The sequence below is a fragment of the Notamacropus eugenii genome, chromosome 5 (genome assembly GCF_028372415.1).
Source record: "Notamacropus eugenii isolate mMacEug1 chromosome 5, mMacEug1.pri_v2, whole genome shotgun sequence".
NCBI classification, from domain to species: domain Eukaryota; kingdom Metazoa; phylum Chordata; class Mammalia; order Diprotodontia; family Macropodidae; genus Notamacropus; species Notamacropus eugenii.
Window position 1 is genome coordinate 199,222,974 of NC_092876.1, and position 72,089 is coordinate 199,295,062.

Here is a 72,089-nt window from a genome sequence, read left to right on the forward strand (position 1 = left end):
CACCTGTTTGGGGAAGCCATTTTCCTAATTCACCTAGGGGTTTGAGGCCTGTCAGTTACCCTCAACCTGGTTTAGCCAGTTTGCCAAGACAGTTTGTGGCTGCTATGCATGCTATAGCTTTTTGGAGCTGCTGGTGAGACTTAAGTGACTGGTGGACACCAAAGGTGGATAAGCAGTCCTGAAAAGAGCTCAGCAAGCCCTCACACCAGAGGTGCCAGTCCTCCCTGAACACCCTGTACACTCCCTAGACATCTGAAGCTGTGCATTCTCTTTTGCTCTGCTGATCTGTGAATTATGAGTATTTCTCTTGCTGCTCTCTATAATTTTTTGTAGGCAGTTTTCTTCCTTTTCTTCCCTTTTCAAGTTCTCTTGATGAGATTGGCAAGATTCCAGGCTAATGTATATTTTTACTGTCCTTTCTTAAGAATATTCCATCCATTATCAAAAACCTTTATTATCATATTTTAAATTGTGCCATTGGCAGAAACACAAACATAGCACACACATTGTTCGTTGAAGCCAGACTCTCATCTCTCTCTCTCTTCTTTTTCGGGGGTTTTCTTGGTTAATCCATGTGATTAACTGCTGTAGACAAATGCCTGTTTCTTATTCCTGTTGGTTGTGCTGTAAGCTCCATGTAGAATGACATATGTAATTAAGATTCTGATTTTAAACATTACTGTTCATTTTCAGATTTAGTAACATAGGGCAAGCCTACTATGGAAGGTATAGCATTGGCTTCTACCTTAATGCTAAAGGGCTGTCATGATACTGCTCTTGCATTGAGTTCTTCTTTCCCTAGAGAAGAAAAAGGAAGGTGCTACCTTACAAGCACCTAGTGATACAGGTATTAAAATAAATTTTGCTCTGGGCAGAGGAAGTGATGATGAAAAATCCAGTTTTTTGGGGAGTGGAAGGTAAAAATAATAGGGTGGAAAAAGTAGAGGGGATGCACAGTTAGAACTACAGTAATATTTAACTGAGAATAAGAAAAAAGATTTTTTTAATATGTTCATTTTAAATGTGATGTGCCATGACATGACTTGACAATTATGAAAAATATAATTCATTCTTTACTTGTTTTCATTCTGAAACATTTTTGTTGTGGAAAAAAAAACCTATTAAACACCATGGGTAAGGGTAGAAGATGGGGCCAAACCTGAACATGCTAATTTGCGTTTATAGTACAGTAATCGTATCTGTTACAGTGTTGTCACATGTCTAAAATCATATGTTGTTCCCTGCTGACCTGAATTTAAACTAACTTTAAATAAATTGTGCTTCCTTCTGGGTTTTTGTACAGTAGTAACCAAAATCTATAAATGTACTAATATAAATATAGTGATCATTTGACCTGATCATTTCATGGGGCTAATCTTAGAGGTTGAGTAGGCAGTTAAGGGATACACAGCATGATCTGAAAAATCTAAAAAACCTCCTTACTTAAAATATTCTCCTCTCAATGGTAAGCCACAATACTTGAAATTCCATCAGAGATTCGTATTTTGGAACTAAAGCTGTTTTACATTTAGGAAATTCCTATGGAAATGCAACTATTCTCAAGAAAAGAATCATCTTAGTCATTAACACCTGAGGTACCAGGGATTAGGGGCAATTTACCAGCCCTGATAGATGTGTAAAAGTTACAACAATGAAGAGGCCAGAGTAGTAGAGAAATAATTTCTAGCAGGGGTCTTACACAAACTGAAGTGTGTGACAGGTATTTATACAGGTCATATTAAATTTGGAAGACTTCTATTTGCCACATATGCAGAGATCACCCAACAGTCCTAAACATTACAAGAGAAGATGGCAAAAGATCAAAAATTGTATTACCTCATAGAGAGTTGGGCCAAGAGTCAGGAAATCCTGAATTCAAATCTGGCCTTAGACACTAACTAGCTGTGTGACCCTGGAAAAGTCACTTAAATGCTATTTGTCTCAGTTTCCTCAACTGTAGATAATAATAGAACCTACCTCACAGGGTTGTTGTGAGGATCAAATGAGATAATACTTGTAAAACACTTCCTATAGGGCTTGGCACACATAGTAAGTACTATAGAAATTCTGGCTGTTATTATAACAGTGAAAAATAGCCAGTTTCCTTTTAGGACCGAATTGCCTGTTGGGCAGTGCAGGCTACACACTCTTGTTCTAGCAAATGTTATAATAATATGCACATAAGGTTAACAAAGGACTTTCTTTTCAACAACCTTGTGAGGTGCATAGTACAAGTATTATCATCCTTCTCCAACATTTAAGGAAGTTGGGACCTAGACAGATTCAATTATTTATTTATGTAGCTAGTAAGCATTGGAGCTGAAGTCTCCAGGCTCCAAGTCAAATACTTTTTTGAAAACATCAAAGAATTCAAAAGACTTCATCTTCAATTGTACTTGTTCCCTGTTTACTCAAGAATAATCACTTACCTGTTAATATGCTACTTTTGACACACATTGGCTGATTTAAATTCTAAGTGCCTCAGGTAATGTGCTAAAACAGTGGTGTTAAATAATAGGAGGATTCCTGGGCTACATGCTGACTTAGAAAACCACAAATTAGCATTATCTATGTTGTACTGTATTTTTATTTATTTTGCTAAACATTTCCCAATTATATATATTTTAATCTAGGAGTATACAGGTAGCAGTGGGCTGTGAGTCTGACCCCTCTGCTCTCAGACTAAAAGAACTGAAGAACAACAGCTTACCTGCATTAATAGAAGGAGTTATTTCACTTAGTTCCCAATAACCAGTGAAGTCACAGGTCCAGTCCAAAAATAAAGGAAAAAAGAAAAGTCATCACCTCCTCCATGTCTCATTTTTTTAGAGGGCTAAGCATTCTCTCTGGAATTTACCTAAGGTTACCTGACCTTCTAGTTGTAATGTGTGTGTGTGTGTGAGTGTGTATACATAAGTGCCTACTATGTGCCAAACACTGTTTTAAGCATATGTGTATGTCTATATATAAATACACATACATACACACACATTCAAACACACGTACTATATACAAATGTATTTATATGTTATACCTTGTTACAATCATTAGCTCATTTTAAGTCTATAGAATGACATAATGTTCCCTAAGATCTAATTGGTTTCATTCTTTTCAGCTTTAGGGAGTTTATTTTAGATGAACAGTTCTGAGTTCAATCACAATTGCTCTGAGTGTTTAGTTAGGAAAAATTCCTAACACTTAGACAGAAGTTGGGCTCTCTGCCTAATTTTACATTTATAACTATCGCTAGTTAACCCTGGCCTCTTTCTGGCTGAAGCAAAATTCAGTTTATTGGAAACATTTGAGTAACAAAATAGCAGGTTATATTTTTTTCTGTCTGTGGATGGATGAGCATCAGGAGGGGGAGGATGGGGAAAGAGCTGGTCTTTTCTCTGCTGCTTCTCTCTTCCTGGATCCTTGTCTGAGGGGATACAGCCAAACCCTATACTTGATATCTCCCTTCTCTACCATAGCTTGTTCCTCCCTTTGTTCCATGTTTGCTCCAGCCTCTAGACCAGACTCAGAATCTCTTCTTGCCCCGCTCTGAGAGAGTTCCTTCCTTTTATGCAAAATGCTTAGGGCTGACCCATTCTCTCATACAGTGGCTTTGATTGATTCAAGGAGGTACACCAAACCTATTTGCATTCAGTTGTGATTGCTTGATTCAATAAAAACAAATAAAAATAGTTTGTATTTAGTCAAAGCACCTAAATCAAATGGGGTGGTTTCTATCCCATCCTTAGACTCATACATATGCATGTTCTCATGTACATATATGCAAATATGTCTATGTATATGTACATAAAGAAGTTCCCAAAATCTAGTTTAAAACTGTGCTAAGACTTTTGGGATACCCCATGTACATATCTATCCCCTTTCATTATGCGCAATTTATGTTTCATTACCTTTCTAGTATTTATAGGTCCCTATTCTTTTTCTGTATCTCTTTCAAAAACAGCAACCAGTCCCTGTTCTTTCCTCTTCTAAAAATCCTCTATATTTACAATCTGATTTTTATGTGACATTTAGTAATGTCTAGTTGCATACATGACCTGAGAAAAAGAACTTCCAAGGATCCTGTGCCCCTCTATAGGGAACACTGTGCTTCTATCTGTTATAATATGAATTCACAGGAGAACTCAACTTAAAAGCTAATCAGAACCCAGGTCAGAAATGATTTTATTGATTAATCATAACAGACTGCATTTGGAAGCTAAAATAAATTTCCCAAAATCACCCTCCTGATTAAGAAAAGATAGCAGAAGATGAAGGCTGCTGTCAAAAACACTGATGAGTCTGAAAAGGGCAGGTACACTGACTTTCTGACTGCTAAATGAGTTACCTGTGAGGTGGTAGCAGCAGCAATGAGTGCATCCTTTATCCTGCCACACATAGTAAATCAGCTTTTGCTGTGATGTTCTAGACTTGATTATATTAATACTTTAGCTTATATAACTAAATATACATAGTTCTTAAAGCAAATTAAGCATGTACTTACTAAGTGATCTTCATGTGCAAAATTCTACAAGATACTCAAACACTGCATCGATTTATTTAAAATAAATTTGCCATTAACTTGAAATTACTCCCTTTCCAATACTTGTAATGGGACAAAAGCATTAAAATACAGGTCATGTAAATTTTAATATTTTAAAATTCCATTAATATCTCAGTTAAGTCCTCTTTGACCTTGAATATTCATAAAACCTAAAGCTATTTAGCTTTTAGCATAACACATATAAATTGTACTATACTTTTAACTAGTTTGGGGTCACTTGTTTGGCTTTTTTAAATTTCTACTTTGATTTTAAATATTTAAGTAAACCACTTTGATCTAAGTAAGAATGCTGATTCTTACTTTAAATTCTTAAACCTTCATTAAGAGGCCTTGATAAAAGAATCAAAAAGTAACAGAAAACTAAATTATATAACTGAAGGACTGCTGAATTAAAAAACAAATTACAAAAACCCCAGAAAATTTTATCAAGGAAAGCAACAACTAGACAACATACAAAAACTTATGGGATTTGTACCTAAAGCAGTTTTTAGGAGAAGATTTTTATCTCTAAATACTTTTATCAATAAAAAAGAAAATAGGCAAATCAATGAATTGGACATGTAATTAAAAAAAACAACTTTAATAACAATAACTTGAAATACCCCAACTAAGTAAGAGTCTGAAAATTAAAGAGATTAATAGAATTTGAAGCAACCCCTCCCCAAACTCCAAGACAGCTCCTAACATTAAACAGATAAAATCGAGAGGCTGTTTTTTGGGGCAGCATGAATGGCAAAGCTAATAAAAAAAGATAAACCATATGATTGAGAGAGAAAAAAACCAAACTATCAAAAGTGAAAAAAAGGAGACTCTACAACAATTGAACAGAAAATAAAGATCATCAGAAATGATCTTCCATAATAATATACTAATAAAACGAGTAGTAATTTAGAGAAAATGGATGACTACTTACTAAGAAACAAAAGATAAACAAAAGAAATAGAATAGTATGTTGTCATGAAAAGAAGTTTGACAAGTCATAAATGAACTCCCAAAGGGAAAAATAAACTGTAGGACCAGATGGATTTACAAGTAAATTCCATCAAACACTCAAAGAATAGTTAATTCCAACATTATCCAAATTGATTTCAACAAATCATTTTATGATACAAACATGGCCTTGATACCCAAACTAGGGAGAGACAAAACAGAGAAAGAAACCTATAGTCCAATATCTAATGAACACTGATGCAAAATTTTTAAATTAAATATTGGCACATAGACTACAAGAACATATTTGGAAAATTACATAATAAAATCATGTTCAATTTATATCAGGAATTTAGGGTTCTTTCAACACAAGAAAGACTATAAATATAATCATTAACATAAATCATAAAAATACATATTAATACCAATAGAGACTTTTGACAAAATTCAATACCTGCTTCTATTAAAAACACTATAAAACTTAGGGGAGAAAGGGTCTTTACATGTAATAAACATTTATTTAAAACAAAGAACAAAATATGTAATGGAAAAAAGTTAAAAGACCTTTCCAATAAGGACTCAGTAAAGCAGAAAAGCCCATTATCACCACTATTATTCAGCATAGTTTATAGAAATGCTAGCTATAGTCATAAGACAAGAAACTAAAATAAAACAAATAAGCTTAAGCAAAGAGGTAACAATTATGGCTTTTTGTATGATGATTTACTTAGATAACCCAAAAGACTGAATGAAAATTAATTAATAAATTTAGGAAGGTTTCAGGATATAAATAAATCCACATAAATCATCAGCATTGCTGTATAATATCAACAAAACCCAGAAGGAAGTCTAGAAAGAGAAATTTCATTCAAAATAACTACAGAAAGTATAAAATATAGCCAGGAGTGAACCTACCAAGCAATATTGAATAAATACTAATTGCTCATGGGTAGGTCAACCCAATATAATATAATAAAAATGACAACTGCCTGAATAAAGTTAATTATCCAATGCTATAACAATTAAACTACCAAAGTACTATTTTATAAAGTTCAAAAATAATAATAAAAATCACATGGAGGAACAAAGAGTCAAGAACATAAATAGTACCAATGAAAAAATAGTAAGAAATGGAGAGTCTACCAGTGCAGATCTAAAACAATAGTATAAAGCAGTAATTAATAAAAACAATTTAATATTGTTTAAAAAATGGAGAAGTGAGTGAGTAGAACAGATTAGGTATTGAGAAGTTTAAATTGATTCTGTATCTTTTTTAAATAATTCATTGATTTTGTTCTGTAATTCTCTTAAGGCAGGGTTCTTTGTTTCTGAACTTAGTTCAAAATACAGTTGGCCTGTAAAGGGTTAAATTGAGAAATCCTATTTTCTGGCTAATCACTTCTATTCTTGCCTCAAGGAATTTAGATAACTTTGGGAGATGTTGCTTGCCTTAAGGAAATTGGGTTTAGTATCTTTACACCACCAAACTGTCTTTCAAAGATCTCTAGTTTGCTGTCCAAAACATCTGGTCTGTTATCTCTAGACCTTGCAGCTGGACTCAAACAATTAATACTTCTTAGTCACAAGGGGACAGAAGGAGGTCACTGCTAACCTCTCATTATCAAACTTCCAACCAATTATGTTGCTCCCATCATCTCAGCAATATAACCAATCAAGTTGTCCTCAATCCCATGTACTGTTCTTTGTTCTATGTTATGAGTTGCATCTTCAATTTTGGGTCTTTGACATAAACTGGGGCAAGCCATTGACTCATCTTATTCTCAGGTGACTGATCCTGATAACAAAATGTTATTTTGCTCAGAGAAATGTATCTCAGTTTACTTTTTTGTTAAATTTCACTCACGACAGTATGTAACATACAGAAGCTAGGGAACATAAAAGCATAGTATCCAATAAACCCAATGATCCAGTTACTGGAGAAATAATTTACTATTTGATAAAAACTTCTGGGAAGACTAATAGACAGTTTTGCTGAAATTGGGTAGAAACTAACTTCTCACACTATATACTAAGATACACTCTAAATGGATACAAGACCTATGTATAAAAGGTCACATCATAAACAAATTAGAGGAGCAAGCAAGAAATTACCTGTCAGACATAAGGATGGCGAAGAGTTCATGATGAAAAAAAAGCAATGGAAGGGATTACATAAGATAAAGTGGACTTAATATAGAAGATTCAAAAGTTTTTGGATAAACAAAACTAATTGGAAAGGAAACAGATTTCAGAAAAATCCTGGCAATAAATTGCTTTGATAGAGGTCCAGTAACCAAGTGTGATAAGAAATTGATTTAAATGTATATGACTAAGAACCATTCCCCAATAGCTGAATAAATTATGAACAGAATTTTCAAAGGAAGAAATTTAAGCTATCAATAGCTTAAATATTGCAATATTAAATAAGCTATCAATAATTATATATAATTATATAATAATTATATAAATATAATAATTATATAAAAATAATTCCAATATTAAATAAGCTATCAATAGCTTAAATATTCCAATATTCCATATGGAAATGGAAAAATATGGAAAAATGCTCTAGTTGCTAAAAGAGAAACTCAAATTAAAGCAGCTCTGAGGTTACTTCTCATGCCCACCAGATCAGCAAAGAAAATAGCAGAAAATGCTAAATATTGGAAGCCCATTATTGCACATTAGTGCATTGTTTGTGGAGCTGATACAGTCATTCCAGAAAGCAATATAAAACTATGCCCTCAAAGTGACTAAATTTGTCCATTCTTTGACTTTTGAACCCCACACATTCAATTAGTTGCCAAATTGTCCTATTTCAACCTTGACTCTTCTCATATTCATCCCCTTCTTTCTTTTCTCATAGCTATCATCCTAGTTTTAGCCCTCATTATCTATCCCCTGGAATATTAGAATAGTGTTCAACTGGGATTCCCTGCTTCAAGTATCTCCTTGCTCTAATCCATCCTCCACACAGCTGTCAAAATGATTCCAAAGGCACAAGTCTTGACAATGTCACACACTTGTTCAATAAACTCCAGTTGATCTCCAGTTCCTTTATAGGATAAAACATAAACATAATTTCACTCCCAGTTCCTCTTTCTCATTTAAAATTCTTTATAACCTGCTTTCAACCTATTCTCTCAAGCCTTATTATACTTCATTTCTGTTCACTAATTGTATGGCTCATCCACACTAACCTTTTGACTATTCCTCATACATGACACTAGACTTTCCAACTCTGTGCCTTTTCACTGCCTTTCTTTCTTCCTGGAATGTACTCCCTCCTCATCTTAAAATACATATTTACCCGGGGGGGGGGGAAGGGTTGAGAGGGAGAGGAAGTGCAGTGTCAAAAATACATGAGGACTACCAAAATGGTCTTCCTTAAGCACAAATCTGATTCTGTCACTCTTTTCAATAAACTCCAGTGGCTCCTCATATACCCAAAGGGCAAATCCTTTATAATGTCTAGTTTTATGTTTTATAATGTATGCAATTATTATAACATATGTAATTTATAAATAAGTTACACCTACATTAGGTGTACATGTGGAAAATAATATTTTACTGATGGGGGAAGGATTTGCTGTCAAATGATCTGGAGACAACTGCAGGAGATGGGATCAAGGGCACAGGGGCAGCTGTTGGTTTTGGCAAACAGGGTCCCACCCCTTCTCAGAGATAGGTGTATAGGAGAGGTTTAGTGATGGACAGGGACTTTGAGGTTTGGGTAAGACTGGAGAAGAGGAGACATATGGTAGATAACTTTTGTTTTCCAAGTCAGATAGGAGGTAGAGGCAGAGGAGGCACTGAAGGAAGCACATGGGGCCTCAGTTTGAAATAGCCACTGGAGGAGAGTGGGACAGAAAGTCAATCTGCCCTTTATGAGCTCTTTAATACCTAAATGTGTAGAGAGTTACTTAGCTCTCCTACCAAGACTCTGCTCACTCCTCCTTACTTTCTCTCTTTTGTTCTGGTAACTCTCTACTGTGTTATATTTTTCACAGAAGACACTTATAGAGAATCAGGGGATTTAGTCCACAAATTATTAATTCAACTCTTCTCCCTTTTCTTCCCTTAGTTCTTTAAGTTTTGCTTAAATCTTTAGCCAATTTGGTGTTGTCTTTTGATAATTACTCCTTATTCTTTTATCCTTTAGTTCAATTTTTAAGTCACTTGTAAACATAAAAAAGTTATTTTATGTAACCTTTTCTTGACATTTGTACTTGTTTACTCTGCTTGTATTTCTTGTTTGGAATGCTTGCAAAGTGAATATTCTGCTCATTTCTGTATTTTTCTTTAGGACTACCTCAAAAATGCCTCTATTTTGTTCAAAGTCAATTTTTTTTTCGTTGTTGACTAGGTTTAGCTACCTAAGACATATTCTTTTGGGTTGGAGCTTGAGGTCTTTTGCAAAATCTCATTCCATTCTTTTCACTACTTCTTCATGCCTGTGGATCAATCCTGAGTTATTTGAAGTAGTTTTCCTTTATAGCTGAAGGTTTCTGTCTTGGCTGCTTACAAAATATGTTGATACTGAAACTGTGAAATTTAACCTGTACAAATCTTGGAGTTTCAAGCATGAATTTTTTTTCCTGACAGTGCTCTGTGGATTCAGTTGATCACTGTTTTATCATCTATATTCAAAAATTTTGGGTAATTACCTTGTATTTTTTCCTACACTGTGGTACATAGGTTTTGTGATTCCTGATAAACTCTTGGTAAATGTATTATCAATTAACCAATCAACAAACATTTTTTAAGCCTTTGCATTGTGCTAGGTTCTAGGTATTCAAACATAAAAATGAAACACTGATTACCCTGCAGGGCCTTACATTCTATTAGAGGAAATAATATATACATATATAAGTATATACACAATAAATATGTTAATTTTATGCAGAAAAGGACTACTAGCTTGAGGGGATTAGAAATAGCTTCATGCAGAAGGTGGCACTTTGTCTTAGTTTTGAGGGCTCTAGCACATAATTTATTTTTTGTTGAAGTTTTAGGATTGTAAAACTATTCCACTATCTTGGTGATAATGTGATCCTTTCCTGAGATTTTTCACAAATCTGATGATGTTCAGCACATATGAAAGGATTAGGCCCAACATGGCCATTTTTTTGAGTTGTCCTTTATTCGACTTTGATATTAGCATTCCATTATCAGTATTGGTCTTCCTTATTACAATAGCCTTGGAAGTGCAGCAATGGAGGGATATGAGTCAGAGATTAATTGGAAAGAATTTACCCCATCTGTAAGGCTTGTGTCATCAGTGTAAGGTTGCCGTAGGGAGATCTCATTCCTCCGGAGTAATTTCTGGCCATAGTTGCATTTATTAGTAATTACATTAACATTATTAATATTAGTTCTATTTATGTACTTTCAATATGTGAACAGAAATTGTTCATATGCAGTTATGATATAGAACCACTGACCCCTAGGTAATGTTCTGCTGCAAAGATACTATGATCTCTGCATATTCAATTTGCTTTGAAACTCTATCTTACGCTACAGGAAAGCAGGGGAGAAGGGGATAAGCACGGGTCGGGGTGGGGGGATGACAGAAGGAAGGCAAATAGGAACAGGGTGTAATTAGAAGTTAATATTTTTGAGGAGTGATAAGGTCGAAAATGAGAACAGAATAAATGGGTGGCAGGATAGGATGAAGGGAAATATAGTTAGTCTTCCACAACATGACTTTCATGGAAGTCTTTTGCATAACTACACATGTATAACATATATTGAATTGCTTGCCTTCTCAGTGGGGATGGGTGGGGAGGGAGGAATGGGGAGAAGTTGGAACTCAAAGTTTTACAGACAAATGTTAAAAGTTGTTTTTACATACAATTGGGAAATAAGAAATACAGGCAATGGGTTATAGAAATCTATCTTGTCCTCCAAGAAATAGAGGGGATGGGGATATAAAGGGAAGGGGGTGATAAAAGGGAGGGCAGACTGGGGGAAGGGGTAATTAGAATGCAAGCTGTCTTAGGGTGGGCAGAGGAGAGAGATGGGGAGAAAATTTGGAACTCAAAATCTTGTGGAAATTATAAAAATAAATAAATTAGAATTTAAAAAGATACTATGATCTGGGAAGAAAAAGTATTGTAAAGATACTGCTACAAGTTCTTAATACATTCTGAGATCCTTGGGAGTAGAAAGTTTTTTTCTTTGTAGTTGAATCCATAGTGGCTAATACAGTGCCTAGCACATAAGTAGATACTTAACAAATGTTTATTGATTGGGTAAATAAATGAACATATGGATGGTTGCTTGTAATTTTGCAAGAGAAAACCTAAACTTAAGTACACTGAGTTACCAATCTTAAATTAATATTCTCTTTTTCAGACTGCATAGCCCTTCTCAGTACCATAATGACAAGGGGAGTGAGGGCTGTAAAAGGGGGAGGTCAGGAAGTGGGGAGCAGTTCAAGACCAGAACAGTATATAGCCAGTGTGCTTCTGGACAGGGAAAGAATACATTTGTGTATGAATCACTGATTCTTAGGAGTCAGAAGGGATGTAGGCCAATACCCTAAACAAGTAGCCATTGAGTCTCTGTTTGAATGCCTGCAGTGGCAGAAAACTCATTTTCCAGCTTATTAGTGTCTCTTCTTAAAAACAACATATAGAATCAACCACAGTATTCCAAACATGGTTTGACTTGAACACTGTACAGTAGCAATACCAGCTTTCTCATTTATGTACTCTCTAAACCAATAATGAATTCACAGACAATGTAAAAATATGTGAAATTTGGCTACTGAGAATGTACCTAATCTTAGAAGCAGGTTTACATAGGTATATAGTCAGAGTCCTAGAAGAAGTCACCATAATTATGTAATTTATTGCTCACCTCAGAGTATAATAGCTACTACCTCATGTAAACTATCTCTGTATTCCTGACACTGTCCCACCAAGATCTGTCCATTTCTGATGAGAGGAGGCAAGTTGACTGGGGACCTAGTGTTTTAAATTTTCATGGCTAGTATAAATGACAGACTATAAACTCTGTAGAATAGAAAATGACTTCCTTCCAAATAATCCTAAATTCCGTGTAGATCTTGTGACTAATAATCAAACTCATCTTGAAAAGGCAGTCACACCACAATTACAAAATAGCGTTTCTCCATGTAGTTCCATTTTTTGATTTGGAGGTATCTTGATTGCTAATCAGCATGTTACATGATTACCTGCTCAAAATTGCTAGAGATGTTTCTGCTTTTGCCATGCTCTATGTATAGTGTTTTCTCAATTGAAGTGGTGGTTCTAGCAGCTAGTCATATTTAGCTCTGCCACTAGACTGGCATGTGAATTGAGGGACACCGTGGTATAATGGAACACACACTGGATTAGGAAGATGTGAAATTTAATCCTAGTTTTGCTATTTATTGGCTCTGTGACCCTGAATTATCTAATTAATCTTTCTGGATATGATTCCTCATCTGTAAAATAGGTATAACACCTATCTTGTTGAGTTCACAGGGTTGTTATGGAGAACAACTGAGTTTATGTTGCTTCTCCAAAAGTACAGTATAAAAACATAAGGAATGACTATTTTATATTATTTACCGTGTGAATTGCCTTTCACATTTCATGAACAGGAAAAGGAAAAAAAATGAGTAAGAAAAGGAAACAACTGAATTTAACCAGCAAATTACATTTGTAAAGGACCAGGATATTGCAGAGAATGAAGGCATACTGAAATTAGATGGGTCCCAGGGAAACATTTATAGATTATATTTAAGGTTATTATTTGTTTAAGTTCTATCAAGCTGTCCATCTCCCAAATAAAGCTGTTAATTTCAAAACTTAGAAGATCAAGAATATCGTTAGCCAACACAAGAATAATGCAGAGCAAACACATGCAGATAAAATTACAAATTGTCCTAAAGTGAATAGGAGTCAGTATAACTTTATACATTTGATGATAACAAAACTGTAATTTATGTTTTGGCTAAATTAAAAGTAGCTATATTTCCTCTACATAATATATTTAAACAGTACTCTCAAGGGCTCTGGTACTGACTTTTAATTTTGTTTTAGGGTTGGTATGTATACAGAACAGCAAAAAAAATGTGCAATTCAACTTTCATATTATTAGGTATGTTTAAAATTCAAATCAGATTTAAGTGCTGATTCTAATGCATCCTTGTAATCAGTCAAAAGGTATTTATTAAGCACCCATATGTGCCAAGTACTGTGACAGTTATTTGGGACACATATACTATAAATGAAACAATAAATCATTGAAAAACTGAGGTACTTTGTTGATCATTGAATAATTGAGTTAGTGCTCTAAAAACTTGACTGACCCTACCAAAGCAACTTTTGATGGATACCAGAACCAGATGGAAAGTGGGTCACCCTGACCTAGAAAGTGACTCAGGATATATTCAAGGTCTAAGACAACAAAACATTCAGAGTGAAGAGATTGTTTCTAATACAGCAGCCTCTCCTGGTGAACTCTGGTACTATGGCATATCAGAAATATTAAAAGTGCTTGGCCAATCAAGTTTAATCAAATGTGGTATGGATACTATAAATGATTTTGTTAGCTCAAATGATATATTTCTTGAAAAGTACTTGGTTAGAGAGGATCAAAGTCAACTGCAAGTCATGTCATCATCCTGATGTCATGGTCAACACAACAACACACAGTATAGGATGACATGAGTATCTTAAGACAACTCAATTTAGCTGGGGTTAGAAAAGATTAGGGCATGAATTACAGAGATTAGAGTCAAACAACTGGGCTCTAAATTTGGACTAAAGGCAATCTAAGGGAATAGTTTAAAGATGTAATCTCTGAGCACTTCCCTTAGGTATCTACTATTTCTTCCTATCTGCCTCTAAGAATTATTGTCTTCAAGCCTGAGCTTTATAAAGCACAATCCTCACCACCACATAAAACCTCACCAACATAAGACCTTTCCTGAGCTCTCCTACTGCTAGTGCCCTCTTCCTCAAACTAAATTGCATCTTAATAGTTTGTTTTTATTTGCACTTATTTTTATATTTAACATGTATTTACTTTTTAGCTGAAGAAATAAATCTGAGGGAGAAATAGGATAGCATGTGCCAGATGCGTCAAAGCACTGCGGCCACTACATCCCTTCATGCCCTCCATCCCAAAAGCCCCATGAACAGCAGTGACCTCGACCTCCTGCTTCTAGGTGGTACCCAAAGTCACAGTCCAAGGGCAGCAACCCTTGGGGAGATGAAATTTACAAAGGCCCCTGCCAGTGCTATAGACAAGGGTCCTAAGGCAAAAAAGTCACTTGGCACTGGCAAAAGGTCCCATATCAGAAACAGATATAGTGTTATCAATGGGAGTGGCATTAAAGAAGATACATTATCATCTCCTATGTCTATTATCTTCCTCATTAGAAAATAAGCTCCTTCTGCTCTTACCACAGAACTTTGAACCTAGTAAGCACTTAATTCTTTTAAATTCACTTACAGCTTATAGTCTTCCCATTAGAAGCTCCCAGAGTAGAGAGCTTCTTATTTATATCCCTGTGCTTAGCACCATACCTTGTACATAATAGATACTGAACAAATGTTTAATAGACAAGAAAAATGAAGTAGGCAGTAAGTGAAAACAAGACTTCTATTTGTGTTTCAATGGGTTCCTCCTTTAGTTTCTATTTAATAAAAACATCATTTTGTTGTCCTTCCATCTGGGCCCATGCTAAAAAGAATTATCAGATGATATAGAAGAAGCAAGGCTAATGGTGGTGGTGCATTGCAATTCAGGGTGCTCTTGTGCACTGGGTATTGGGCTATCTCTACCAGTTCCAGGTAGACACTTAAATCCAAAGGTGTGCTATTTCCTTCAAAATAGATCTAGTTCATCATCCATGCCATCAATGATTCCACAGAAAAGATCCTAAGAATGTGAATGGAAATGTCAGTTGGCAGACAATAATTTCTACCTTTTCCCTTCTCCAGTAGAGGCTTACCTAACCTAGTCTAAGGTGATAGATGACTTCAAGAAAATATGACGTTGAGAGAAAACACTTGCAGGGTTATCAGTTCCTTGGGAAGGGTGGGAAGAAACCTATGATTTTTTTTTTGTTACAGGGAAATACAGAAAGAAGACTCTTCTTACAGCAAGTTAATGCCTCCTCTTTAATTTATAATCTTAGAAATTACCTTGGGGCACCAAAAAATTAACTTGTGCAGGGTTTTACAGTCAGTATATGTCAGAGGCAGGACATGAACCCAGTTCTTCCTGACTCCCATGACAGAACTCTAACCACTCATTCTAATGTTGTCTCATTTCCTTTTGTTGTTATTCAGTCACTTTTCAGTTGTGTGTGACTCTCCACGACCCCATTTGGGGTTTTCTTGGCAAAAATACTGGAGTGATTTGCCATTTTCTTCTCTAGCTCTTTTCACTGATGAGGAAACTGAGGCAGAATTCAGTGACTTGCCCAGGGTCACACAGCTAGTAAGGATCTGATGTTGGATTTGAATTCAGGTCTTCCTGACTCCAGGATTGGTGCTCTATCCATTGTGTCACTTAACTGCCCTTATTTCCATATAATATTATAAATGAGTGATTGCAAATGAGCCACAATAGACTTATCAATTAACAGATTATTTATTAGGCCTAATACTATGTGCCAGGCCTTGGGCTAAGCACTGGTGATATAAAGGCAAAAACCCCAAAAGCTTCCACGTTGTAGAAGTTTGCATACAATGGAAGTAACAGCATATAAATATAAATAAATATACACACACACACCCCACAAGGTAAAAAGAAAGTTAATCTCAGAGTGGAAGGGTTTTTGTAGAAGGCAACACCTGAACTGAGTCCTGAAGGTTCAAGTCAGGGATATGAAGTAGAGGTATGGAAGTGTGGCTAAAATATATCAATGATATTTTAAAATGTTATTGATTGGAAAGGAATCTATCAACTTAACACTTCCAGCTCCTGATAAAGGAAGAAAAATGAAACCTACTAAAACAGGGTTTGAAGCATTTGTATTTGCTCTTGTTCCCTCCCCCTTCCCTTCCCACATGTATCAAGCTTGTCATATCTTTACATTTCCATGTTTTTATTTGTAAATTAGAGATAATAGAACAAATTTGCTATAGGGTAACTATGATGGAAAAAGCAAAAACTGTAAATTACTCTGCAAATATAAATATTGGATGTGTAGTAAGCGATAAAGTGTTGGTTTTTGAATGATGAAGATCTGAGTTCAAGTCCTAACCACAAGTCCGAACTATGGACAAGTCGCTTAACTTCTCAGTACTCAGTTCTTAATTCCTTTTGGTTCATCTTAATTTATATCAAGGAAAGGAATTTTACCAACAGGAATTGGCTATGCCAATGAAATAGAATCAAAGCAGAACAGCTTTAGAGTTGGAAGAGCCCTCTCACTGAGTCTGTGAGAAGTTAAATGACTTGCCAAGGTCACACAGGTAACAAATAGCAAAGCTGGGATCAGAACCCAGTTTTTTAACTCTAAATCCAACACTTTAAAAGACCACAAAAAAGTTGGATATTTTGCTACAATTCAGTCTGCACAGTTTTTTCTAGTTTTAAAGAACTATAATGTAACTTAATTAGTAAACCAATTAGGAAGGCAAGATTTAGTTCTATTTTTTTCAGGCTGTTAAATCAGCACTCAGTGCACGTTTATTATGACAAATATATTGTGTTCCAGTTTAAGGATAGTAATATCAGTAATGAATAAGGATCCTCTAAATAAATAGAGGTAGATAGTTATTTAAACAGGAAAAAGGACTGATAAAAACCCAGTGTGAAGAGAGATCAGGAAGGCTCCCAGCATTTTGGATAGGCATCTCTTTCCCTTCATAGGAGGACATGGATTTGGAGGAGTGTAAAACAAGATAGGCAGGCATGTACAGATTGCAATCTGTGTCTCTGGAAGGAAAATATATACTATGAAATCCCAGATCCACTGGAATAATGATGATTCAATATGGTCTAACCAATTTTCTTCTACCTGGAGAATTTATACTGATTCTTAACTGAAAATGAGTCAATAAATTAGTGAATGAATCTTCCACTAATGTAGAGAAACAAAAGCAAATCACTTTTACTTTGGGGGCTAGGGAAATAACTCCCTGAAAGTTTCTTGTTCATTAATATTAAGAAAATTTTTAGTAAAAAAAAATAACTTATAAATCTATATCCCAAAGAAATCAAAGGAAGAAAAGGACCTATATATACAAAAATATTTATAGTAGCTCTTTTCAAGGTGGCAAAGAATTAGAAACTGACAGGTTCCTCATCAAGAAGAAATGGTATACGTATGTGATAGAACACTATTATGCTGTAAGACATGATGAAGGGGATGGTTTCAGAGAAATCTGGGAAGACTTACTTGTATGAAGTGATGCACAGTGACCTGTGCAGAACCAGGAGAACAATTTATACAATAACAATGTTGTAAAGAAACAATTTTGAGAGGCTTAGAAAATGAATAACAATGACTAACTTCAGTACAGGATGAAACATACTATGCACCTTCAGATGGAAAGATGGACTCAGAGTGCAAACTAAGGCATATGTATATACGTGCGTGTGTGTGTATATATATATATATATATATATATATATATATATATATATATATATATACATATATATATATATATATATAAATATATACATACCCACACATATGACAATGCTAATATGGAAATTTGTTTTCACTATACATATTCATAATGTTTTGTTTTCCTTGCTTTTAGGTGGGGGGAGAGAATTCAGAACTGAAAATAAAAGTGAATTAAAACATATAACAGAAACATTAAGTCACAGATCTACTGGAATGATAATGCAACCTAACCAATTTTCTCTTACCTAGAGAACTTGTACTGAGTCTTAAATGAAAATGAATTAATGACTATCTACTTCTAAAGTGGGTAAACAAAAACTAAACCCAACTTTTCAGCGCGAGAGCGAGAATTAACTACTTAATGGTTTTTTGTTCATTGATGTTAAGAAAATTTTTAGTAAATATCAGGGATTTTTTTAATAAAAGGAATAGTTTAACGTGAAATTAGTTTAAAAACATTTTATTAATAATTTAACAGAAACCTAAGTCCTCCGTTTTTTTTAACGTAATAGACAAAGTGGGGGGCAACCTTTTCCCTTTAAAATTAGGAATTCTTAACTTGCTTTTAAAATATTTTGATTCAGTCAATGCATATTTCCTAACAGTCTATCATGTAGAAAGGTAATGTGATAAGTCCCTTGTTCTGAAATAACTTGGTCTAATAGAGGAAAAAGCACACCTATATTATGTATAAACTATATGAATAGGATAAATTGGAAATGAAAAAGAGGGAAAGCCCTCCACTTGAGGAGGACGAAGAATCAATACAATTGGTTTCCTTTGTAATCCTACGTATTTTTGTGCCTTTAAGAACATCATTCCGAAAAGGGACCAACAGGCTTCCCCCAGGGGTCCACCACACAAACACAGCTAAGAATTCACGTGAAAATGATCCATCTGACCTTTCAGTTCAAGGAGAGCTAACAAAAGTTGATTTTGGAAAAAACAAAAAACCAACCAAGCCCCGAACGACGATCGGGATGGTTTCTAAACTCAGTTAAAACCACCTCTAGAAGGACGCGAATGGGCAGAACCGCCAACTTGTTCTCCCACGGAAGGCACGAGGCCGGTCCTGCGGGGAGGACCAGTGGATGCGGCCGCCCTCGGGACGGGAAAGGCGGTTTCCAAAAGGCCGGGGGGCCGTCGGGATCCACCCGGGCCCAGTGCCCTTCTGTGGGAGAGCGTCTGGACACGAACAGTACCCGCTAGGTTCTGCCCAATGCAGGGCGGCGAACGCGCCCTCGCAGATCCAGTCCTCCCCAGGCTCGGGGCAGGGACACCAGGGTTCTGGGCTTACCGGGAGCCGCCGCAAAGCCCGCCGGGAAGGAGGGAGGGGACGGGAGGACGGCCAGGAGCGTGGGGGTGGGGAAGGTCAGGGTCTCTGGGACGTCGAGGTCTCCGGCAATGGCACGCCTCAACGTGCGCCCGAATGAGGCCCACTGTGTCAGCAGTACACCCACAACAGGCCCGAGCTCCCTGGAGACCCAGCTCCATCGCGCTCTCGTGGGGAGGTCAAGGGTCGCCAGGAAAAAACCCCAACAAAACTCGAGGCCCTCCAGCGGAGGGCTGGAGTCGGCCTCTTTCTAAGGACTACATAATCCCTCCGCCGCGGGCAGCGCAGCGGCTCTAATCACCCTCCGCGCCGCCCTCCTCCTCGGCCGCTTTAGCGTTATTTCCAGCGGATTCCGACGACGTGACTCTCTCCTAGCTGAGACGCCCACACTGGGCGTCGGACTCTTCCACCACCGGCCCCGCCCCCAGGCGCAGCCCCGCCGGAAGTGCTCTAGTGATAGCTCCGCGCTTCTGCCCCGCCCCCGCTGCGGCTGGGCTGGCTGGGACCGGAACGAGATTTCGTGAGCGTGGCGGGGCTGAGGGGGAAGCATTTGTAGGGACACGAGCAGGAAGAAGCTGTCCTCCTGGAGGAGGAGCGGCCCAGGGGGAAAAACGTGAGTTGAACGTTTCCTCAGGCCGCGCGACGCTCGAGCTGGAGGCTGAGCCGGAGCCGGAGCCGGCGTGGGAATGGTCCCGGGGCGCGCACGGCGGGCACGAGCATCAGGTGAGGGGACTGGAGGGCTCTGTCTGTCCCTGTCCGAATGAGTGGGGAGGGAAACCGGGAAAGGGGGAGGGGGCCCGAGCTTACGGTGTTGCGCGCCACCGGCTGGAGGCTGGGGCGAGGAGGGGCCGAGGGAGGTTCAGGTGGGGCGCTGGGGTAGGTTTCGTATACCAGAGGTAAATCCTGAAGAGAAACCAGAGTTGTGTCCCTTCCTGAGGTGGGTGATGCCACCAACCCCTCCCCCACCTGGGTTCCCCTTGAACCGCACGTCGGCCGGGGGAGGTGGGGCGTGTTCATGGGCTTGGGGGTCTTCCCTGGATTCCCTTCGGTTCTGTGGCGCCTCCATCCAGATCTGGTAGCGGCAGCAGAATGGTCCCCGGTGCCCGTAGAGCTGGTCTGTGGGACTGCGTGTCACCTGCGGGAATGAGGGGCAGTGGACTCGAGCCGGGTTCTGTCAGGCTGCCCTGGGGGTTGGGGGGGACTGAGCTCGAGGCCCGGCTTGGCCCATCCCTGCTTAAGAACATATAAGGTCACCAGTCTTTGGTTTGGTGATTGGGTCAGTTTGCATTAAGTGATGCAGTCATTCATTCAGCCTAGGCTTAGACCCGGATAAAAACCACCCGACGTGATTGGCTGCCCAGGTCTTTAAAAAAATCTTAAGTATTAGCCCTGATTGTTCTGGGATGCGCAGGTTCTCCATTATAGAACGTAATCACCACTGGCTTTTAGTAATTCAGCCTATTGTTAGTTTAACTTAATTATATAAAGGAATCTTCAAGAAAAATAAAGGATCACTTGCTTAGATTTAGCTGATATGTTGACTTTAACATATAAGAAGGCTTTTTTTTCAGGGTAGGCAGAGGACGATTTTCCTTAAGAATAGGTCTCCTTTGTGAATTGTAAGTCAGTTTAGGTACCTTCCAAAAATTTACTTTTTCTCCCTAAGTTTAGGGTATGAATTATCTATATTGAAACAAAGCAAGAAAATATATGGAACTGATTTGGCTTGCTTAATATTGAGATGAGTGGAGGGAGAAGGTGTCATTTAGACTTGCATTTAGGCCAAAGTAATTTCCTTAAGTGTCCACGATGTCGAAGATAGGAGTTGAAATTCACTTTGACGTTGAATTATTTTGACACTTATATTTTGAAATCTTTTCTACTCAGGGGATTTTGAAGATACTACTGGAACAGTGCTATTCAGAGTTTGGGAACTGCTAAGGATACTCCTTAGGGTTCCCTCCTGGCTGCCTGCATAAAATCTGTATTATATGTATTTGTTTGTCATATAATTTACGTAGGTTACTTAGCAACAACAACAAAAAACTAAATATTTCATTCTTGTCCCAGAAAAACAGTGCTATTAAACTGGAGCAAATCTTAACGACAAATAAAGTGGGAACAAGAACTCTATACATTCCTCCCCATCCAAAAATTGAAAACAGTTACAGAATCGTTTTAAAACATATTCCCAGCATAGTTCTAGCATACTCATTTCATTTTGTTACTAGAATTAAACAGTGCCTATCCTCAAACTCCATTTAATATAGCTTGCCTTTTTTGCTAAATGATAAAGCTCTTTTAAAGGTTAAATAGTATTTAAGATGTATACTGTTGGAAATGATCCTGAGAGGAAGGGGAGAAGAACTTGTTCCAGATCCACCAGAAAAAAAAATTTGTTTAACTAATGTGACTAGTGAATGTAAAAGATATGTGTCAATTTTAATACTTTTTTTTTTCAAATTGTGATTTAGGTAATAATTTCACAGACATTTTATCACAAGATATCACTTAATTTTCAACATATACTTAGCATGAACTTTTTCTAAAATCAAATGGATTGGATTTTGACTTAACTGCCTGTTGACTTTTTTTTTTCCAGGGTTCATTGAAAGATCCTTAGTGATATTGACTAAGGACATATTGACAAGTTACATAAATTAGCCAATGACTCGGAATGATGGATTCCCAGAAGATTGGAAATGGTTTGCCAGTGATTGGACAAGACACTGGTATAGGGATATCTTCACTCCACATGGTGGGGTATTTGGGAAAAGTCAGTGAGCTTGTTTTCCACTCTGTGCAAAGTTGTTTTTTTCTTCTGTTTTTGATCCATTAACTAATTTGGTTTTTATTTTTACCAAATAACATTTTTTTATATAAATTATACTTCCCACGGAAATCTTACAGCAATGGCGAAAGATTATTTCCATATATTTACCTTTGTTTCATTGACATAAGAACGTGTTTATTTTAACTTCATAAAACTTATGGTTTACCTTAAAAATCATGGAATCTGTTCATTGTTGATATCACTTTTTCTTTGCAAATAAAAATGATGCAGTTTAATACAAAAACCTTTTAAAACTACAATGATGTTATTTTTTCACCGACAATTTAAATGTTAAATCCTTATATTCATTTCTTTTGTTTGCCATGTTAAAAAATTATTGCTAGTGTAACTGCTAGTATGAGAATGGAAAAGATTTTCTAATGTATTTCTACTTCTTTTTTTGATACTAAGTAGGAATACATACATGTTACATTGTTTTATTTCTTTCTCAGAAGTGTGATTCAGCTAAAGTTACACCAGATGGGTACTGTCCAGCCTGTAGAGAGAACGGAAAGATCAAAACTTTAAAGTCTTATCGAATCAGTTTTCAAGAATCTATCTCTTTGTGTGAAGATCCACAGGTAATGAATTAATTTTTAGAATTTTGCTAAGTAGAACTCATGTATTTGGAAGCAATAGGTAACCTACCTTATTTGAACTTTTCTGTTAACTGACTGTTAACATTATTAAGTCCTACTGTGTCCCATATGTTGTATTACTTACTGGGGATACAAAGGTACAAATGAAGTAACTTTTATAAGTGATTTTGATAGTAAAAGTTTTTGAATGGCCTTCAGGAATATCCATGAAAGTATATCATAGTAATTTATACCTGTGTAGTTCACGAAGTCATGGATAATTGTTTCTAGTTCTCTAGTGTAGGGGGAAAAAAACATGTTTTCTATGAAGTGATAAGTAATGTTTATATGCTTACATTCTAGAAACTGTGCTGATAAACTGGATGAAAAAGAACTCCTAAAATAATGAACCTATAGAAGAGAAAAATAAATCTTTGCATTTTTGCAAACAAATACTTTTCAGTTTTTCATTCTATTTTAATTTTATTCTGAATCATGTTAATTTTTTGTCACATGTATACCATACATTTTAAGACCTGGCAAGTCTTTGCTGAGGAATTATTTGAAATTCATGTTTTATTAAAATTGTGTTAATGCACTATAGAAAAATTGTTCACTGTATCAAGATAGAAAATAAGTAGAATATCTTTGAAGGCAATGGGAAAATAGTTGATGTGGGTATGGATCAGCCATAGCATGTAATCAGAGTTAATTTGTGCTCCAGAAATTGTATAAAAGACATTAGCAAGGATGTGTATAACCAGAAAGGGAGGTGGTCTGGGTATATGTCAAGAATCAGAAACAAATAGACAGCTTAAGTATAGTTAGTACCCCTTAGATAATAAGAGAGCAAGATGAAGACCTCTGGCATAATCCTTAAAGGGAAAAGCACAGATAAGAATCCCTGAGAAGGAGAATGAACTCTTCATCTATGAGAGTACTCACACTGAAGAAATTGCTTTTTCTCTTGGAGTACTCTTGGTCTTCAGATTTGTTTACTTTTTTAGTCCCCTCTCCTGTTCCCCAAGAGTACCACACTATTCTGTGAGGCTTTTTAAAAAGAAAAATTAAAACTGTTGATTGTTTTTTGCATTATCTTTATGTTAGCTATTTAAAGCAGGAAAGGATGTGCTTTTCCTTCTCTGTATTCCTGAATAAGACTATAGTTAAGATAATTAAGCTTTGTAACTGTTTGCTTTGCATTTTTACCTTTTTTGATTCTCTTTTTCCTCTTAGTGCATCTATCCATTGGGCTATAAGTCACTAGATAACATTATAGTTTCTGTTGATTTGGAAAATTATCAACCTCCCCGTAAGCATCCAAAGAGGAAGATCTTGGAAAGCAGCAGTGTTGCTTCATCTTTGGAACCAAATTCAAAGGAAGATGGCAGCTACACTTTGTTCAACACTGAATGTACTGTGAACAGTGAGCTTGCTCACAGACCTGCTGAATATAATTTGTATAGAACTTCATCAGATTTATCTGTTGTGTTACAAGACTGGGAGCAGAACCCAAGCAGGGCAGCTGAATCTTTGCAGCAGAGTGAGATTTTGGAAGCTGAAATTGCAGACCAGACAGCTGAAGAACATCCTTTGATTGTTGGCTCCCAGACTGAGAGTGTTTCAAAATCTGAAGTGGATGCAGCTAATATAGAAATCCTACTGGAGAATAGATGCCTGCCATTTACTGAATCTACATGTCTTCAGTGGAGAAATGCATATGCTCTCTGTTGGTTAGACTGTATTCTCTCAGCATTAGTGCACTTGGAAGGGTTAAAGGAAGCTGTGACTGAACTATGTTCTAAAGAAGAATCTATATTCCAGCAATTATATACAAAGTATAATCAAGCGAGCCTGCTTTTGACTGCTCATCATTTGAATGGAGCTAAAGGTTGGTGACTGTATTCTTTCTTTTATTTTTAAGTTATCAGAATATTGGTGATGGTTCCATATGCTATAGAGAAGAGTAAACATACCCATTGCCACTCATTTAACACTGATAGGCCCTTTCTTTTTCTTAGGTATCAGTTTTCTTTGCACAGTATTTGCTCTGTCCTTCAAAGTTTGTTTGTTTTTATTGGTGATAAAGATAGAAGAAAAAATGAGAGTTGAATGATTTTAACTTTTCTTGTCTTCTGTTAATATTATACCATCTTTCCTAATCCTGTTTTTTCCTTTCGTTTTCATATTTTGAATATTGTTTTTTAAAGCCCTTTTTGTTACAAACTTCTGCTTACCCTATACCAGTTTTGCTGACACTATTATTAACTTTTTTTTTGTATTTGTCTTCAGTTATATGTCCTTCCTCTGTTTTTGGTGATAATAATTGATATTTGTATGGTATTTCAATAAATACTTTCCTCATAAGAACCATGGGAAACAGATAAAGCAAGTATTCTTGGCATTTTACCTAAGAGAAAACTAAAGTTTGGAGAAATCGTGACTCATTTTTGTTCATATGGTGAATAAATGGCAAAGCCAGTCTTCTAACTCCCAAAGTCCAGGATTCATTATTCTTTCCCCAGCACCAAAATGCTTGCCTTTTAAAAATCTTGAGCTAATCATCAAGATTCCTTACCTAGTCAGTTGATTTCTTTAAATTCCTCCCTCATTTCTTCCTGATTGGCATTATTTGAAATTGTTACAATTAAAATTGAATTTTAAGAGCCTTTACAGACTATTCCACCAAAAAAGGATTCTTTTAGGATCTTTGTTTGTGTGATCCCTAACTTTTCTCTGAACTTAAAGAAAAATTTACATTTTCTGAGTCTACCAGTGTCATGCATCTCTTCCTATTAGAAGCAATAACAGTATCCTTTCCCTTTGCCCTAGTACTACTCTATCTTCTTTATTTAGTCTTTTCTTTGGAGTGGGTGGCAGCTGCTTCATCAGAAGGTTTGGCTGCTGGGTGCAGTAACAGTATTCCCCATTTTTACTCTAGTACCGTTCTATTTTCTTTAGTGTTTCCTGAGTGTAAATGGCAGCTCTTTCTTTAGAAAGTATAGTTTCTTCCCTCTTCATGGAAATAATGTCATACCTGTTGCATAGTTCTATTGGAATAGAATTTCTTTTTTTCTTTACAGTTACATTCTTTCATTCACCATCCTCTTTATACTCACTTTCCTTTGATCCTTTGGAATCTTTCCTTGGCTTTTTTTCAAATTTTTTTTTGTTTATTTAGGATTTTTTTCCTTTCAGTTTACATACAAAAATAATTTCTAACATTTGTTTCCAAAACTTTTGAGTTCCAGATTCTCTCCCTTCCCTACTCTTACTCCCCATTGAAAAGGCGAGCAGTTCTATATAGGTTATATTTGTGTGGTTATGCAAAACATTTACGTGATAGTTATGTTGTGAAAGAAAACATAGGCCAAAGGGAAAGAAAAAAGCCTCAAGAAAAATAAAGTAAAAAAGGTATGTTTCAGTCTGTATTCAGACACCATCAATTCTTTCTCTGGGGATGGATAGCATTTTTCATCATAAGTTCTTCACAGTTGTCTTGCATCCTTGTATTGCTGAGAATAGCTAAGTTATTCACAGCTGATCATTTTACAAAATTGCTGTTACTTTGTACATGGTACATTTCATTTTGCATCAGCTCACGTAAGTCTTTCCAGGTTTTTCTGAGGCTTCCTCATCATTTCTTACAGCGCAATAGTATTCCATCCTAATTACCACAATTTGTTCAGCTATTCCCCGATTGTCAGATATTTCCTCAATTTCTAGTTCTTTGTCCCCGGAAAAGAGCTGCTATAAATATTTTTGTACATATATTTCTTTGACTTTCTTCATGTATTTTTTCCATTCTGTCTAGTCACTATTAATTTTCTGCAGCCGGTGATAGTATAAAGAGGCATTTCTCAAGCTATTTCACCTTGTACCATTAGCAGGAAAGCCAGCTTGCATTTGCAGTCTGAATTAACCATCTGAGGCATGAAATGTGCATAGCACATTCCCTGGAGGTCTCCAGAACAAATCCCTCAATGTCCGCATTTCTCGTGCTTCAAAATGAAGGTTGTTCCTTTGGGATTTCCCTAGAAATTCCATCTACAAACTGTTAGAGAGGCAGAAACATTATAATCTTGTAATTTCAGTTCTTGAAAAGTGCTGCTTACCAATTTTTTATAAAATCTTAAGAATGGGAAGGGACATGAGTGAACTAGTCCATGCTCAAATCATCAGTCCATTTAATATTCCTGATAAAGTTAAGAATCTTTGGACACTCCCTCCATTGATAAGGAGTTTACTACTTAGGTAGCCTAATAATAAAAGCAGACCCCAAGTGGAAGTTTTCCTTCATGTTAAACTAAGACCTGTCTCCCTTTGACTTCTCATTCATTGGCTCTAGTTCTGTCTTCTCGAGCTAGGCAGACTAATCCCATTTTAAATATTTGAATACAGCTATTATTTACCGCCTTTATCTCTGTTAGAATGTGTCCAGTTACATTCAGTCATCATATGCCATAACTTTATTACCTCTCACTATCCATGTCACCTAGAAATAGATGGAGTACTGTAGGTGTGTTCTGACCAGATCAGGTCATGCTACTTTTGTTAATGCATCCTGGTATTTTCATTAAGACTTGAGGTACTTTAGGCAGGAGAGAAGGTGGTGTGTAATATGGTTTAGCACTTGGTCTGCACATTTTAGTCTTAATGCAGATTAAGTAATTTACCCAGCATCACACAACCAGAATATGTCCAGTGAAGTCCTTGAGCCCAGGTCTTCCTGACTCCGAAGTTGATAATCTTCTGTTCCACACTGCTTCTCTTTTATTCAGACAAATCTATCCTCAAGAAGGAAGACCCAAGGGCTGCAGGTGGGTTTGAAGTATCTGTAACCAATATGTTTTATAGCTCACATAATTCATGAAAGTTATTGTTCCTCATTACGGAGTGAGCCTTTGTGAACTTGGACTAGAAACCTCCCTGCAGCTCTAGTATAAGAACAGGAGTTGGGATTGAGGGGAATACTCTGAGCCAGGTACTGTACTCCTTGAGAAAAACCTGGAAGACTAAAGAACTGCCACCATTATCTGGATGGGATATTATATTTGGATAGATTCATGAGGGACTTGTACAAGTTAACAGTCCATTAGTTCATTTCATCAAACGTTTATTGAGGACCTATTGGGTGCAAAGTAGATGTTGTATACTGGTTATGGAAAGACAAAAATGAAGCAATTCTATGCTCTGCATTGTACAAGGGGTTGTAGTCAGGGAATATATAGCATGTTCACAAATAAATATATAATCTTTTGAGGATGGAGAGAACATAAATAGCTTATGAGATCAGGGAAGTCTTTAGGCATCTAAGTCTTAAAGATAGGGATTCTGAAAAGTAGAGATGAATGAATGAATGAAAGAATGAAAGAAAAAAGTGATGTGCAAAACATTGTGTTTGATATGCCAGTAAAAAAGTGAAGAAAGTTCATGTCCTCAAGGACCTCATATTCTAATAGGGAGATGCAACACATATAGCAAAGTGGTGTCCCGGAAAAGGGTAAATGCTTTGGTTTGGAAAGATATAGGGATAGTGAGATTGACACTCCATTACCAGGAGTGATGATAGTTGATTTGATTATGATTAAAGAACTAAAATGTGTGGGGATGTGAAACGGAGGTGTAATTAGTGAGAAGGTGGCCAGAGGGTGAAAGGAAGCATGACTGAAGCTAATCTTAGATGTAATAGGTTTCTTAGACAATTCCACTGTGCAGGGAGGGCCCCAGGGTGGGAGTTTTAGGCATGAAACTGGTGTAGTCCTGGTAAAGAGGGAATGCATTCTAGGTATGGAGGACAGCTTGTACATAGAGAAGGGGGATGAAATGCCAAATATGGCAAACAGCTAATAGTTCAGTTTAGCTGGAATTTAGAGTGCAAAAAAGGGAATGATGTGAAATATGGTTGGAAGATAACTAGGAGTCAGGCCTTAAAAGCTAGTGCTAAGATGTTCATAATTATTAAGAATAATATTTTGTTTATGCCTTTTACTCTTTTTAATGTGCCAGCTCCCTTTTACTTTCATATCTTAGTCCCATCTGGATGGACCCTCCCTTACATTTCTGCACTCATTATTGTGTTTGTCCTACGTTGACGAAGAAGACCATGTCATCAGAGAAATGATGACATGACTTGCACTTGACTTTGTTTTGAGTGAGGGAGGGCTGTGCGGGTCACCAGCCTCACTGCAGGGCCAAGATTAATCATGACAATTGTTTATCTTTTGGCTTTATTTTAATGTTTTTGGTTCATATTATAGTCATTGTGTAGGTTGTTTTATTAGTTCTGCTCACTGCAGTCTGCATCAATTCATCTAAGTCTTTTGTTTCTATGAATTGCTTATGTTCCTTATTTCTTATGGTATAATACTATTCCATGACATTCATATGCCACAATTTAAGTTTCCTAATTAATGGGAATTTACTTGTTACCACTCTTCTGTTTTTACTACAAAAAAAAGTGCCACTGTGCATATTTAACGATATAGGAGGGCTTTCTTTTCTTTTATTGCCCCATTTGGAACAAATGCTCAGTAGAGAGACCTCTACTGGGTCAAAAGGTGTGAACAGTTTGGTGACTTTTCTTGCATAATTCCAAATGGCTTTCCTAAATTGTTTGGACTAGTTCATAGCTCCATGAGCAGAATGTTACTGTACTTAATCTTAAGTGTTTATAATTTATTTATAGTAGAGACAGTTGCTATTGAAGTTTTTTGAATATGGAAGTGACAAAAATCAGGTTTTTTCACTTAAGATGTAGAGCAGTGGTTCTCACATTTTTTGGTCACAGAACCCCTTTACACTCTTTGATTACTGCAGACCCTCTCAAGAGTTTTGCTTATATCTATTGATATTTAATATGATTAAAATTAAAATCTCTTACAATTTTGAAACTAATTTGGGCCTCATTTTCCCCCTGAAAAAGGATCTCAGGAACCCCCAGGGGTCCCTGGACCTCACTTTGAGAACTTTTGGTATGGAGGAGGAAAAAGGAGATTGGAGAAGGCAGTAAGACCAATAAGGAGGAAATTTTGATAGCTCTGGAAATGATGTTGAGGGCTTGAGGTAGTGTGGTAGCAATGTGAATGGAGAGAGGGAGGACGAATGAGAAACATTGTGGAAATAGAATGATCAGGAGTTAGCAGCTGATTAGGATAAAATGGGATAAGAAAGAGGGAAAGAGTCAAAGATGATTCAAGGGTGTTATATTCATTCAATAGGAAAGTTTGGAGGAGGGGCAAGTTTCAGGGAAAGATGAAGAGTTCAATTTTCTCTGTGGACATCCATATGGTAGTGTACTGTAAGCAGTTGGCAATACAGTATTAAGACATTAGAGAGCAGTTCAAATCCAGTCACAGATAGCTTATTGTGTGACCCTGGACAAGTCACTAAACCCTGTTGGCCTCAGTTTTCTCATCTGCAAAATGAACTGGAAAAGGGAATATCAGTATCTTTGCCAATAAAACCTCACAAGAGTCATGAAGAGTTGAACACAACTGAAATGACTAAACAACAACAATAACTAAGACATTAGAATTAGATATATAGATTCAGGAGTTTTCTGCATAGAGGTGTTCATTGAACCCTTGGCAGTTGGTGAGATCACTAAGGGAGAATAGAGAGAGGAAAGAAGGCCCAGGACAGTGACTTAAACAGCATATATATATTTAAGGGTTAAAAGATAATGGTCCACCATTGGAAACTGATAGGGAGCAGTCTTACAAGTAGGTTGAGAACCAGGAAAAAGTAGTGTCATGTAAAACTAAGGGAAAAGGGAATCTAGGAGGCACTGTCAAAACCTGTCAAGACAAAGATGACTGAGGAAAGACCGTTGAGTTTATCAGTGATCTGAGGGATGAAATAAGAAGCCAAATTGCAGAGGATTGTTAAGTGAAAGGATGAGCAGGAAGCAGATGGAGGTAGCTTGTTAGAGTCTTTTTAAGAGTTGGCAGTAAAAGGGAACAGAAATGTAGGATGATCACAGGAGAGCATAACAGTCAAGGAAAGTGGTTTTTTTTAAAGCATGGGAGAGATGTTAGCAGTATTTTATAGGCAGCACAAAAAGGAGTCATTAGATAGGAAAATAGTGAAAGTGTATGTGAGTGTGAGAGAGAGACAGACAGATGTGGAGTGGGGAGAGAGGAGCAGGAGATTTGGTCAAATTTCTGTGGAAGATAAAGGATAAAGATCATGAGCACAAATAGACAGTAAGTGAAAGAGGGTTGATTGGCTGTAGAGTCAAAGAATCTGGCAGATCATTTAATGCCCTGGAGCCTCACTTTTCTCATTTGTAAAATGAGTTGGGTAGGATGAACTGGCTTCTGATGTCCTTTCCAACTCTAGATCTGTGCTCTTAAGAGGGAAAAGCAGTCATCTTCCTCAGACTGGACAAAGGAGGACAGAGCACAGTTGAAGCTCTGAAAGAGATTGAGGTAGAGAGAAGATAAAAAGGGGTCTCCAGCAGATGGCCTCCACCTTCTTTGTGAAGTAGGAGGTGAGGTGGCCTGAGAGTAAGAAAGGCAGGGGTAGTAAAGAGGGACTTAGGAGAGGAAGAGGTTTGAAACTAACTACTTCAGTCACTAAGCATTTTTAAAATAATACATTTTTTCCCAGTTACATGTGAAAGCAATGTTTAGCATTCTTTTTTTTTTAAATTTGAGTTCTGCATTCTCTCCCTCCTTCCCTCCACTATTTCTGAGACAGTACGCAATTTGATATAGGTTATACATGTGCATAGTGTCATGCAAGTGTTGTCATGCAAAATATTTCCATATTTGTCATGTTGTGAAAGAGAACACAGAAAAAAATGAAAAAATAGTTATTCTTCTATTTGCATTCAGACTCAATCACTTCTTTCTTGGAAGTAGATAGCATTTTTCATCATGAGTCTTTTGGAATTGTCTTGGATTTTTGTATTGCTGAGAATTCATTCACAGTTGATTGTTGTACAGCATTATTGTTACTATGTACAGTGTTCTCCTGGTTCTTCTCATTTCACTTTGCATCAGTTCATGTAAATCTTTCCAGCTTTTTCTGGAAGTCTTCTTATCATTTCTTATAGCATAGTAATATCCCATTATTATCATGTACCATAACTTGATCAGCTGTTCCCCAATTCATAGCTATCCCCTCAATTTCCAATTCTTGGCCACCACAAAAAGAGATGCTATAAATATTTTTGTACATATAGGTCCTTTCCCCTTTTTTTGTAATTGATCTCTTTGGGAGAGAGGCCTTTGTGGTATTGCTGGGTCAAAGAGTATACACAGATTTATAGCCTTTTGGGCATAGTTCCAAATTTCTCCCCAGATGGTTGAATCTGTTCACAACTCCAAGAGTGTACTAGAGTCCCAGTTTTCCCACCTCCCCTCCAACATTTATCATTTTTCTTTGTTGTCATACAAGTCAATGTGATAGGTGTGAGTTGGCACCTCAGTTATTTTAATTTGCTTTACCCATTAGTTATTTTGAGCATTTTTTCATATGACTATAGATAGCTTTGATGTTTTCATCTGAAAGCTGTCTCTTCATATCCTTCGACCATTTATCCTTGGGGAATGACTTACATTCTTATAATTTATCAGAGACATTTGCTATAAAACATTTTCCCTCCACTTTCTGCCTTTCTTCTAATCTTGGCTGCATTGGTTTTGTTTGTGCAAAACCTTTTTAGTTTAATATAGTCAAAATTATCCCTTTTACCTCTTGTAATGCTCTCCATCTCTTGTTTGGGTCCTTCCCTTATCCATAAAATCTGACAGGTAAACTATTCCATGCTTCCTTAATTTTCTTATGGTATCACCCTTTGTGTCTAAATCATGTACCCATTTTGACCTTATCTTGGTATATGGTGTGAGATGTTCAGAAGCATTTTTTAAGAACCTACTCTGTACTAGATTCTGCAAATGTGAAAATGAAAAGTGAAACTATCCTTGCACTCTTAATCTTATATTCTTTTAAGGGAGATATATATTTATGTGAATAAATACAAAATAAACATGAGGGGAGGCAATAAAGCATTTGGGGGATCAGGAAGGACTTTCTGTAGAAGATGCTGATTGACCTGCGTTTTGACAGAACTGAGGAATTTATGTGGTTATTTGGATGGACTACATTCCAGGAATGGTGATGAGCAATGCAAAGGCATGGAGATAGAGTGTGGTACGCAAAGAACAGCTAGAAGGTCAATTCGATTGGAACATGGAGTTCAAGATGGGGGAGGATTATATAATGAGGCTGGAAAGATGGATTGGAACCTTGTTGTAAATGGCTTTAAATGACAAAGAGTTGTTGGTATGTTATCCTAGATACAGTAGAGAAACATTGAAGTTTGAGTAGGGGAGTAACCTGGTTATATCTTAAGGAAAATTGCTTTTGATAAAATATAGTACACACATATGCATGTATACACATATGTATGGGCACCTGCACACACACACACATTTTGACAGTATTTTATTATATAGGATGGACTAGAGTAGAGGAATTTGAAGTAGGGAGATAAGTTGGTAAGCCATTGCAGCAGTCCAGGTGAGAGGTAATGAGAGCCAGAACTGAGGCTGTAAACTGTTGGCTTTGTGAATAGTGAGGAAGACATGGATGCCAGAGATGTTGTGGAGGTAGAAGAGGAAAGATTTGGCAATTGGTCGGATGTGTGGGATGAGGGAAAGTGAGAAGTCAAGAGAAGTACAGAGGTTGTGAACCTGGGATATTGGATTGATTGTACCCTCATCAGAAATAGGAGGAAAGGAAATAAGCATTTACTAAGTAGCCTGTTATATGCCAGTTACTGTGTTAGGAGGGACTATATTCCAGGCCTGGGAATGTACGTATAAATGCATGGAGATGGGAAATGGAGTCTAGTGTATGAGGAATAGCTCATTCGGGTCAATTTGACTGGACCATGGAGTTCAAGAGAGGAAACAAATAGCTTTACAGGTATATCATTTGATCCTCATAATAATCATGGGAGGTAATGCTATTATTATATCCATTTTAAGGCTGAAGAAACTGAGGCAAGAAGAGGTTAAGTGAATTGCTCAAGGTCACATAGCTAGTAAGTATCTAAGGTGAAATTTGAACCCTGATCATCTTGACTCCAGGCCAACTGTTCTATCCACTATGCCACCTAGCTGCTCCTAAAATCGTCATTTCTAACTTGAGTTAAACAAAATAAACAAGGTCGTCTAAGGCAAAGTTTCAAGAGCTTTGAGTACTTTTGAGTTCTCTTTAGATAAGTGGTCTTAGAAGTTTAGAAAAAAAAATAGGGATAGGTCAAAGACAGAGAGGAAGTCAGAGAAGGATAGGAATTGGGATGGTGTGGGCCTTTGCTGGAGAGAATGGAAAGCCTTAGGGTAAAGATAAATTGCTATCTGGTGTATAGTGATTGTTCCAGTTTTAAACCTACCTAACTATATACTGTCATTTAGCTCCCATCTTCCTTTTCTCCACAAGGGACTTTGCCTGAAGCCTTGCTAAAAATCCATATTCACTATATATCCATGGCATCCCCCAATTTGCTAGTCTAATAATATTGCTAAAATGAAATTTGGTTAATATGAATTTTAAAAAGTTTTGATACCTTTTAATTTTTATATCCCTGTATCACCCCTTCCTTATAACAGAAAATAAGAGAAAATAAGTAAATAAAACTAACCAGTACGTGAAACTATATGTATTCAACTCTTCTTTGTATGTTTTTTGGTAATAATGAAGTTCATCTGCTACCAGTTCCCCTTCACCCTTTCCTCCATATTTGTATATTCTTACATACCCTAGTTATAAAAAATATCAGGTTCCACTTACTTTTTCCTCTTTACAATAGTGGATTACTTCTTCAACCCCTCTTCCCTACCCCCAAATTAAATTAGTCTATTCCACCCCAGTCCCCTTAGGACCTCTGTTTTGCTTATTATTTTCTAATTAATTATTCAGATTAACTCTTGTTCTGATACAATCCAGACTATAGTTTCTTATTACTTCAACTTCTTTTTGGATGCTTGCAGGAGTTTTTCTTTGACACAGGAACTCTGCATTTCCACTATAACATTTCAAAGATTTTCTTTTTGGGGTTTCTTTCAGAAGGTGATCAATGAATTTTAACTTTGTTTTACTCTTCAGCTGTAACAGATCTGAGCAGTTTTCATTCTTGATTTTTTGAAGTACAGTATCCAAGCTTTTTTTAAAAAAAAATATAATTTTCAGTGAGTCCGCTGATTCTTAATTTATCTGTCCTTAACCTATTTTCCAGATTGGTTTTTTTATATGATATCTTAGATTTTCTTTTATTTTGTCAAACTTTTGATTGTGTTCTTGTATTTCTTGCTGTCTTATGGAGTTACTGATTTCTTTTTGATTTAGTCTGGTTTTCAGGGATCCATTTTTTTGGGTAAGGCTCATTACTTTCTGTTCTAAGCTATTTATTCTCATACTTTTCTCTCGACTTCTTATTTTTTATCTGTTTCATTTCTTCTAGGTATTCATGTAGTTCTTGTGGGAAAATCTCTTTTTCTTCCCAATTTTAGTCTCTGCTTATCGTTGTTATACAGTTAGATTTGCAATAATTTTTAATGCTTTTTCCTTTCTAATTTACTCGTGTCTGCAAATTTAGCTCCTAAATTTGGGCTTTGTGTCAGAACCACACATTTGTTAGAAAAATGCTTGACATTGAAAGGTCTCAAGGAAAATTTATTACAGCATAGTTCAGAGGAATTGAACACTTTAGCCAAAGCGGAATCCTCCTCCCCCCCCCTTTTCAGGAGGAGGGAGTACTGAATACAGAAGGGAGAACATTCTTATAGTTAGTTCAGGACAGATCCTCTCATCAGAGGATGGATTGGTCCATTCTCCATTAGGTCACCGTCTTCTCTCCATGCCCATTACTTAACCACCCTTGGTGTGATCCCTCCTCCCAAACATGCTTTTAACATAGGACCCGTGATCAGAAAATGGAGAGATAATTTTATGCAGGGTGTGTTTGCTTATATGCATGAAATTCATTAAGCAAGTGCAGTGAAGAAAAGCTTTCTCCCGATTATTCTAGGTCATTTTCCCTGACTAGTTTAAGCTAGTTTTAGATTTGCTCCCCCTTATCAAGAACTTTGTAATTTTCTGAAGGCCACTGTCTGTCTCTTGATTGGTTGAGCCCACCTGCAGTCTGCTAGCTTTCTTATTATCTGATTTACTCTCAATGACTTCAGCAACTCTGTGGAAACTTAACTTTTTGCTGTCTCTTACACATTGCTTGCTGTTGGACTTTTGGATGAGGTAGTTAATTCTGCTTGGTCTTATCCTAGTTCTTATGCTGACTTTAAACTCCCTTGGTCCAGGCACCTCTACTTCTTTGAGGCTTATAGTGCTGGATCTTTAAGGCCTCTGTGGTGTCACAGGGTAGAGATCTTAGAACTTCATGAGCCTAGACTGTCCCATTCCCAAGTGAAACTTCTGGTGGTTCTCCATGGGGTTTCTAAGGCCCACTCTTAAGGGAGTCCTATACTTTAACTGCCTCTGGACACAGAAAATCCTTGCAGGCTGCATATTTCCTGTCTCTGAATGGGCATTCAGAGCTCTGGCTTTGCTTGAGAGCTTCCCCTTTTCTTTTGATGGTAGGCTTCTTCTGACTTTTTGTGTCCTGGAGTGAAAGAGATCGCTTATTTTAGTTTGTTGTTGGATTTCTTGGTCGTTATTTGTTTTGTTGTGAATTTTAGGCTTTTGCTGTCTAGCCTCAGGCACTGATTGTGAAATCCTAGACATTTAACCTCTATTTGCTTAAGTTTCCTCATCTGGAACCTTGAGGGTCATTAGGAAAGGCTTCATGTAGAAAGTAGTGCTTGAGCTACCTTTTAAAGTAAGAGAGGGATTCTTTGAGGTACAGGTAAGAAGAATGCAATCCAGGCACAAGGGAATGATTCATGTGTAGGACAGGGAAAGGAGATGGAGTATTGTCTATGAAGAAGAAAAAAGGCCAAGGCGGTTATATTACAAAATATAAGAGGGGGAAGTAATGTCTGGTGAGACTGGAAAGAGGTCGGAGCCAGGTTGTGTAGAGCTTTAAAAGCTAAAGTGGAGTTTATATTTTAAAATGGTCAATAAATAGGAAGTCATGTTGTCAGATCTGTAGAAAGTCCCTTTGGCAGCAATGTGTTGAATGGACTAGAATGGCAAGAGACTTTAACAGGAGACCAGGTGGGAGGCTATTGTGATAATCTAGATAAAAGGTGATGGGAGCCTCAATTGTGGTGGTCACTATCAGTGGGGAGAAAGGACTAGGGTATGAGAGAGGTTGTCAGGGAAGAAATGACAAGATTTGGTAGCTGATTGAATATGTAGGGTAAGGAGGAGTGAGGACTCCAGTGTAATGCTGAGATTACAAACCTTTGGAAGTGTGTGTGTGTGTGTGTGTGTGTGTGTGTGTGTGTGTGTGTGTGGTGTAGTCAGAGCTACAAGCATTTGTTAAATAAATGCTTACTACTGCTAAACCCTGGGCGTATGAATACAAGCAGAAAGAAAGAACCTACATTCTTCTAATTGGACTAGAAAACACATGAAAGGGAGGTGAAAGTAGAGTGTATAGGGAAGAGAAGGTAGGTACTTGGGTATTTGCATAAAGATGATAGAATCCTGTTGATAAAAGGAAGCTGATGAGATCATCAAGTGTGAGAATTGAGGGAGAGAAAAGATAAGAAGGGCTTGGACAGACTTTTGGGCGACACCCACAGTTACTGGGCATGACCTTGATGAAGATCCAGCAAAGGAGAATAAGCAATAGTGGTCAAACAGGAAAGAGGAAAATAGAGCAGTCACTAAAACCCAGAAAGAAATGAGTATCCAGTCAATTAATAAACATTTATTAAGCATCTTCTATGTGCTAGGTAGATGTGTTAAGCACTGGGGATACAAACAAAAGTATAAGACAGTCCATACTTGATTTTTTTCAGGGAAGTTTGATGTGAGGTCATCTTCTGAGGGGTTGCAGCACAGGGTTCTGTGGGAGGCTTGAAGACAGCTGAGAAGGTTTGGAGCTCTGTCTGTTAAGAGTGGGATATGAAATTGTTAAGGGTTAATTAAAATGTTTATGTCATTACAATGCCTAGTTGAGATTAGAAATTTGTCCTGGACTCATTCAGTAAGCACAGATTGCTGATTTCCTTCAGCTTCATTCAGCAGCACATGAATAGAATGAAAGGAGTAATCCAAAGTTAGGGTTTGTTAATGGGATGAGGGGAGAAATGTTGACTAGTAAGTGGTACATGAGAGTCACTGCAGGCTGCGTGTTGACTTAGAAAACTACATATTAATAATGCCTATCTTTTATTGTACTTTTATTTATTTAATTTACTATTTATTTTGTTAAATATTTCCCAATTAACCAGATTTAAGTCTGGTCGGGGCTGCACTCAGGAGTGTTGTGGACCATATATAGTTGTATGTGACTTATGCACATGACACTTGCTTGGCAGTTTACAGTCTTGGAGGGTTGTTTCAGGGTACCAAGGAAATGAAATGTACACACAGTCAGTTTGTTTCTGAGACATGACTTGTACTGAGATATTTGACTGTTTCTCTGTCTATAAAATGACTCTCCAGAATGTGGCTAATGTTTCTAAAATGCTGATAGGAAAGACAGAGATTAATAAGAATTTTACAAAGTACTAATATATACTCTGTATTAAATTTTATTTTTAGATGGAAGTTGTATAAAGAATGTTTCAGATAGACTTCGAAAGGCTGAGACTCATCTTAATGAAATCAGAAACAAAATTTTTGCTAAGCTTCAACCAAAACTTCATTGTAAGTTAGGTAAGTAATTTGCAGTGTTCTTTTTTTGTAGTTGAAGAATTTCTTTAGAAGAATGGTCTACAAACTTTTAAAATCACAAACCTTTAGTGGTTAAAAACTTTGAGCAGTTGATCTAATATGTACTTATAAATTGTGTTCATATATTTCTTAAAATGCAAAATATGTACAAAAATTGAAATGAAAATGGATGAGAATAATATGAAATTTTGTTAATGGTACAAAATATTTTTTTCAATAAAAGTATTAATATTTAAAAAGTATAACTATTATTATTATTTTTATGAGGATGATGTGATTAAATATGCTTCATTGTTTTAGGAAAAATCCTATGGGTGTCCAGGAGGATAGAATGGACCTTGTTTTTTGGAGACTGGCCTATTTCACCAGGCTCAAAGTATATTGGCAACTTGTGTGCCCAATCCCACTGCTGATGGCGTTGGTTTTGACCTGTTCTATTTCCGAATAGGCTGATTTAACCCTCCTTAGGCAACCTGGTTGCTCTCCACAACTGAGGTCTTGCTGTGTTTCTGCCCAACTTAGTTTGGGGCACCAAATCAATTATTCAATTAGTTTGCTCAATATAGTTTGCCAAGTAGATGATTTTTTTAAAAAGATAATTTTTATTGAAAGATACAATAAAACAATCAAGTAATATAGGTCACAATAGTCATTGGTGCCTAACTCAAGGGGTTGAGGGACAGAGTAGGGATAAGGGGTTCCTTGACCTCCAGACTCATATCTCCAGCTAGATGTCCCATAGACATCTTAAATTCAGCATGTCTAAAACGGAATTTCCCTTTGAAGCCTTCTTTCTTCCTAAATTCCCTATTACTGTTGAGGACACCACCATGCTTCTAGTGACCCAGATTCAAAATTTAAGTGTTATCCTTGACTCCTCATCTCCTATCCCCATTGTCCAATGTGTTGTCATGCCCTATTGATTTACTTTTATAACACCTCTCCTATGCACCCTCTTCTCTGGTACTGTCATTATCTTATTCCTGGACTATTGTAGTAGCGTTCTGCTCTGTCTCTCTCTGCCTCAAGTCTCTTCCCACTCCAGTCTTTATAATCTGCCCTATTCTCCTCCTTTCCTGCCCAATTTTTCCAGGCTTCTCTCACTGCCTCCCTCATGAAACTCCATCTCCAAACCGTAGGTGTTTTCACTGTATGCCCCATTTACCTGGGATTCTCTCCCTCCACCTCTACTTTGTGACTTCTTTCATGACCTTGCTAAAATCATACTTCCTATACAAAACCTTTCCTGATCTCCTTCAATGCTTATGCCTTCCCCTTTGGATTATCCAGTGTATCTTTTATATATCTTGTTACATCATTGTTTGCATGTTATATCCCCTATTAGAGTTTGAGAGCTGAATGTGAAAGGAAAATTGAAAGCTTTTCCTGTGGTTGGCCTATTTACCCACACACAAGCATGCATACATATATACGTACATGTATGTATATGTGCAACAAAACTCTTCCCCACATTAATGGACTCTGATAGTCAATATAATGTTCCACACTCATAAGATAAACTTCAAGTTCAGCCCAGGGTAGGTGGCAGGTTTATTTTCTCATCTTTTCTTCAAGGCCAAGCCTGATAATTATAGTTAGTTTTCTTTTAAACATAGTAGCCATATTTGATGATCTTAAGGAAACCTAAACTTCCTGCAATTAATTCTTCTGAGAAAGAATTAGACTTTAGCCAGAATGACTAGGAGTCAAGAGAGTTTCTATTCCTAGTTCTGCCATTAACCAGCTGTGTAGCCTTGGGCATGTTATTTAATAACTCTGAACTTCAGTACATGAAATAAGGAGTAAAAATGCTAGAAAATGTTCAAGATCCCTCCTAGTTCTTAAATTCCAGGATTCTTTTTCACAAATTATTTTATTTCAATATCTGTAACTAAAATCATTAATGCAAGACAAATAAACTCTTCAGTAATAGTCTTCGATCAAACTTGGATCCTAATCTCTTAGGCTTTCCTTAAAATCAGCAGAGAAAAATATTCCCTTCCCCTTTCATTCCTTTCTCTTCCCCCCCTCTCCTTTTTCTTGTCTCCCTACCCGACTTACAGTTTTAAAGTAAGTTGTCACAATAGTCTTCCACTGGGGAGAAAAAAAAGGAATGGTAAATTATGGAACCTTTGGCCAAGAAATTGTGGGAGTAGGTGGGGGGAGGGGAATCATTTTTTTCCCTACACTAAAATGGCGTGTGCAGCCATTATTTGGTCAGATTATATTTATATTAGTAAATACAATAAGACTAATGTTCTTGAATGCTTCTTGACTGCAGTTAAAAACTTTCCCACTAAAAGCACTTTTTTTCCTTTTTGAAGGTAATATGGAAAGTCCTGTGTTTGCATTTCCCTTGCTTCTGCAAATGGAACCTCTCATTGAAACGCTCTTTGTGGCATCTTTTTCTTGGGACTTTGAGTGTTCTCAGTGTGGAGACAAATATCAGCAGAGGTTAGACATTTTTATTGAAGTTGTTTGTAAAAGCACTGTAGCTTTGTAAGTATGTCAGGCACACAAGATTTGAGTAGTCTTTGCTTGTACATCACTACTGATTCCCAAACACGTCAGGCACAGTCACACAGTTATTCATATCATGTGTTTGTGTCTTTAAATCTGGTCTGTGGAAATTGGACACTCAGTGAATACCCTGTGGTTTGGAGGGGGGATGGGGGATAGGGTGGTTTAATCCTAGGTTGGTAAATGTTTAAAAAGGGAAACAGAATATCTAGTGCTTAATAGTCGTTTGGAGTTTTCTGCTCAATAAAAATTAGTAAGAATCCTTAGAAACACATACGCACTTAGTTGTTTCACTCTTGCTTAGGACAAGCCCATTTATAATAATAATTGACATTAACTTAGCACATTAAGTCTGCAAAGACTTTTATATACATTATCTCATTTGAGTCTCATAGATAGGCCCCTCTAGTTATTACTAGGAGGTGTTATTATTCCTGTAATCAGATGAGGGAGTGAAGGCCCAGAGAAATGTGCTGAGTTGCCCACACAGCAATAGGTATGGGACTTTTCCTCACTCCCCCACCACCGGATGAGGTCTCTTAATTGCCCATTACTGCCTCTGAGAGGAGGGAAATCTATTTCAGGGTCATAGGATTTGACATATTCTCAAAGAATAGTTACTTCTATTTTCTCATTCCTTCCCTCAGTCCCATGGAAGACTTACCATCCACCTTGGCCATCTTCTTTTCTTTCTCCTGACAGAAGTGGTAAACTGATCTATGAACTGCCCCAGCTTTGAAACCCCTCGGTGAGATGATCACGTTGTAACCCTGTATCTGGCACCTGGTGGGGTGAGCATGGGAAAAGGCAGTTCCATCATTTTTGAACCCTAGAAAATCACCACAAACATGTTTTTATCTATTGAACTGGGACTGGGGAAGGAAGAGATTGAACTAATATTATGCCTGTGCTTTCTCGCTTTCTGGAAGGAGAGAGAAGTTGATGAACAGTTCGCAAGTCTAAAGTTAGGAAGAATCCTCTTCTTTTTGCTATTGAGACAGTGTTGTATGATGCAAGGAGGACTAGACTTGGATTCACAGGGTCAGAATTCTTATTCTGACCTGTGTGACCTTGGAGCAAATTACTTAAACCCTATCTGTAAAATGAAAGATTTGAATAGAGTGGCCTCTTAAGGATCTAGTTTTAATACATCCAGAATACAAGTGAAAGCCTATCTTTTCTTTGATCCTTATGTCCATTAATAAACTAGAAAATGTTGATCTTGGATGTATTAGTGGTGGAAAGATTTTTGAGGAGAGAAGTTAGATTTGACTTTTTCATTATCTGATTTTTCTGGCAGCTGTTTCAGGTACAAATAAAGCTAGAAAATAGTTTGCTTATCTTCTTTTATTGATGAAAAAATCAAGAAAGGGCTGTAACTATGAGGTTGCAAATTGAAGTTGTGGGCAAAGCCAGACAACATTAAGTCCTTCTATCATGTAGCTCCCAAAATGGGTAAACAGTTAAAGGAAAAATAAAAATACAGAACTGAGATTACTTTATTTAAACAAGCAAATGAAATAAACTCTCAAAGTACCTTGGCCTTCAGTCTGTTGCCTTGAGAGGACTTTCTGTTTGAAGATAGTTTAATTTAAAATCTTATGGTTATCTTATACTATGGCATTTATATGATCATTTAAAAAAATTTTTAAATTTTATTTATTTTTAGATTTCAGCATTCACTTCTGTAAGATTTTGAATTCTAAATTTTCTCTTCCTCCCTCTCAACCCTCTTCTCCAAGACAGCATGAAGTCTTTTATAGGCTATACATATACATTCATATTAAACATTTTCACATTAGTCGTGTTGTAAAGAAGAGTTATAACCAATGGGAGAAACTATGAGAAAAAAGAAACCAAAAAAAGAGCATATTTTTTGATCTGCATTTAGATTCCAAAGTTCTTTTTCTGGATGTGGATAGCATTTTCCATCATGTGTCTTTTGGTGTTATCTTAAATCCATGCTGTTGTCTTAGATTCTTGTTATATGATCATTTAAACTGACCCTCTTATTACTAAAAATTGGAGAGACTTCTGTAATGGAAGAAATCACTGAGATTTGTTTTCTGTTAAAGTCTTCTGTAATATCCACCTAGATTTGATGCCAAATTAATTTGCTTCGCACCCCCCTCCCCACCTTCCCCTATTTTTTTTTTATAAAAGTAAAACTAACATAAGAAAGGAAAAAAGGCAAAGAGTCAAAAAGTGTAAAATGAAATTAGCAGGTCATCAAACTTTTCTTAGCATATATGTTATAGCTAAAAGCTGAAATAGCTAATATCCACTGTAAGGGAAAAACAGCACACAAATTCACTTACTCAGTGTTTCTGTTGAATATTCTATTTTCAGCATTAATTCTCTAAATTAAGCTTTACTTAGGAACCAACCACCAATGCATCAAAGTAATTTTTAGTTTACACTTTGATGTGAAATGCAAAAAAAGAAAACCATATTTTATCAATTTGCCTTCAGAATTTAGAGACTAAGAGAATCATAGTTTATATACTTGAAAATTTCTTTTGCTCAAGAATCCATTGTGATCTTTATAAGTCATATTTTAAAAACAAAGAACAGATATCTTTCTAAGCTTTCTTTAGAGTTTTCCATGTTTTTCAGTATTTTAGACAGCATATTTATGATGCTTAATCACTGTTAATCATTGTTATAAATTAACCAAAGTTTACTAAGGCAGATTTTTTTTTTAAGATGCTTTGTTTTGGAGAGGCATTTCAATATCCTATTGAATTCTTGTTGAGTCAGCTAGGTGGATAGAAACACTGGGCCTGAAATCAGGAAGAACTTAGTTCACTAACTAGCTGTGTACCCTGGGCAAGTCACCTGATCTCTGTCTGCCTCCATTTACTCAACTGTTAGATGAGGGTCTGTGCTAACAGCACTTGCCTTCCAGAATTGTATGAAGGTCAAATGAGATAATAATTGTAAAGTGCTTTGCATAGTGCCTGGCATGTAGTAGTTGCTTCAGAAATGTTTGTTCCTCCCTTGTTCCCTATTGCAGTAACATATCAAACAACATACAGTTTAAAAAATGTTTTTTTTCCACAAGTCTGTTAATGTAGTATATATTCTTTTGATTAGCTGCAGTTTAAAAAAAAATTTCCATGTAGTCTTGCTTAATGAAGTTCTCAGATAACACATGTTCTTTCATTATAAATATGAGACCAAGGAAATACATTTTACTAATACATAATTTCAGCTAATTTTTTCTTCTTTTAAATGCTAGCCATATTTTTTTCATTCAAAAATTTTGACCCTTTCCATTTCTGACATAGGCTGATGCACCCCTCCTTAGGCAACCTGGCTGCTCCCTGCTCTCTGGAGCTCACTTTCAGTGTAGAATTTAGTTTGGGTGCCTTGAGTGGTCCAACCCCCTACAGTTCACAGTGCCAGAGCCCAAGAGATAGTCTAGTCTTTGGCTTCCCTCAGTAACAGGAATTACAGGTATGTGTTGCCACATGTGACTAATTTTAATTTTTAAATTAGTAAAAGCTATTTAAAGCTAATATGAACACAAACATACTTGCTACATTTATGGTTGATTAAAAATTTTAGTCATTTTGAAAACAATCCAGTCTCTGGTCTTTTTTTAAAGCACTTTTGAACTTTCCAAAATGAATCAAACTAATAAATAAAATAATAGCAGTAGTCTAATGAGCACAACAATGTGTGTGTATCCTTTTATCTAGGAGTTCAAAGAATCTGATAACCTTCACAAATGTGATACCTGACTGGCATCCACTTGATGCTGTCCATTTTGGTCCGTGTAACAACTGCAAAAGTAAATTACAAAGAAGAAGGATGGTCTTGGAAAAGTAAGTTCAATTTTTTTCAGATTTCTAGTATAAATGTATGTAGATATAGGTATTTTAGAATGTGAAGATGAACATGAAGATACTATTTCTCATTATAAAATTTTGTTTTAATTGATAGAATTGCAGTATTATTATGTGGTAAAGTATGGTTTGTAAGGGTCATTGAAGGAGTCTGGACCTGACAAAACCTCCTATGTATTTTCCACATAAGCAACTCTACCCAGACCTGGTAGCCCTTCTCAGAGCATTTGGTGGAGAGGGAGCCACTGAGATGGGATAGACTACCAGGCAGAGAGTACCTTCAACCTCGAGGCCACAAGTTGCCCACCCCTGGAGTAGAATTTCACAAATCCAGGAGACTGCCCTAGTTTGTGTTAGCTGGCAACAAGAAATAATTAGAGCCAGTGAAACCTAGTTTGGGCTCCTATTTGAGAGACCTTCCTCTTAAGTGGGGAATTAGAGCCAATGTGATACTATATATATGTCTATTAAAAATCCTAATGCAGTAGATTTAATTTTGAAACTGGAACCTTTACATTTGTATTTTGCTATCAAAGTACACCTTTGATAAAGTGGATCTTCATAAAGTACTTAAGCTATTTTATAACTTTTAGGAACCAGATTTGTAAATGTGATAGATAAAAATCTAATTGTTAGTTAAAGACCAAATTATTGTATTAAAAAGCTGTACGTATATTTTAATAGTGTTTCAGAGTAATGCTCCTCTGTGTATTTCTCAAGCCTCTTAATTGTTCTGCCTTTCTCTTTTATGTCTTCTACCTGTGCTCCTTAATATAGGCATTTCTCAAGTCCCTTCTGTTAGTCATCTCCTATGTTTCTGTAGCTTTAACTGTAACTAAATGCTAACCTCCAATCCTTATTTCTCCCTTTCAACTTTCAATTTCTAATTGCCCACTCTTATCCTAAGTTCAAACATGTATCTCTGCCAGGATATCCTACTGGCCTTTTCAGTGCAGCATGTCTAAAATTGGATTCATTATCCTTTCCTCTGAAATTCATTCCTTCTTCTAATTTTCCACACTCGTAACTGCATTATTATCTTCAATTCCTGCTTCTTCTTTACTCTCTTTAATGATCAAATGCTGTCAAATTTATGTTTATAACACCTCTCCTTTCTATTCACTCCTCTTCATGTCTCCTGCCACCATTTCAGTGAGTTCAGGGTCTCATTACCTCTCACCTGGGCTATTACCATAGCTTCCTAATATCAATCTGCCCTACACATCAATACCAGATTAATCTTCTTAATACATAGATCTAATAATATTCTTTTGCCCAGAAATCTTCAGTGGCTCCCACTTACCTGGCATTCACAGCCTTCCATAAACTGACTTTAGTCTATTTTTCCACCATGATTTCATACCATTTAGTCTCATATACTTTAATCAAAGAAAACAATCTCTCAAACATACCTGCTTATCTCCATGTCTTTGTGTAAATCATATTTTTGACATTCTTTTATCCATCATCTGCTTGTGGAAATCCCGTTCAGATTTCAAGACCCAACTCTGATGCCATCTCTTTCATGAATCCTTCCCCTGTTCTTGCAGCCCAGCCAAAAATGAGCTCAAATGGTACCTGTTTTTATCTCCCTTGTGCTCTAACATTCTACTTTACATTATAGTTATCTGTGAATGTGTCACCTCCTCTACTAAATTTGAAATACCTTGAGGGCATGCCTCATTTATCTTTCTATCTCTTTTAGTGCCTACAGTACTAAGTGCTTATAATAAGTAAATGTGGACTAAATCAGTGAATGAATTGACATGCTAAATGTATCATTTTTAAAAGATCATCATTATTAAATCAAATTAGCAAGAATTTGGTCATGTCATTGGCCTATCTCTGTTAATTTGCTTTCTGAAGAAAATCTCAGTTATGGCTTCACTTACTTTGTTATTTGGGAGTAGTGTTCTGTTATTTTCATGAATTCTCTTGAAATGGTCCCCACGTACTAGTCAGAGTTGTCTTGCCCATCTCCTGAATTAGTGGTTTTATCACTTACAAAATAGGTTTCTCCTAAACATATTCATTTAAAAAGTTAACTTGAATTCAGAATGGTTAATATTTTCATAGATATTTTGTCTGTTTTCTGAAAATGTGGAAAGTATACTCACAGGTCATAAGGATTTCATTTATGCTAAACATAAGACACAAGTTACTGTCTCGTGTATAGTTGCCATTTTTTTATGAAAAGATCAGAAACAGAAAAACATTTTTGTTTTTGCAGTGTGTTAAATTTATCTTTAAATGCCATTTATGGATTATTTTCATCAGATTTTGTATTCTTAGGTATTAGCTTAAAATTTTAAAAAGAGTTTATAAAAATCTTGCTTAATCAATAGTGAAATTTTGAATTTGTACATTACAAAGTACTTAGCTAGAACATTGACCAATTGTGCCTTTGATATGCTTCAGATCATTTACGTAGCATGTAGAGGCTACTCTGCTATAGGAAGGAGTCTGGTGACATTATCTTGGGAAACAACTAAACTCATATAAAATTATGGAACAAGTCAGGATTGCTACCAAAGAAACTGGGCTGACATCTGAAGATAATAGACTTGGATGGATATCAGCCTTGAAATCCCATCCTTTCTCTCAAGACAAACAGTGTCCATTCCTTTAATACCATCCTCCCACAGGGTTGAGCTAGTCTCCCCTCCCAGCACAGCTCTCACCCAGGCCCTGAGCAGTTCTGATGATACACTTGAGGAAAGATGTTGACAAACTGGAGCATTTCTGGAATGGTGAGAGAAGCTCAAGCCCAAGCTCTACTGGGGTAGAATGTGAAAGTGGCATCAAACTTACATCCAACCACAGAGAGGCAGATTTTAGCTTCCTATGAACCCCCCCTCCCCCCCAAAAAAACTAGCAGTTAGAGTAGAGGTAAGTTTTGTACATGTCAAGTCAGTATTGTAGCAAGGGGTGGTTGGTCTGTTTGGATTAGAGGGCCTCTTGGAGCACATTTCTGGAATTCTGTGATCCCTAAGCCTCAGGGACCTCAGCTATGCATGTCCTGTGTTGTGAGAAGAGTTGAATTGTAGGGAATAGCACCCTACAGGTGCTACAAGGGATTGAAGAAAAGACAAGGTGAAAAAGTATTAGTGTGAGGAGAAAGCATCTGCCTGTGGAGAAGTAGTGTGACATTCAAGCTTCCATAGAAACACTAGAATTCAATTTTGCTTTACTTCACCTTACCTTAGGCACTGATACTTAGGGTTACTACTTAGCACTAAGAGGATGGGTGCCAAAAACAGTCACTTTAAAATCTAGAAAATGCGTATTGTTAAAATCTGCCTTCTGCTTTAGCTGGAGAATAAGATCATTTCCTGGAATAGAAACTATTTCCTTATCGTCTTTTGCCTGGATTATTATGTTAGTTTCCTAATTTGTTACTTGGCATCAAGTTTCTGCCCTCTGCAGTCCATACTCCACAAAAGGTGTGTGTGATTTTCATAGTGTGAAAGTCTGACTGCTTGCTAAACTCCCTTGACATTTATCCAACGTTTGTTATACATTAGCTTCATACGTTATGGTCCAGCCCAATTTGCTTTCTTGTTCTTCCTCAAAACATGATACTCTGTCTCCCATCTCTGTGCCTTTGCAAAGGCTAGAATGTATTTCCTGACTTCTACATCTTAGAATTTTTATTTCTTTCAGAGCTCAATTAAAGTACCCCCTTCTACATGAGGCCTTACCTCATCCACCTATTTTGTATTTACTTATGTATACATGTCGTCTCCTTTATTAAAATATAAGCTCCATTCTGGAGAGCAATTTGGAACTCTGCCCAAAGGGTTATAAAAGTGTACGTACCCTTTGACCCAGCAATACTGCTTCTAGGGCTATATCCCAAGGAGATCATTAAAATGGGAAAAGGACCCATATGTACAAAAATATTTATAACAGTTCTTTTCGTAGTGGCCAAGAACTGGAAATCAAGAGGATACCCATCAATTGGGGATTGACTGAGCAAGATGTGGTATATGAATGTAATGGAATAGTATTGTGCTATAAGAAATGATGAACAGGCAGATTTCAGAAAAACCTGGAAAGACTTATGTGAACTGATGCTGAGTGAAGTGAGCAGAACCAGGAGAACATTATACACAGTAACAGCCACAAGATTTGAGGACTGTTTTTGATAGACTTAGTCATCCTCCACAGTAAGGCAAGGACTTAAAACATTTCCAAAGGACTCATGATGCAAAATGCCATCCACATCCAGAGAAAGAGCTATGAAGTGGGAATACAGAATGAAGCAGACTATTTTCTCTTTTGTTATGCTTGGTTTTGTTTAGTTTCTCTGATTCATTCTAATTCTACGCAACACGACTAATGTGAAAATGTGTTTGATAAGGATGTATGTGTAGAGCCTGTATAAGATTGCATGATGTCTTGGGGAGGGAGAGGGAGAAAATTTAAAGCTTATGGAAATGATTGTTGAAAATTGAAAACAAATAAATAAATTTGGGGAAAAATTTTTTTTGAAATAAAATTGAACTTTACCAAAAAACAAAACAAAACCATAAGCTCTTTTAGGGCAAGAAATGTTTAATTTTTGTCTTCATATTTCTAGCACTCAGTACAATGCCTGATAGGTAGAAGGCATTTAATAAATGCTTACTTGATTGACACACCTCCTCCAGTCTAAACTTTTTTTTGTATACAGTGTCCAATCCAAGTTCTTAAAGTTTAAAAATTGGAAAAAATTAAAATGACTTCTGAGTTTTTCCTACAAACTATTTCTTTGTATTTAATGGAATTTACTTCATTGGCTAAAACAAGTTAAAAAAAGAATGACTTCAGATGTTAAAGGTCGGTATAGATCAGACCTTATTATTTTTATGAATGAAAAACAAAGGGTTTAAAGAGGTTTCGGCATCTAGCCTGCAGATATCTTCATATAATCAGAGTATTGTGTGACTTTTTTGGTACATGGTGAGACATAATGAGAAGTGGAGAGTTAGGGGCTAACGCTTTAGAAAGAAACACATCTTTAATTTTATAATTGGAAAAAAATAGGGAAAATAGGATCCAATATCTAGAATTTTGCTGTATAGGCAAATTTTTAGAAATATGTTATATATACATGCAGGGGCATTTGTAATTTGAAGATTTGATTGCTTTCCAGCATTCCAGTTATGCATTTCAGCAGAATACATAACTAGGAGTAATTCATAATAATTATGTGATTATGAAATTATGAAATGTTAAGAAACAATGTGAAATTCATTTCAGCTGAGCATCTTGAGAAACTGAGTTTTGGCAACAGCTTCAGACTGATTTAACAATAATCCATAGACAAGACAATTTTTTTTTAAACAGTACTAGAGACAAACTTTTGGAATTGCTAGAAACTTTAGTTCCCAAGAAATTTTATCAGTAGTTTTTTTTCCCTCCATTCTTTTGTTTTTACAATTTGAACCCTTCCTCCAAATGTACTTTCACAGAATTTCAGGTTGGGAAGGGATCATAGGCCATTTAGTCTGATCAATACCTAAACAAAAATCCCCTCTATACCATACTCAACAAATGGTCATCAAACCTTTGCTTTAAGACTTCTAGTGAAGGGGAACCTATTACCTCCCTAGAGAGCCCATTCTAATTTGGGTTAACTCTACTAGGAGCTATCCAAAGTCTTTTACACTCTCTCTCTCCCATCTGGCCTTACTTTCCTCCTTTCAGTAATGACACTCTGGTTAACAAGTTCAACTTCACTTTGTCTTGCTTCCTTGAATCCTGTGCCCTGTGTTCTGTTACCATTCATTCCTTTCCAAAATCCATTCCTGGATTACTGCATCCATCTTCTTCACATCAACTCACATGCTGCTTAACACCACTATATTCCTTGTCTTGCTGTCATACAATTAAAAAACCATCACAACATAGCTGTGCTAATTTGCACTCCTAATTACCTCAAGAAACAGTTAATATTACTGAAATTATGTTATTATTGTAGTTATCATGTGTCAAATCTAGATTTACTTTTTACATTGCTCCTACTTATGCCTTAGGTCTGGTCAAGTAGAAGAAGCCTCATCCCTCTTCCATGTTACATTTCTTCAGACATCTAAAGGTCCTCACCTTTATTATCCTTATTGGCCTCTTCTAGATAGTTCATCAATAGCCTTGCTAAAATGTTGTTCCTAGACCTAAGTACAATATTCTGAATGGGACTATGAAGTCCCTTGTTGTTTAGTGGTTTTGTCATGTCTGACTCTTTGTGACCCCATTTGAGGTTTTCTTGGCAGCAGTTTGCCGTTTCCTTTTCCAGTTCATTTTATGGATGAGGAAAGTGAGGCAAATAGGGTGAAGTGACTTGCCCAGTGTCACACAGGTAGTAAAGTATCTGAGCCTGGATTTGACCTGAAGAAAAGGAGTCTTCCTGACTGCAGGCCTGGCATTCTGTCCACTGTGGCACCTAGCGGCCGTTGACCTGAATACTATTTCTCCCTTATTGCAGCCTAAGATTACAACAAATTGGCATATCTTTAAGAGGTTTTATTGACTCCTTTTTGTATCACATTTCTTTTCTAAACTCTGCAGTTGTCTTTTCTCCTTTACCCCCAAGCACTAAACCTTACCTTATATAACAGAAACAGTTTAACAGAACCAGATAGCACAGTGATCCATTGCATGACAATCTACCCATATTATCCCCACTTCTTTACCAGGACAAAGTTAAGTATATTTCATAATTTGGTCACCAAGACAAAGATTAGTAATTATAGGGCCTCAGGGTTTGGTTTCCTTTTGGTATTTTTCCTTTGTCATTGTTGAAATTGTTCTGATTCTACTTACTTCATTCTGCGTCAGTTCATAACATTCTTCCCATTTTTATCTGAATTCATTATATTTTAAAATGATGACTCCTGTTTTCTTAAACTACCAGTTACAACAACTAATTTGGGGACATCTCAGAGAAAGATTTTTGAGGGTCTGAGTTTGATTGTACAAGGTGGCTGTGGCTACTTAGAGATTTCCTTGTAAGACATAATGAGTATATTTTGCAAAGCAATTTTTGCTTAATGGACTGTGATAGAACCTTATTGCATGATAGCTTCCAACTGTGAGTGATAACCCTTTTGCGGAGGGTTTTGTATTACATACTTTTTTAAAAGAGTTCTCCAGTTCTAATTAAGAAACACATCTGGAGGGTCTCAGAAAAAAAAGTTACTGCTTCAATATGTTAGCAGTCAGCCTTGAAAATGAATTGTATGTGACTCGTTAGCTTTAGACTTCCTTTTGAATAACAGGACATATGGTATTATTTGTTTGACTTCTCTTTTCTGTTTCCTTCTAGACTATCTTCACTGTTTATGCTGCACTTTGTAGAAGGCTTGCCATGTAATGACTTGCAGTTCTATTCATTTCATTTTGAAGGCTTTTTCTATGAAATAACTTGTGTGATTCAATATCAGATGAATGAAAAACATTTTATAACTTGGATTTTGAATTCTGATGGTAAGTATTTTAACCTGATTTTTGCAGTTCTTGCTATTAAAAATGGAAGTTTTAAAGTATTCGTCAATATACAATAATAAGTACTTTCTTTTGATAATGCTGGTTGATATGTTAAGAATTCAAATTATCGAGGTTGCACTCTTTTTTGTCCTTTCCTTTAAATAGGAAAAGGCTTAATAACTTAGTTGTATGTATGTGTGTTCATACATATAAATATGTGTGCATAAACACACATATATCTGTTCCACATGTAAAGGAACAACCAGATAAGAGAATTTGTTCATTCCACCAAAGGTCTTAAATATAGAAATATCATAGCTAAAGAAAAATTCTGGTAACCTCTTTAAGAAATTTTTGCTGTGGTTTATCTGTTCTCAAATATAATTATTAAATATTATCTTTATACTTCCTAAATTTCTCTCAGTCTCTCCCTCACCCCATGTCAGAGGTCAGTCTCATATAATAAAGGGATTTTTTTTTTGACCACGGATGCTTTTATTTTTAGCCTCAGAAATTGATGAAGGCACAAAAGGACTCTGATCCACTTTCATTTATTTATTTTTAAAATTAAGTTGTTTACAGTTTTCTACAATCACTTCCATAAGTCTTAGATTTTCTCCCCCTCCTTCCCTGAGATGGCATGCAATCTTATATGGGTTCTACACATGCATTCTTATTAGCCACATTTTCACATGAGTCATGTTGCATAGAAGAATTAAAATGAATGGGAGAAATTATGAGAAAAAACATAACCTAACACAAGAGAAAATATTCTGCTTCATTCTGTGTTCTGATTCCATAGTTCTTTCTCTGGATGTGGGTGGCATTTTCTATCATGAGTCCTTTGAGAATGTTTTAGGTCCTTGCATTGCTGTGAAGAGCTAAGTCTATCAGAAACAGTCCTGCCACACTGTGGCTGTTACCGTGTATAGTGTTCTCCTGGTTCTGCTCACTTCACTCAGCATCAGTTCATATAAGTCTCTACAGGTTTTTCTGAAGTCCAACTGTTCAGTTATTATAGCACAATAGTATTCCATTATATTCATATACCACACCTTGCTTGGCCATTCCCCAATTGATGAGCATCCCAAGAAAGGGAATTTTTAAAGGAAAAAAGAAGTAGAGGAAGAGAAGAAAAAATAATTGATTTTGTTCAATACATCAAAAAAAGTCTGGAAAATATATGCAGCGTTCCACACCTTGGGATCTCCCTCCTCTGCAAAGGATCAGGGAATGTGTCTTCTCGTGCTCTCCATAAATGTTTATTAAGTGATTCCTATGTACAAGACACTGTGGGGGTCCAAAGACAAAAATAAAAAATAGGACCTACATTCCAGCAGCTTAAATTTTTGTCATCATCGTGTTTGCTGTTTCATCATTGTCTCAGCTTCCCACTCTTCAGCCAGTTATACATGTGAAAGATTGAAAAATAGATAGAAAAGGGAAAAAGGAAGGCAATGAATTCTTAAATACTGCTCCAGTGTTCACTCTCTGATATGGGTTGTAGCCTAGTTATTGAAATGGCTCCTAGGGAGCATAAAGGATCATATTTGTTGTTCAGTGCCTCTCCTTGAGCTTGACTAATAAATAAATCATTATCTCTAGTCATATTTCTTCCTATGCAAAAATGCTTTTTTGTTTGTCAGGTATGTGGTATTTTCTTTTTATCTGATGAATGGTGGAAGATGAAGAGTTCAGTAATCAAAGAGGTTAAAGGAATGCACATGACTTAAGGCACTTTCTACCTCTAGATATCAGAGATTATAGATATGGCCTATCGAGACTATAGGTGGTTTACAGTTATCTGAAAGAAACTGTTGATATTCTACTAGAATTTTGTTATGTTGAAAATGTCTTGAAACTAACAGGGCTCTTTGTTATATTCTAACAGGATTTAAAAACTTATTCCATAGTCATTTTTATCTGTATGTTAATTCTTTTACCTCAGTTAGCCAAAAATTGTCTTTATAACAGAATCATTTTTGAGACTTAATTTTTGGGGTGGTGATTTAATTTTAGATATTATTTGCAATATTCATTCAATTCCTAATAATTCTTAATAGGACCCTTACAGTAGTGAGGGGGTGAGAGTGGGGAGGGATAGGGCATAACTGACCTGTCCAAATAACTGCTTCAGTTCTTCAGAATTGATATATAACAACACTGCCTTTGTTATTAAAGGGAAGGACCTTCAGCATTTGTCCAAGATAGGTGCTGTCATGAAGGTAGGCTCAGTGTTGTGAAGGATTATGCGTAGTCAAATATAGAAGCAGAGGGGCAAAGGAATAGTTACTTTGAATTTAGGGAAGTAGTTTATATATACACAGACTGAGTAATCTTTGGGTGTTTAAATTGTTCACTTTATTTTTTCAGGAACTTGGCTAGAATGTGATGATTTAAAAGGACCATACTGTAAAATACATCAGAGATTTGAAGTTCCTGCTTCAGAGATTCATATTGTTATCTGGGAAAGGAACATTTCCAAAACAATAGATCATTCCACTCTAGAATTTCCAGTCAGAAAGACAGAAAGTTTCACCCCCAGTGATTCCAAACCAAAATCTCTGACATTGTGTGCTGGTGGTGATGCTGCCACTGAAATGTTTTCAACATTTGATCAGGAGAATATTCTAAGTGCTCCAACTACTGATCCACAATATGTAGAAGCGACAGATCATGAGTACAGTTTACTTTCTGGTATGGAAGATTTGGTAGATAATGATGTTATAACTTTGACACTTACAGAAATTCATGTTGATTCTGAGGGCAATCCAATTGAAAATCAACCTGTGGTAGAAGATCAGTCTGTGTTGAGAAATACAACAGCTGCTGAAGTGGACACTTTTCAAAAGCAAGAATTAGTATTAGCTTCTTCACAGTCAGCTCCTTTTAGAGAAACATCTGTCCAATCTCAGACTCTACCTACTAGTATCCTAACTCAAAATATTGATTTGAAATCAGATCAGTTGAATCCAGAAAATACTTCAGATAGTATCTGCACGAATAACACAGTTCATGTGACTACTCTTCCACAAGGAGAAAAGCCATTACGTATTCAAGAGACAAATGTTAAATTTTCTCCCATTGCCTTGGAGAAGGGTGTTGTATCAAGTCCAGTACTTTCACCAAAGCTTGAAAAACTTGTGTCAAAACAAAGTGTCTTATCTCAAGTATCTAATTTGAAAACAGCAAGTAATATTGCAGGAAATTCTCAAAGTATAGTCCTGGATTCAACACATAATTCTTCACAGTCCCAGTCACAGAAAAAAAAGTTTGTAGGAAGTTGGGTAAAAGGATTACTAAACAAGGGAGTTTCTTTTATGCCATCTTGTGCCTCAGCTAATGAAAGAAAGGTCCATTTGCAAAAGACAACTGACTTGAACTCTCTGGTTAAAAGGGCAAATAATTTTCGGGGCTTTAAACCTAAAGGGATAACAAATAAAACAAGTCCTCAAGCACCCAAGAAAACATCCAGGTCTGCTTGCAACTCACTTCCAGTGCTTAACTCTTCACCATCAAATACTAGTACATCTTTAATACATGATGAAGTTCAAGAGGGTACAAAGGTTTTGACTAAATCCTTGCATAAAAATGTTCAGCCCCTCTCTAGTGGGATGCCTCCTAAGTACAGTTTTAATGGAAATGAAAATCACATCTCTTCAGGTACATGTGAGAGTCAAACTCATAAACTTCGTCTGAAACTTCTTAAAAAACTTAAGGCAAAAAAGCAAAAACTGGCCACTCTTCAGGCTCTCCAAATAAATGGAAAGCCTCCAAAGAAAAGTACAAAACATTTGCCCCAGGATGCACCTCCAAATGAATGTGAATCACTGCAAGGCCTATTAATGGAACTTCAGGATCATATTAATGCCACAGATAATAAACCTAAGGGTACCACACATTCTAATATTTCCCTGTGTAATAGCCCAACTCATGAAGACTTTTTGGCCGAATTACTGTCATCTACTACAACTGTTTCCTCATCAGAACTCCCCAGGGATAGAGAAAATGATTGTGAACATTTGAAGATGGTAGATAACCATAACATGACGTCAATACCTAGTGATTTTGTCAATGGATTCTCTTCTGCATATCCTAGCAAAGACCATAATTATTATAGTCCTGTAAAACAAAGTCAATATGAAGTTCAAATGGACTCGTTAACAAATAATTCTTGTGCTAAAACATTAAACTTGGAAAACCCCCTAAAGACAGATATTCTTGATGAATTTTTTTCCACGTCAGTATTAAGTTCTTCAGCAGATGACATAGAATATTTACCTCATTTTGATGAATATATGTTTGACAGTTGAATGTCAGTGTTTTTCAAATTTAATATTTGTATTATTGCTCTAGAAAAAATATTAAATTATGTTTTCAAGTAAACTGCATGCTGGCTGTGCCGAAAATGTAAATCAGAAACCTGGTTTGTGAAATATATTGTTTATTTGAACAAAATGTAACATACTAAGGTCGTTATTTCCCAGAAAGCACTTCTGATCTCTGAATTAAAATGATCAAAATTCTGTTTTGTGGAATTAATGCTTAGTTTTCTACAACTTAGATAATTAGAAGTACAGCTAATGGACAACTGATCTCTATTGTTTTAAAATTATAGGTAATGATAATGTTAGTTCATAAATCCCAGAATTTTAAATAAAATGCATGCTAGGGCTTATTAATGAACTTCACATAGGAATTCTGTGCAGAAAATACTTTTTTTTTAAAGGCATCTTTTAATGGCGTAGTGATAGTAAATGCTCAGTAAATAATTGGAAACAAAATATCACTTCTGATACTTTGATCAGAGAACTTTATATACTTGTATATCATATTGGGCAGCTGGGTGGCGCGATGGATAGAGTTCTGGTAGTAGAGTGAGGAAGATCCTCTTACTGAGTTCAAATCTGGTCTCAGTTGTGTGACCCTGGGCAAGTCACTTGACTCTTGTCTCAGTTTCCTTATCTGTAAATTGAGCTGGAGAAGGAAAGACAAACCAGTCCAGTGTCTTTGCCAAGGAAACCCAACTGGGGTTAGGAAGAGTTGGACACTACTGATTGAAAACAAAATGTTAACCCGTTGCTAAACTTCTTGTTTTCCACAGTAGAGTGAGGATAGGGTCTGCATGTCTCAGTTGTTTGTATGTTCCTGGAAGAAACAATTTTGGCTTCCCATATGCTGCTTCCAAGTTGCCAGGATGTAGGGGGATGAAGTGAATTGGCAATGTCAACATTACATCTCCTATATATCCCATTCAACAGATATTTAAATGATATGGCTACTGAAATGATAGTAAGGCTGGTGACCCTGGTTACCAAGAAAGAATAGGTAGGATTATGAGGGTGAACATTAAAGGGTATTTCACCAGATGGTGAGGGAAGACTTTGGACATGTACCCCAATTCTATTTAAAACCACTCTGATCATCTAATACTACATTGAGAGCCTTGGGTTCTTAACTGTGCTAGTGGAAAGTGCCAGAGCTGGTTAACTGGATGTCTCCTCCAAGAAACAGGATGGTAGCTCTTAAAGGTTGGCCAGAGGATGATTAATACATATATATGTATTTTGCCTCTACAACTTGATGGAAAAGTCAGTCTTTTTAATCAGATCTTTTTAATTCAGGAATTCTTAACTTGGGAGTCTGTAAACTTTAAAAAATTGATAACTTTCAATATAGTGCTATTCCTTTGTAATCCTATGTATTTTTTGCATTTGCAAACATTATGAGAAGGGGTTCATAAGCTTTACCACACTGCCAAAGGGTTTGTGACATGCAAAAAGATTTAGAATCTGTTTTAAAGGATGCTGTTCAAAACCTGTCTTCCATTTAAAATACATGAACACACTTGAAATACCTGTCTTATTAATGCCCCAGAAATAGACTTCTGAATAACCTTTCAACACAGGATACAAATGTACTGTATTCCAATGAACATTTTATAGTGAAAAATATTGGCTGGCTTTCTTTCTAGCAAATATATTCAGTAGCCACTGTAAAATGTATGCAGTACTGTGCACAATGGAGGCAGTAATCCAAGAAGATTCTGTCAGTCCCTCTTAAGGAGCTTCCCAATGTAATAAGACAGAGAGCAGACAGATGAAACACAAATGAAAGTATCAATAAAATGCCTAATAATAAAAGTTGTAAAAATTGTAGCACTTCCTACAAGTGTTAAAGGAATACAGGGGAAATTTCCAGAAGAGTGTTAATGGAATTGAATTCTTAAGACATACCAACAGGAAAGATTGTAGACAAAGAGACTGTGTAACACTGCAATTTTCAAGTGGAAAGGGAAAAAAGGACCTTTATCTTGTTGAGAGTGAGCAAGTACTATCTAGGTAGCTCCCTGAAATGCGCTGTTTAACTCTTGAATTAGCCTGCATCACATGGGGGGAGGAGTTACCAACATGTGTCCAGTGCTTAGAAATGTTGCTGCTACAGCAGGCACTTAACTCAGGTTCTAAGATAGTGTAACCGAAGCCTGTTTAATAGAAGGTGACAACTATAAATTAACTGTAAAACCTGAAATGCAATCTTTTGCAAGTTCTGCAAAAAAAACACTGTTCAAACATTACAGAGAATTTCAGGGCGTAGTCAACGTTAGGTCTTAGGTATTGTGTGCCAATGCCTTATTTACAGTGTGTGAATAGCATCTCTAAACCACTTAATTATTTATTAATAACACCTAGTTGCTCCCTGGCATTTCAATCACAACTTAACTTTTACTGTGCTTGGGCTATGAAAGACTTAAAATTAAAGCACTTAGTCACATCTTTGATTTACAAAGTAGTTGAGGGTGATCAACAACCTTGATATTAAAAAGACTAGTGAAATAAAGAATCTTGTTCAAAAGATGTGAACAGTTTTCTAAGTTTGAAATGCTTATCAACCACATGTGAAAAAATGCTCAATCAGTAATAATAGGAGAAGTGCAATAAGACAACTGAGATGCCTTACCCATCAAACTGGAAATAAAGTTTGAAGGCTTGTGGGCATAATAGGCCATTGGGTGCAGCTGTACCGACTTTTAAGACGTGAAACAGTGAAGAAAATTATTTGGAATTAAGATAGAAAAGTTAACAGTTCATACCCCGTTGTCCAGAGCTCCCTTTATGGAGCTTGCATGCCACGAGATCACAAGGAGAAAGGTCCTGCTATCTCTCAAAAGACTCAGCAGTTTGTGGTAGTTAAGAATTGGGAAAGTACTTGCACTTGGATTGGGAAAAGGCTGAACAAATGGTAGTATACAAATATAGCGGAAGCTGATGAACACAACGAATTTAGAGAAATGTGAAGACACAAACAGATATAAGGCAGAGAAAGCAGAACCAGGGGAATAATAGACAAATTTTTTAAAAATGAAAACAAAGTTAAAAGATATTTAAATATAATGACTAATATTGGTTCCAGATAACATGTTAAGTTTCTGTGAAAAAATAGTAAATTATAAATGTAGAATGTTGCATGTCCTGTCAGTTGTAACTACTATTATCAGATGGTTTTCTTCAAGCTTTTTTTATTAAGTGGGATGGGAAGGAATATTGGAAATTGATTGTTGTCAAAAAGTATCAATAAAATACCATTTTAAAAAACCTGTGTTTAAATGGTTAATCTAGTTTTTCCTGGGGCAACTCTGTCATGTTATTAATTCATCCTTTACTCCAATGAATCTGATCTCATTGATCTGGATGTTTCCTCTAGTGATAGAGATTGCAGCTGCATTATTACAAACAGCCTAGCTGATCCATCCTGTACAACTCTTGTCCATAGTTCAAAAATTTGCCATAGGGAGTCCAGCCAAAGTGCCGGAGGGCTTCCTTGATTTTTCCTAACATCATGGGATATCAATGAAGAACTGAGACTGCCTATCATTCCTCACTCTAACCACATGACTCAGACTAGTTTGTCTTTAATTCTTTTTTTGTCTTCATATTCCCATCACCCAGCACAGTCCATTAATAGGGACTGATTAAAGACCACAGTTTTGTTTATTTGTTTTAAATTGTTTAGTTTCAAAAGGTTCACAGAAATTAGAGCTAGGTGAGACCTTAAAGATAATTCCAATTCATTCATTTTTTAGATGAGGAAATTGAAGCCTGGGGAGTTGAAGTAACTTGCCAAAGGTCACATAAGTTCAACATGGCAGAGCTGAGATCTGAACCCAGGTTGTTTGACTTCCAAATTCAGTGCTCTTAAAAAAAACCAGTCATTTCCCAGTTGATACAGAACTCTTCCTTGTAACAAAAAGTTGGTCAAAACAACCATATTCCAATCATCTTTTCATACCTATTCCTATTTCTAATTCTGTTACAATGAATCAAGAAAATCTGAGTTCAAATCCAGCCTCAGAAACTTCCTCCTGATCCTTCCAGCCAGAGCTTGGGGTCTGAGATTCAAATGCTGCTTCCCAGCCTCATGGCTTCTGCAGGGGCGGGGCTGCTATTCAGTGTGAGATTAAGTTCAGGTACTCAGGTCAGGGCAGGGCCGCCTCTCGGGCTCAGTTCTCTCAGGGGGTTTATGCAGAGACCTTCAACAATGGATCCAGGCTCCTGCCTGCTTGGGGAGCCCTGGTCTGCCGCTGCGTCAGCTACTGCCTCCTGAGGGGGCCTGAGTTATGGGGGCACCCCACTCCCCTCTTGACCCGCCAAGAAGACCCTCTCACTGACCCCCCATCACCTGTGGGTGGAGGGACCCGCGCGGCCGCTGGAGATACCGTCCCTGAAGCCCGCTCGGATCTTTTCCTCTCCGTGCCGCGGCCGTGGCCGGGCTGGGCTGGGCTCCGCGTCCACAGCGCGACGGACCTTTTGCAAGAGGTTTGCAGGTCCCTCTGGAACAGAAATCTCCTTTGCTTCACTGTGCTGTGGCCTCTACTACTCCAGAATTCGCCGTGAGTTCCTTTTTACCGATGTCCTATGGGTTGTGGGTTCGGAGCTATGTGTATATGCGTCTTTCTACTCCGCCATCTTGGCTCCGCCTAGCTAATTAAGAGTGAAGAAATGAGGATGACTTTTAGATTACAAACTTGAGTGACTGGAAGCATAGTGTTCTTTTTATGGAAATTAAAAGGAAAAATGTAAAAGAATTTGCTATTGGACATGGTGAGTTTGAGCTAACCTGTGGGTCATCCAAGTGGAGATGGACAGCAGGCAATTGGTGATGTAGGACTGCTATGTAGGAGAGATGAGAGGTGGATATGTAAATATGGACATCACCTAGAGTTAAGTGTTGTCAGTATGATGATTGTGCAAAGGAGACTGAGGACAGGTAAGAGGAGAGTCAGGAGAAAGCAGCATCATGGTAGCCTAGAATAGAAAGATTATCCAAAAGGATGCTCAGCAGCGTCAAATACTTCAAGAAAGTCAAGAAGAATAAGGAATGAGAAAAGGTCATTGGATTTAGCAGGAAAAAGATCATTAGTAATCTTGGGGAGAATAATTTCCACCTAGTGATGGAACAGAAACCAAACTATAAAGGTCTGGGAAGTGAGTGGAAAGTAGAAGTCATGATGAGTTTAAACAGCTTTTTCTACAGGTTTAGACCTGAAAATGGTGCTGAATTTTGATAGCTTGAGCAAATGGCAAGGTCAAGTGAAGGTTTTTTAAGAATGGGGAAGATAAGGAATTGTTTGTGGGCAGGAAAGAAAGAGCTAAGGAATATGAAGAAGCAAAAAAAAAAAAAAAGATAATCAAAAAGCCAAATTTCTGAAAAGAGGGGATGGGATGAAGTGTGTAATCTGAGGAGTTGATGTTGGTAAGAAGGGCCACTCTTGTTCCAAAACTGGAGCAAAAAAGGATAGAATGGGGAGGGGAGAAGAACAGTGATATTTAGATCTATAGGATAGAAGATGCTTATGGACTCCATTTTTTTTCCAGCAAAATTTAAGGCACCTATTTATAAAAAAGGGGAAGGGACAGAGGGGTAGTTTGAAGAGGAAGCAGACTGTTTGAAATAGATGCTATAGGAAGTGTACGAGGGTCCATCAGGGAGCAATGAAAGGCTTGGCAGACAGTAGAAAAAGCTCAGTTGAGTGGATGGTGGACAAAGCATGGATGTGTGATTGAAAATGTTACATCAGTTCCTAAATGTCACCTAGCCTACTCTCTTCCCTCAGTTTGGATTTATTGTCCACCTATCCACCTGTTGACAATGGATTAATTAATGGATTAATTCACTGGGCTGCCCACTCAACTGCATGTCATAAGTTTGACCAATAAACATTCTTTATTCATTTGTTTTTATCCTCTTTAAAAAATTTTTTTTGAGTTATTGATCTTTTTAAGTACTCTTATGGCATTTTGGGGCTCAATGTAGTCAGCACAGTGCCATCCACAAAGAGAAGCATCTTTAGAAAACTTCAACATTAGTAGGAAATCCTTCATCCATTGACTCTATGCAGGCATTTTCCATATCAGTGACAAACGTCTATGTGAGTATACTGGTTTCATGCATCACTTGACAATGTTAATCAGAGGATCATTAAACAAAGATCTCTGCATTGCACCTCTCAGGGAATCATACACTCTTAGCATATGTATGGGAGATACTTGTAGTAGTCTTTCAGGCTGCATGTTGCTCCACCAAGTCAAGAGCTTTAAAAAAACAACAAAAACAATAAATAGATCTTCCATTCTGTATCCTTTCAGTTCACTGTATGATCAGTGGAGATGTGGTCTGCTGTTGAAAATGGTGTATGAAAGCCTGTGTGTTATCTTCTCATTTTTATCAAGGATACATTTCACTTAGGTATAGATCATTCTTGTAAGGATTTTGTAGAGATAACAGATTAACTAATATGAATCCCGAGTTATTGGTGTCATCTCAATCACTTTTTTTTTGGAGGGTGAAATTGGGGAGGATATCTATGATTTTTTCTAAATATCTGGCAGATATTTTGAGATATCCTTTCTTTTAGGTATCTTGAAACTAATCTTTCAGTGCTTTGAAAAACAGTAGGAATTCTTTCCTACTATATATATATTTTAAATCTGCATGCATGTATGTATATGAGCTATATTTCTCATAGCCTATAAAATTGTGTATCTGTGTTTGAAATGCTTCTTCTCTCACAGCTATAAATAATAATGAATAATACCCTGGTTACAGTGCCATAGCAGAGAACAGGGTCAGTTCTTTAACACGTCTTATGGTTACTGCATTAGACAATGTATTTGTCTTTCTTGCCTAGTAGTCTACCTTCCCCTTTGACAGGGGAATGTCCCTCTGGGGCATTCATTGATTTTTTATTTACTTGAATTCAATTTTCTTTCAGTAAGCTTTTCATTTATGTTATTTTAGGCCTATATTTTAATTATTCCTTGCTTGCTACATTTATTTTCAGGGTGGTGTTTTTTAGGTTAAGCTCTTCACGAACACTGCAGTAATCCCATGATAAGTTTTCTGTTGTCTCTCAGTGGCACAATTAAATCCACTCTGCTAACTATTTTATTTGACTTTCCAAGAACCTGTGAGTTATCACCCCATTGAGCTGCAACATCCTTGCTTTTTTATTTCATTTATCATTTTATTTCTGGTTACATATATAATGTCAATATTGCTATGAATAATTTTCTCCAGGAAGAAACCAACTCATTGGTTATTGAACAAAGATTTCACATTTAGAATACCAACAATTAAGTATTTTTAATGTGAGGTTCTTTGCCCTTTGCTCCCCTTTAGGACTTCATAGTTATAAAATGTATACATAATTATTTGATTAGTATACCAAAACCAAAGTAATATAAATCTTATCTCCCTTTTAAAAAAATCAAGGTACAAGAGATGTTCTAGGGACATGAAGTGATTTGCCAGAGCCAGAACTAGAAATCAAGTGTTCTGAATCCAAATCCAATAGTCAATCTCCCATGTCATGTTGCCTTCAGGGCTAGATTTACCACAAAGTCAGTTCTCTAGGATTTGAATCTTGGCATGAGGAGAGGAAACCAGTGAATGGGATGGTAAGAGGAAAGGAAAGAACAAGGAACAAGTAATTCTTCCATGACAATGGTGAAACTGACCAATTCCAAATCCTCTGGGCATGTCTTCTGGACTTCTGTTCATCTTGAACCTTTGGCGGAGGATGGTCAAACTGCATGACTGTCAGTTGAGGCATAGATTAAAATGTACCTCCTACATAAGGCTGTTTTTTGCCCTCTTTCCCTACCCCTTTCTGCTACCCCACAAAGTGAGAAATTAGGACTTCATCTTGTGAACTTTTAAAGCACTTTTTACCAATCATGAATTTTCACTCCTTTCTTTGCATTAAATTTATTCTTGCATATGTCTTATTCTGCCATAACTTCCCTAGACTATAAACTTCTTGAAGGAAGAAACCATTTCATACATCTTTGCATCACACTTGGTATCAGGCACACATTATGCATTCAATACCTTTTGTTGAATCTAATTGAAATTCCAAAATACCCAGAATCCCATTACTGTTATAATTAAGCTCTCAGGTCATGAGTAGAGAAAGATCAACCAGAAAAAAGGTTCATTTTTGTCTTTTTGGTTTATGCACACAGAGGCAATGAATTTATTGTTTGAAGCAATAGGAAAGTTGTATGTGACTACCATGTTGCAAAGTAATTAGAAAGGATGCAGTGCACAGTTATGTTGCTGGATGCTTTGGAAAGTGCTGATGTTTGCCTAAATTTTAGATTCCTTTCATAAAGGATTCTGGAATATAGGATTTATAGTAAGAAATACAGACTGGGATAAAATAATCCATAATATACACATCAGCATCTCCATTAAGGCAAATAAAGGTTATTAACCATGAGTAGGACTGGCTCTAGACAAAACTCAAGTAGGTCAAATTCTGCCCTCCCGCAATTTCTTTATGCGCTCCCTACGCCCCTTCTTTCGACCCCTCTAATTGATTGTGTTTATTGGAACTCACTGTTTGTGTGATACCCTCTGTCCAAAATCCTCTCTCTATTCGTTCCCATAAAAATTCACTCCTTATCTCCACTAGTTGTCTGGAGGAAAGTGATCTGATAACCTAATTCATATTAAGATGTAAATGTCTGATAAAAGCTTCAGCTGTTCATTCTCAAGGATATTGCCATATTTTAAGAGTAGTAATCCTCAGGATTTCAGATAATGTGGTTTGTGAATGTAGCGGATAATCTGGGTCCTGGAAAGTCTTCTGGCACCAGTCAGGTAACTCTATAAAGGTGATAGTTTATGTTAACCTACCCATAAAACTGGATCTGTATATGAGGAAACAGCTATTGCTGATATCTCTAAGTACACTACAGCTAGGGTATGCCAGTAAATGTTTAACAGCTAGCTCTTTGGGGAAAAAAGATTTCTTTGGGGAAGAAAGTATATGTATGACATATACTTTAAAATTTAATCTTAAATATTTGCATTTTCTTTACCACTATCTTGAATCTAGACAATCAACAAAGCAACAAGTCAAGTTCGGATTTGTAGCTTTGCTAATTTCTGAGGTATAAATGCTTACACTGAAAGTTTAACAATCAGCTCTCCCCATTCAAGTTGCTTCCAGCTCACTCCTGGCTATAATGTATTACCAATATGCCAGAAATGACTTAGGTTATATCATTGAGGTCATATATGACTGCAAAGGGGAGGGGATCCTTTATGTATTAAGAATGAGAGACAACAAACAGATGGACAGCCTAAATGAATGTTGGTACCACCGAGATAGTAAAAGAAAGATCCAGAGGAAGGTTGCTCATGTATTACATAGGATACTTTATAGAGGGTTTATGGAAAGATAGAGATAAGAAGTACACATTAACAGAATAAGAAATTGAGAAGTTAAAACAATCCCAGAGGAAGAAACTGAATAAGCAATAAGTAACCTTTCCCATTCCTGGGCCCCTTCTCTCCCCCAAACCAATCAACCAACCAAAAAAAAAAAAAAAACCAACCCAACACCCAATAGTTTTCTAATTGTTCTCTTTCCTTCCAGTCTTTCTACTCTTCACTGAAGACACAGACCTAATCATGTCATTTCTCTACTCCAAAACCCTCAATGGCTCCCTATTACTTATAGGCTAAAAGCTTTTCTACTATTCACAAAATCTCTGCTTGAACTACTCAAATTCCTGGGACTGGTTGTTTTTGGTGTTCATATATCCCACATATCTTGTGGGATATGTACCTTGTACTCAGCAAAAACTTAGTATTGGTTGAACTGAACATTTTTAGACTATATGATCTTGGGCAAGACACAAGACTCTAAGCCTCAGTTTTCTTATCTGTAAAATGGGGATAATACTTCTGTCACCTACATTGCAGAGTTGATTTAAGAAAAGCAGCATGAGAATCTTAAGGTGCTGTATAAATGTGAATTAATTAATTTAGCAGATAAAGATTGTCTTTTAGACTAAGGCTAAAATTTCAAGGTGAATAATTTAATTCTGTGATCCTTGCTAGCACTGAAATAATTGTATATGCAAGGTATTTTCCTCCTTTTAAAAGCATCTATTTCTCCGATTCTAGTACCTGCTCATTCATATAGTATGAATCCCACAGGTAGGCTTATTTTTAGAAATAGATAACTGATATTTCAGAGATAAAAACACTTGCTTCTGGATTTTAATTTATTTTTTCTATAAAAGATAGAGCCTATCTTCTTTATTAAAGTAGCAATTCAGAATAGGTTGCTTCTGAATAAGAGATGAACATGCTTAGAATAATCTTGGAATAATATTATAAATAAAGAGTAAAATTTAAAAGAAATAGACACCTCTAACCATAATGCAATACTCTGATGACTGATAGAATGCTATTCTCTTTCTTAAAAATTCAGTTTAACTTCTGTGTTTTCTCAGACTTATTAGGTAGGGCTCCCTTGGAATTTTCTCTTAGAGATGGAAAAATTTATACTATTTGCATTCATTACTTAGGTCTTCAGAGAGAAATGATGAGACATTCTCCTTCCTCTTCCTGTTCTGGCTAGCTAACATATTTATGCTTCTTCCTGGAGTTTCAAAAAGAAGTCCCTGAAAATTTTTTCATTTTGTTTTTTGTTGTCTCAGGGGTACATTGATTTTGCCTCTTCATGAGCCCCACGATAAATAAGATAACCCAGCTACAACTACTTTTCTCTCTCTCCTTCATGGCCCCAAATTGCCAAAAATGCCATAGAAACCCAAAAGATGCTACGTATCCAGTGAAGCCACTACAATCAACAGGGGCTTGGTACCCAGGACCTGGCCTGGGGTGTCTCTTGCCACTATAACAATTAGCTTGCACAATAGCTTAAAGTCACCCATTCATTAGGCCAATACTTTTCAGCATCCTCAAGCCTGTGCTTAAAGGGGCTTGGCAAATTTCCCTTTCTAAGCTTTCAGATATTTTGAGCAAAATAAAACCATTCAACTATGCTGAATATACATAGTTATATTGTAGATTTATATACATGCATAGCAGCATATTTCTTCACAAGCTATATAAATTATTCTAATAGATGATGTTCTCCAGCTTTCCCAATAGAAAGAAGCAGAACTGTGCACTTGTTCTCATGCTTTATAGCATGATGTTTTCAGCAATGTTGTTGGATGCCTGCAACAAGAACAAAAATGGCATTAAGGTCAGCTACTGCATTGATGGTAAATTATTTGACTTGAAAAGGTTGCAAGCTAAGACTAAAGTAGAGGGAGAGTTGGTGGGTGACTTTTTTGTTTGAAGACCATTGGGCATTCAGTGTAGCTTCTGAGATTGAGATGCAACAAAGTATGACTTGATTCTCTGCTACTTGTGCTTTTGACCTGACAATTAATGCCAAGAAAACAGAGGTCCTCTACCAGCCAGCACTGCATAATCCATACTTGGAACCCTTGGTTACAGCAATTGAAAAAAATTTTTAATGCTGTGGCTAAGCTCATTTGCCTTGGTAGTATACTTCCCAGGAATGTTCACATTGATGATAAGGTTGATGCATGTGTTGCCAGAGCTAGCTCAGTGTTTGGCAGAATCTGAAGGAAAGTGTGGGAGAGGAGAGGTATTAGGTTATCTACCAAAATGAAGGCCTACAAAGCTGTTATTCTGGTCTCATTGTTGTATGCCTGTGAAATCTAGACAGTCTACGAGTGCCATGCCAGAAAACGAAATTGCATCCATTTGAATTGTCGGAGGAAGATTCTAAGGATCACCTGCAAGATAAGGTACCAAACACTGAGGTCCTTTCCCTAGCTGAACTATCTTATAACTAACTTCTCTAGCTGAATTCTACTGCAGAGGGCCTAACTCCACATTGTATGAAGACCAAACATACATTTGCCTAAAAGCCTATTTTACAGACACTCACACAAAGCAAGTACTGAAGAGTTGATACAAGGACACTCTCAGGGTCTCTCTGAAGAACTTTGGAATCAGTTGTGAGATATGGGGGACACTGGCACAGGACCACCAGCATGGCATGCCTGCATCAAAGAAGGATCTGTGCTATAAGAGTGAAGTAGAAATATAGTAGCTCAAAAGAAACATGAGATGCATAAATTTAGAGACAACTCCACTCCAAATGTTCGTGTGGACTATTGTGGCTGACCAGTGGTAGAGCCTTCTCAGCTCATATTGGTCTAATCAGTCACAGTTGGACACACTGTACCCTTGACCCCAATATAGTGATGATGTCTTTTTGATCCTCTTCAAGTATGAACAACAGCAACCAACCAACCAACCACATTAATTACTCACCAAAATTTCAACCAGCCAATAAGCATTTATTAAGCACCACAGGGTACAAGGCGTTGTGGAAAGAAACTTAGCCCCTGCCCTCATGGAGCTCATGTTCTAAAGGGGAGGTGTGACAAGTATAAAAATATACATAAAAGATATATACAATGCAAATGGAAGGTAATTTCAAAAGGAAATGAGGGAGTAGGGTGGGAGGGAAACCCCAAAGGCCTCCTATAGAAGAAGGGACTTAAGCAGAGCCTTGAAGGAAGCCAGCTTCCTTTGTTAGATTGTAAACTCCTGAGGACAGGAACTGTCTTTTACTTCCTTTTGTATCCTCAGTAATTAGCACAGTGCCTGGCACATAGTAGGCACTTTTTGAATGTTTATTGATTGATTTATTGAGGAGGCAGAGGGGAAGAGGGAGAGTATTCTAGTGATTGTTATGAAAAGGTATTGAGTCAGGGGATGGACTATTGTGTTAGAAGAGCAGGGAGGTCAGTATCCCCAAACTCCATTGTTTTAGATCCTCATACCTATACTTCTAGAATTTTATTAAAATTAGTCCATTTCAAATTATATTTTAAAAAAGTGACTAATATGTCCATTCCTTTGATTCAGAGATCCCATGACTAAGGAATATGTTTCAAGGAAGTTACAAAGAGAGGTTCCACCATCCTGCTTGCCTCACCAGAATATTCTGATAAAATAAATCTCAGATGGTGTTAACCTTGAGGGCAACGATTATTTTTTTTTGTTTTTGTGTTCTCAGTGCCTTACACTAGTAGGCAATTACTAAAAGCTTATGGATTGATACATATATATATATAATATATATAGCATTGCATAAATGGGTGCCCATTAACTGGGAAACTGCAAAATGAATTGTAATACAAGAAGATAATAGAATACAACCATGTCATAAAAAAAGAATAAGTAGGAAGAAAAGCACTGAAACACTCATATGAACTGATACAAAGTGAAATGAGCAGAACCAGGAAAACAAGACATACAATGTAAACGGAAAGCAAAACAAAAAGAAGTGGAATGTTATGCAACTATAGTGATCAAGCTTGAGGAAATTCTCCTTTCATTACGGAGATAGGGACCTGGAGGTATGGAATATCGTATACACTGTCAGACTAAATGTATGGGTTGGTTATGTAGCATACCCTCTGTGCTCCTTGATCAAATCTGTGCCTCCACTCACAGGTTTGGTCCCTAGAGGGGTTACTGCTACTTCAGGTTCTAGTAGTAATGGTGGGGGGTTACTTCTGCTACTATAGTTCCTAAGTCCATGTCAGTATGCTTCCACCAGGAACAAAAATCCAAGAGACTCAATGAGCTGTTATCAAAGGCATTTACTCAAATGAAATACCAAGAATAAGTGGAGAAGGTAAACTGTGAATTTAGGGGAAACATCTTCCCAGAAAAAGTAACCTTAGAAATCAAAGAAAGAGAGCTATAGGGTTTTATAAATAGGGGTCTCCACTATTGTAGAGATTTCCTGTCCCATCAGGATATTCTGTTAAGATTAACCTCAGAGAAAGGCATTGTCACACTGGAATGAATCTGATCTTGGCAACTCTTGAGACTCCAAACTTAATACATCCCCTCCCCGATCACTTGATATCTTGTCCCTGTTATTCAACCTTCCAAATAAGGAAAGTGGCTGAGTATCCTTACCTGATAGTCTCCGTATGCTGTTGTCAATGTCACCCTAAGGCTGGGTAAAACCCCATGTGCCCCTATATATGTGTGTTCAGGAAGTTGCTATCCACCTGGCAACTGCTAATTAAACTTTTTATCTTCTAGCCTTGCATCCTGATTTATTGACCTTCAGTCAAACAGACCAAGGAGGATCTTAGGACCTCTGGGTTGAGCAACTTCCCAAAAAATAGTTGCTACAGAACATTGAGTCTCTTAGAAATGCAGAATGGGGGAGGGGGAGCAGAGAGAAGGGTAGAGGTGAATTGTGAGAAGGAATGAGACTGGGCATAAAATTAAAGGTAATGAGGCACAGGCATGGGGAACACATGTGGCCAAGACAATTCACAACTCTGGAACTGTGGGGTGTTAAAGATTTAACGTCCATTCTCCAGAGAATCACATTGTTTTTAGTAGATGGTATGACCCTTGGCCAGTCTGGGCCAGGAAAATGACTTTGCTTCTGGGTTTATTCTTTCATGATTGTCAAGGTGAGGCTCTGCTGTCACCTCTAGCCCAGGTACTATTCTGTTTTCTTCAGAAATATCATTAGCCTAGAATAGGCTGAAACCTCTCTTAACTCCTCTACAACCTTGACTCTGAGATTTGTCAAATGTCAAGCAAGAAAAAGAGATGGAAAACAACGTATGTATGGTGTCTTCTTTGGACAACTTTTTATTGGTCCAGATTGGGCCCCCGTCAGGGAGAGATGTCATCTTAACTTATGGTGACTATCTAGTATGTTTCCTGAATATTCATCTCTGTAGGCTAGGCTATGACCAGGCAGCAAACATTTGCCCAATAATCCACCAAAGAGCTCTGGGGTTCAAGGTTTCCCAACTTTTTAAAGACTCTAATATTCTGTGGTTCTGTACAAATGAGTGTTGAGGAAAATGTACAGAGACACTTTGTGCCCTGGGGGGCAAATTCACTGTCTCTGGAAGCCTCCAATACCTTACAAGATGTGAAATAACTCAGTCATCTATGATAGGGTCTCTTACATCTAATAATCTCTGGGCTTGCCAATTTGCTGATGTCTAAAAAGGGCACACCAGTTAGTTTTTTCCTTTTATTTCTTACTCTTAAAAGGAAAGATTCCCTTGGTAGGGGAGGAGGAAGGACATTTTCAGAAAGTAGTCATATAAAAATGAAAAGCAACAATTAAAAATAAATAAAAGGGGAAAATGTATCCATTTCAACCAGAAAGAATACTTTTTCTGTCTTTAA

The 72,089-nt window shown here is 36.8% G+C and overlaps 1 protein-coding gene across 2 annotated transcripts; it reads left to right on the forward strand.

Annotated features, from left to right (window-relative positions):
• Positions 1 to 19,917: 19,917 nt before the first annotated feature.
• USPL1 (ubiquitin specific peptidase like 1) lies at positions 19,918 to 57,025 on the forward strand. 2 transcript variants are annotated; one of them, XM_072611837.1, is made up of 9 exons: positions 19,918 to 20,154; positions 22,034 to 22,207; positions 22,717 to 22,845; positions 24,079 to 24,733; positions 38,527 to 38,640; positions 40,983 to 41,112; positions 44,883 to 45,008; positions 52,339 to 52,499; positions 54,873 to 57,025. In XM_072611837.1, the coding sequence occupies exons 2-9, from the start codon at positions 22,109 to 22,111 to the stop codon at positions 56,810 to 56,812; spliced, it is 3,354 nt and encodes a 1,117-aa protein (XP_072467938.1). In that variant the 5' UTR covers positions 19,918 to 20,154; positions 22,034 to 22,108; the 3' UTR covers positions 56,813 to 57,025. The 2 variants fall into 2 exon arrangements, with proteins under 2 accessions (XP_072467938.1, XP_072467939.1); XM_072611838.1 differs by lacking the exon at positions 19,918 to 20,154 and having other exon boundaries at positions 20,301 to 22,207.
• The last annotated feature ends 15,064 nt before the right edge of the window (positions 57,026 to 72,089 follow it).

Bases quoted from the DNA above. Each gene is read 5' to 3' on its own strand.
- USPL1 (XM_072611837.1), top strand. From the start codon at position 22,109: ATGATGGATTCCCAGAAGATTGGAAATGGTTTGCCAGTGATTGGACAA. The intron at 22,208-22,716 runs GTCAGTGAGCTT...TTTCTTTCTCAG, and splicing joins TGGTGGGGTATTTGGGAAAA to AAGTGTGATTCAGCTAAAGT. The intron at 45,009-52,338 runs GTAAGTTCAATT...GTTTCCTTCTAG, and splicing joins AGAAGGATGGTCTTGGAAAA to ACTATCTTCACTGTTTATGC.